The sequence below is a fragment of the Nicotiana tomentosiformis genome, chromosome 5 (assembly GCF_000390325.3).
Source record: "Nicotiana tomentosiformis chromosome 5, ASM39032v3, whole genome shotgun sequence".
Taxonomy (NCBI): Eukaryota; Viridiplantae; Streptophyta; class Magnoliopsida; order Solanales; family Solanaceae; genus Nicotiana; species Nicotiana tomentosiformis.
In genome coordinates, this window is record NC_090816.1 from 17,408,558 (window position 1) to 17,480,646 (window position 72,089).

General features: G+C 35.8%; 5 protein-coding genes across 5 annotated transcripts; 3 read left to right on the top strand and 2 right to left on the bottom strand.

Annotated features, from left to right (window-relative positions):
* The first annotated feature begins 15,473 nt into the window (after positions 1–15,473).
* Positions 15,474–17,101, top strand: LOC104103199 (HMG-Y-related protein A-like). The gene is made up of 2 exons (XM_009611083.4): positions 15,474–15,675; positions 16,209–17,101. Exons 1-2 carry the CDS (start codon positions 15,634–15,636, stop codon positions 16,650–16,652), a joined length of 486 nt encoding a protein of 161 aa, XP_009609378.1. The 5' UTR covers positions 15,474–15,633; the 3' UTR covers positions 16,653–17,101.
* Positions 17,102–19,742: 2,641 nt separating this feature from the next.
* Positions 19,743–24,953, bottom strand: LOC104103198 (uncharacterized). The gene is made up of 6 exons (XM_009611082.4): positions 24,296–24,953; positions 23,655–23,833; positions 22,546–22,604; positions 22,300–22,428; positions 21,249–21,384; positions 19,743–20,274 (listed from the first exon to the last, which is right to left on the bottom strand). The coding sequence occupies exons 1-6, from the start codon at positions 24,813–24,815 to the stop codon at positions 19,948–19,950; spliced, it is 1,350 nt and encodes a 449-aa protein (XP_009609377.1). The 5' UTR covers positions 24,816–24,953; the 3' UTR covers positions 19,743–19,947.
* Positions 24,954–45,440: 20,487 nt separating this feature from the next.
* Positions 45,441–48,971, top strand: LOC104118357 (receptor-like protein EIX1). Its single transcript, XM_009629582.4, has 2 exons — positions 45,441–48,634; positions 48,741–48,971. Exon 1 carries the CDS (start codon positions 45,624–45,626, stop codon positions 48,621–48,623), a length of 3,000 nt encoding a protein of 999 aa, XP_009627877.1. The 5' UTR covers positions 45,441–45,623; the 3' UTR covers positions 48,624–48,634; positions 48,741–48,971.
* Positions 48,972–50,666: 1,695 nt separating this feature from the next.
* Positions 50,667–54,772, top strand: LOC104118356 (ADP-ribosylation factor-like protein 8c). The gene is made up of 6 exons (XM_009629581.4): positions 50,667–51,012; positions 53,407–53,488; positions 53,582–53,614; positions 53,697–53,818; positions 54,140–54,301; positions 54,401–54,772. The coding sequence occupies exons 1-6, from the start codon at positions 50,975–50,977 to the stop codon at positions 54,516–54,518; spliced, it is 555 nt and encodes a 184-aa protein (XP_009627876.1). The 5' UTR covers positions 50,667–50,974; the 3' UTR covers positions 54,519–54,772.
* An 11,949-nt stretch (positions 54,773–66,721) lies between these two features.
* On the bottom strand, positions 66,722–67,425 carry LOC138891975 (uncharacterized). Its single transcript, XM_070175665.1, has 2 exons — positions 67,380–67,425; positions 66,722–67,263 (listed from the first exon to the last, which is right to left on the bottom strand). The coding sequence occupies exons 1-2, from the start codon at positions 67,423–67,425 to the stop codon at positions 66,722–66,724; spliced, it is 588 nt and encodes a 195-aa protein (XP_070031766.1).
* Between the last annotated feature and the right edge of the window lie 4,664 nt (positions 67,426–72,089).

The window sequence follows — 72,089 nt, forward strand, 5'->3', positions numbered from 1 at the left end:
TGCATGACATTGAATTATACAGTTTACACTAACCACATATAAGGAAAATAGGGATTTAACTAAGCATGGCGCACAGAATATCAAATAGGCAGTTAAAACATATAAGCATGCTTTTCTAGTCTATGCTAAACAATTAAACATATTAGTGCAATTTAATAAGAGAAAATAATTTATGATTTAAAAAGGATAAACGAGATTTTTGCAATAACAGCCCGTGTACGTACTCGTCACCTCACGTACACGGCGCCCACACATCAAATAATATCAAAATATCCTAAGGGAAAAGTCCCCAACACAAGGTTAGGCAAGCCACCTACCTCAAACCGCTCAAATCAACTCGATACCACGCTTTTTCCACGAGTATCCAACTCCGAATGGCCCGAATCTATTCAAATTAATTGCATAATGTAAATATAACTACAAGTAACTAATTTAACTAATTAATTCGAAACTAAATCGTGAAATTAGGGAAAACGCCCAAAACGTCAAAAACTGTATAAAATTTGTGTCCTGCTAATCATTAAGAGGATTTATATACAAAATAGATTGTCACTATACAATTTATATATAATAGACTGTCACTATACAATTTATATATAATAGACTGTCACTATACAAAAAATATACTAAATAGACTGTCACTATACAAAATAGACTGTCACTATACAAAAATATACTAAATACACTGTCACTATATAATTTATATACAATAGACTGTCACTATACAAAATATATTTTGACTGTCACTATACAAAAATTATATAAAATAGACTGTCACTATACAATTTATATACAATAGACTGTCACTATATAAAATATATACAAAATAGACTGTCACTAGACCAAAAAAATATACAAAATAGACTGTCACTATATAAAAAATATACAAAATAGACATTTCGGGCTATTAGATATAATATATTTGGGCCGAGGAACATTTTGTGTCAATAGAGAAAAATATGGACTATTAAAATTTTGAGGGACTATAGAAATTGAACCCATAATTTTCGACGCGGAATAAAAATTTATATGTAAAAATTCATTAAAATTGCAAAAATAGTAGATATGAACCCATAACTTTAAATATATAATGTGTTCGATGCTAAAAATTTCAAAAATTGAACCCATAGGATTTAAATCCTAGAATCATCTCTGTTCTGAATTCTGAGTGAGCTTTTCCCTATTAGTTAGTAGTAATTAGAACTATTTCTGGTACTTGGTATTATGTCCACGTTTCCAGTTTTTATTATAACTAGTTAACTTATCAGCGCTTCGTGCGGCAAAAAGTGAATCCACCAAATAACTTTTTTTCAAATTTAATATATATATATATATATATATATATATATATATATATATATATATATATATCGAACTTTTATATTAGAACTAAAATAGGAATAAATCTAAAAAAAGTATCGAACTTTTTGTACTTTTATATATAATGACAGTATGCTGGGGAGTTAATGCAATCTTCTCAATTCCATCCCTATTTAAATACTATCATAAATTATGGAGTATTAAGTACATGTATTAGTAATAGTATTTAAAGACTTTTGAGATTTGAAGAATAAGAAAGCCAAAAAATGTCAACAAATAAATAGGTATTCATGCAAGAGAGGAACCATGCATATATATGTTACCTCTAGTAAGATAACAATATTATACAAGCACTAAATGAAAAGTATTGGATAATTAAAGTTTGATGCCACAAAAGAACACACAAATGGATATATTTTATTAATAGTAATTAATATCAATTATGATGGTAGAGGATAGTTGGTTAATCATATTTAAAGACGTTTGGGCTATTTAAATAAGGTAACTGCCAAAATGGGGGAAACATGTTGTCTTCTAGTTTCAAACAATTAAAAGCGTAAGATGAGATTTTACTCCCTCCTAATAACGACCTAAAGAATCTGTATAAGAAATTCAAATTGGAAAAGGACAATTTTCTTGTGCTCAAGTCAATATTATAATCTGTAAAAATGAAAGCCGCAAAAGAAAACGAAATTAATTAAACTGAATGATCAAGGCATCAACTTTTGGTTATCAAACGAACATAAAATGAATCACAGAATTGTAGGTACCGTATTGCTTTCTTTCTGCTTTAATAGACACCATTATATTCAATGTTGCAACTGTCACGACCCGATATTGACTTTTAAATAAGTCTATTGTGGCGTGTAATCTGATCCCCCAATATTGACTTTTAAATAAGTCTGTCATATATTTATTTCAATCAAGTATATATAGACTTTTAAATAAATCTGTTGCGGCGTGCAATCTGATCCCTCAATATTGACTTTTAAATAAGTCTGTTACGGCGTGCAATCCGATCCCCCAATATTGACTTTTAAATAAGTCTATTGCGGCGTGCAATCCGATTCTCCAACATGAACTTTTAATAAGTCTGTTGCGGCTTGCAACCCGATCCTCCAATATATCTATTTCAATCAATTCGTATAAAAGAAATTTCCTAATAAATGCAATAATTAATATAAAATTATAAGACAACAAGCATACAATAATTATGATTTAATATAAAACAAACAATGACAAATAGCAAGTTATTATGGAAATCAAGTAGAAAATAGGTAGTTTAATATTTAATATGCTAAATGTCAAATAACAATTAAGACACATAATTCAAATAGCATGTAACAATTAATGCAAGAATTCAAGAATTAATATTTGACAAAGAATATGAGAGAAATAATTTTTATAACAATTAATTCGTGATTTAAAATATTTTATGATTTTTCAAGTAAGTAGGCAAACAATTAATTTGACAACGTATAGACACTTGTCACCTCGCTTATACGTCGTTCACATGCATTTCACATAAAAAATAATTTAAGGGTTCTATTCCCTCAAGTCAAGGTTAACCACGACACTTACCTTGCTTTGCAAATTCCAATCAATTACTCAACCACAACTTTTCCTTTTAAATTTATCTCCAAAAGCTTCAAATCTATTCACAAACAATTCGATATACTCAATACGAATCGTAGGAATTAATTCCATATGAATTTAATAATTTTTCGGATAAAAATCCAAAATTCATTTAAATATTCGATAGTGGGACTCACGTCTCAAATCTCGAAAAAAACTTACGAAATCAGAACACCCATTCTGATACGAGTCCAACTATACAAAATTTATCAAATTCCGATGTCAAATGGTCCTTCAAATCTTAAATTTTCGTTTTTGGAAGATTTTATAAAAATCTGATTTTCCTCCATAAATTCACGGATTCAAGATATAAATGAGTATGGAATCATGAAATATAATCAATATAGGATAAGGAACACTTACCCCAATATTTTCCCGTAAAAATCGCCCAAGAATCACCTTACCCGAGCTCAAAAATTGGAAATGGTTAAAAATGGGTCGAAACCCTATTTCCCCAACTTAAGTTCTATTTTTTTCAGATTTTTATTCATCGCGATCGCGGAAATTCATTCGCGATCGCGTAGAACAATATTTGTCCAGGTTTGTTTAACACTACGCGATCGCGTATAAGGCCATGCGATCGCAGAGAACAATTTTTCTCAGCCTTACGCGATGCGTACAGGTTTATGCGATCGCGTAGCACAATTTCGGTGCTTCAGCTTCTACCTCATTCCTTCTTCGCGATCGCAGATTTGAGCTCGCGTTCATAGTGCACTGGGAGCTAGCCTTTCGCTTTCGCGTTCGCGTGCCTATCTTCGCGAACGCGAAGAGTAAAACTCACGGCTTAAATTTTCTCTTCGCAATCGCAGGAATGGCTTCGCAATCGCTAAGCAGAATGCACCAGATGACAGCAGAAGCTCAAAAACCAAATTTTTTAAGTTCAAAATCATCTCGTAGCATATCCGAAACTCACCCGAGCCCTTGGGTGTAATGACCCAGCCAGTCATTTTGAGAATTAGAGCATCGATCCCCTAATATCTGCTTTCCCCACACTTGTTTCTGCTTTTGGAATTTGCCGGAGTGATTGGTTATGGAATTCAGGGAGTTTTAGGACACTTATTCCATAGTTGTGAGTTTAAGCCTTAGAAATTTGATCGTAGTCGGAACTGTGTGAAGACAAATCCGGAGTGGAATTCAGTTGACTCTGTTAGCTCCGTTGAGTGATTTAGAGCTTAGGAGAGCGTTCAGAATATGTTTTGGAGGTCTCTAGTAGATTTAGACTTGAATTGGCGAAAGTTAGTTTTTCAGCGATTTCAACCGATAGTGAAAATTTTGATATCAAGCTCAGAATGGAATTCCAAAAGTGACTGTAGGTTCGTAGTGTCATTTGTGACCTGTGTGCAAAATTTAATGTCATTCGGACTAGATTTGATATGGTTCGACGACGTTTGTAGAATTTTGAAAATTCTAAAATTCTTAGGCTTGAATCTATGCTTAATTCATGATTTTGGTATTGTTCGATGTAGTTTGAAGGCTCGAGTAAGCTCGTATGGTGTTTTAGGATTGGTTAGTATGTTTGGTTGAGGTCCCGGGGGGCCTCGGGTGAGTTTTGAGTGCTTAACGGATCGAAAAATTGGATTTGTGTTGATGCTGAAGTCTTCAGACATCTGGTATTTTCGCACCTACGGTTGAGAGACCGCAGGTGCGGGATCGCACGTGTGGAGGGGGAAGCGCAGAAGCGGAAAGTGGAGGAGTGCCAGGGGTCGCATGTGTGAGGTGAATTCCGCATCTGCGATGCCCGCAGATGCGTTAGGGTCATCGCATGTGCGCAAGGTCCGCAGAAGCGGAAGGGATTTCCGCAGGCACGCACGCGCATGTGCAGCCCTTTCATCGCAGGTGCGGAGGCAGAGGAGGTAAATGAAATGCACATATGCGTTATTTGGACCGCAGGTGCAGTATCCGCAGGTGTGAGAAACGGCCGCAGGTGCGAGGATCGCTGGGTAGAAAAGGGGATTTCGAGGGTTTGAAATTTCATAACACAAAATTTGATTTAGAGCTCGGTGGGAGACGATTTCTTGAAGGATTTTGAAGGAGAACTATTGGGTAACTAATTCTAACTCTATTTTGATCATAATACATTAATCTATTATTATTTTCCCCGTCTAATTAAGGAATTTGAGGGTAAGAGTTTGAAAATGTGGGAAAAGGTTCCCAAATTGAAAATCTGAGATTTGAATGGGAATTTAACGTCGGATTTAGATGATTTTTATTCGAGTGAACTTGTGAGTGAATGGGTGTTCATAATTTGTAAGTTTTACCCAATTTCGAGACGTGGGCCCGGGGAGACCTTTTGGACGTTTTCCCTAATTTCACGCTTTAGCTTCGAATTAATTAGTTACTTGTAATTATATTTATATTATACAATTAATTTGAATAGATTCGGGCCATTCAGAGTTGGATACTCGTGGCAAGAGCGTGGTATCGAGTTGATTTGAGCGGTTCGAGATAAGTGGCGTGCCTAGCCTTGTGTTGGGGACTTTCCCTTAGTATATTTTGATATTATTTGATGTGTGGGCACCGTGTAAGTGAGGAGACGAGTACGTATACGGGTTGTTATTGCAAAAATCCCGTTTATTATTTTTAAATCATAAATTATTTTCTCTTATTAAATTGAACAAATATGTTTAATTATTTAGCTTAGACTAGAAAAGCATGCTTATGTGTTTTAACTGCCCATTTGATATTTTGTGCGCCAAGCTTAGTTAAATCCCTATTTTCCTTATCTGTGGTTAGTGTAAACTGTATAATTTGATATCATACATGTCATTTATCTTGCATTGCATATATAAATTGGGACTACAGACGTATTCCGGGAGATCCCCTTGTCTTGCATATTTAAATTGGGACTACAGAAGCGTTCCGGGATACCCCCCTGTCTTGCATATTTAAATTGGGACTACGGACGTATTCTGGGAGATCCCCCTGCCATACCTATTTAAATTGGGACTACGGACGCATTCCGGGAGATCCCCCTCTCTTGCATATTTAAATTGGGACTACAGACGTATTCCGGGAGATCCCCCTGTCTTGCCTATTTAAATTGGGACTACGAACGTATTTCGGGAGATCCTCCATGTCTTGCATATTTATTTTGGGACTACGGACGTATTTCGGGAGATCCCCCAATACTGCATATTTACTTTGGGACTACAGACGTATTCCAGGAGATCTCCCTGTTCTGCATAATCATTCGGAATTACGGGATGGTATCCCGGGAGATTTCACATTGTGTTTACCTTGTTCTATGCCGAGGACTCCCTTGACTGTTAAAATTTCGAGAAATTTTCCTTAACTGTTTACCGAAAAAAACTTACTTATATCTTTTGTTGTTTACTAAATTATATTTACTCCGGTAGGGCCTTGACATGACCTCGTCACTACTCGACCGAGGTTAGACTTGGCACTTACTGGGTACCATTGTGGTATACTCATGCCCTTTCCTGCACATGTTTTCGTGTGCAGATCCATGTACGAGCTATCAGCCTCAGGGTTAGTGCGTGCTGCTGATTCTAGGAGATTTCAAGGTACTTTTGCTTGCGTTCGCAGATCCTCGGAGTCCCCTTCTAGTCCCTCGCCTAGAGACTTTCTTTATTATCTTCAGACTTTTGTATAGATCTACATAGATTATAGTAGCTTGTGACTTAGTGATATTCCGGGTCTTGGAAAATTATTTTGTATATGCCGAGTGGTACTACTTTTGGTTATTCACAATATGCTATTTATCTTTAAAATGTTGTGTTTTCTTTACATTTTTCGTAATATTAGGCTTACCTAGTCGTAAATACTAGGTGTCGTCATGACACCTTACGAAGGGTTAATTTGGGTCGTGACAAGTTGGTATCAGAGCCCTAGGTTCATAGGAGTCGCGAGTCACAAGCGGGTTTATTAGAGTCTCGCGGATCGGTACGGAGACGTCCGTATTAATCTTCGGGAGGCTTTGTAACCGTTAAGAACAATCATATTCCTTTGATTTCCTTGTCGTGTGAGTTATTGATATCAAAATTTCTAAAACTCTATTCTATTCTTTCTCAAAGATGGTGAGGACCCGTACCGGGAGGACCGACGATCAAGCACCCGAGCCCCATGCCAGAGCCGCCAAAGGCCGGGTTCGGGGTAGAGGACGACCACGTGGTGAAGCCCGAGCACCTGCGAGAGCTGCTTTAGAGGAGCCCCCGGCAGCTCCAGCTGGAGGGCCAACACCGGAGATCCATATTGCTAGTCCAGCCGTCCAGGAGACTTTAACTCAGTTCATGAGCATGTTCAACACTCTGGCTTAGGCTGGACTTTTTTCGATAGCTCCCGCTACATCTCAGGCTGGGGGAGGGGCACAAACTCCCGCAACCCGCACTCCTGAGCAGAGAGTCCAGGTTGATCAGGCCCCAGAGTATATTCCTATGCCCCCAGCGGCTCCGGTTCAACATGAGACCAGGGTAGCTGCTTCTGAGGTAGAGCATCTCAGACCTGAGAGGTATAAGAAGTACCACCCACCAACTTTCAGCGGACTACCTTCAAATGATGCTCTGGGTTTTCTTGAGGAGTGTCATCGTATTCTCCGCACTATGGGCATTGTGGAGACAAGTGAGGTTTCTTTCACTGCTTTCCAGCTGAGGGGAGCGGCATTTCAGTGGTGGTGTGCCTATGAGCTGAGTAGTCCGAACGAGGCAACCTCACTCACTTGGACTCAGTTTTTAGAGATGTTCAAAGCCTCAGGGATGCTTGGCGCGCAAAGTTTGAGCAGTTGTGTCAGGTTGCTATGACTGTATCGGAGTATGCAGTCCATTTCAGTGAGTTAGCTCGCCATACACTGGCTCTGGTTGCTACAGTCAGAGAGAGGGTTCGTCGCTTCATTGAGGGACTCCACCCTAGTATTCGGACCAGTATGGCCAGGGAGTTGGAGATGGACATCACTTATCAGCAGGCAATGAGCATTGCCAGGAGAGTAGAGGGCATGTTCGCCCGTGACAGAGAGGAGAGAGAGGCCAAGAGTTCTCGAGAGACTGGTTATTATTCAGGAACTCGTGCACCAGCAGCATGCTATGGTAGGGGTTTTGTGAGTCGCCCTATTCAGTCAGCTCTTCCTGCAACCAGCAGTGTTCCAGCTCCTCCTAGACCTCAGGAGCCCTATTATGCACCGCCAGTATCCAGTATGCCTCCTGATCTAGGTGCTATTACCGGCCAGTCCAGCATGCCAGGTCCGAGTCAATCTCAGCCTCCGCATCCTCCGAGGGGTTGTTTTGAGTGTGGTGACACTCATCACATGGTTAGAGATTGCCCCATATCCAGGAGGGGTGCACCTTCACAGACTTATCAGCCTCAATATGCTCCACCGGTTCCTCCGACCATTCTTCCAGCCCCAGCTGCCACCCCACCTCCTTATCCAGCTCGAGATGGAGGTCGGGGAGGTCGAGGTCGCCCTAGAGGGGGAGGCCAGGCCAGGTACTATGCCCTTCTAGCCCGTTCAGAGGCTGTTGTTTCAGATTCAGTCATCACAAGTATCATCCCTGTCTGTCATAGGGATGCATAAGTATTATTTGACCCAGGCTCTGCGTATTCATATGTGTCTTCTTATTTTGCTCCATATTTGGGGATATCTCGGGATTCTTTGAGTCCACCTGTTTATGTATATACTCTTGTGGGAGATTCTCTCATTGTGGACTGCGTATATCGGCCATGTTTGATTGCTCTTAGTGGTTTTGAGACCATAGCCGATTTGTCATTACTCAGTATGGTAGATTTTGATTTTATCTTGGGCATGGAATGGTTGTCGTCCCATTATGTTATTCTTGATTGTCACGCTAAGACCGTGACGCTGACTATGCCAGGCTTGCCGAGATTAGAGTGGAGAGGTACCTTAGAGTATACTCCCCGCAGGGTCATTTCATTTCTTAAGGCTCAGCGAATAGTTGAGAAGGGGTGTGATGCATATTTGGCCTATGTGAGAGATGTCAGTATTAATACCCCTACAGTTGAGTCAGTCCCAGTAGTGAGGGACTCCCCTGATGTGTTTCCAGCTGATCTTCCGGGTATGCTGCCCGATAGAAATATTAATTTCGACATTGATTTATTGTCGGGCACTCAGCCCATATCTATTCCTCCTTACCGTAAGGGTCCTCATGAGTTGAAGGAGTTGAAGAAGCAGTTCCAGGAGTTGCTTGATAAGGGTTTCATCAGGCCCAATGTATCACCTTGGGGTGCTCCAGTCTTATTTGTGAAGAAGAATGATAGTTCTATGCATATGTGTGTTGATTATCGGCAATTGAACAAGGTTACAGTGAAGAACATGTATCTTTTGCCTCACATCGATGATTTATTTGATCAGTTACAAAGTGCCAGGGTGTTTTCCAAGATTGACTTGTATTCTGGATATCATCAGTTGAAGATTCGGGAGCCGGATATCCCGAAGACTGCTTTCAGGACCATATATGGTCACTATGACTTTCTTGTCATGTCATTTGGGCTGACCAATGCCCTGACAGCCTTTATGCATTTGATGCACAGTGTGTTCCGGCCTTATCTTGATTCCTTCGTTATTGTATTTATTGATGATATCCTGGTATATTCCCGGTCTTGGGAAGATCATGAGCAGCACCTGAGGACCGTGCTTCAGACTTTAAAGGAGAAGAGGTTGTATGCAAAATTTTCTAAGTATGAATTCTGGCTTGATTCAGTGGTATTCTTGGGCCACATAGTGTCTTGTGATGGGATCAAGGTAGATCCGAAGAAGGTAGAGGCAATGCAGAGTTGGCCTAGACCATCATTAGCTATGGAAATCCGCAGTTTCCTTGGTTTGTCGGGGTATTACCGTCGCTTTGTGGAGGGATTTTCATCCATTGCAGCACCTATAACCAGGCTGACCCAGAAGGGTGCTCCGTTCAGGTGGACTAAGGAGTGTGAGGAGAGCTTTCAGAAGCTCAAGATAGCTTTGACTACAGCCCCAGTATTAGTATTGCCTACAGGTTCGGGGTCCTACACTATCTATTGTGATGCCTCGAGGATTGGCCTTGGAGCGGTATTGATGCAGGACTGTAGGGTGATTGCCCATGCGTCTAGACAATTGAAGGTGCATGAGAAGAATTATCTGTTCTATGATATCGAGTTAGCAGCTATTGTTCATGCCCTGAAGATCTGGCGTCATTATTTGTACGGTGTTCCTTATAAGATCTACACTGATCACCGGAGTTTGTAGCACTTGTTCAAGCAGAAGGACCTTAATTTGCGTCAGCGGAGGTGGTTGGAGCTACTTAAAGACTATGATATCACTATATTGTACCATCTGTGGAAGACGAATGTAGTGGCCGATGCCTTGAGTCGCCGAGCAGAGAGTTTGGGGAGTTTGGCATATCTTCCGGCAACTGAGAGGCCCTTAGCCTTGGATATTCATGCCTTAGCCAGTAAATTCGTGAGATTGAATATTTCAAAGCCTAGCCAGGTATTAGCTTATGTGGTTGCTCGGTCTTCTCTTTATGACCGTATCAGGGAGCACCAGTATGATGATCCTCATCTTCTAGTTATTCAGGACAGGGCCCGACGGGGTGATGCCAGAGATGTGACTATAGGTGATGATGACGTGATAATGATGCAGGGTCAAATTTGTGTGCCCAATGTAGATGGGCTTCGGGAATTAGTTCTCGAGGAGGCCCACAGCTCGTGGTACTCCATTCATCCCGATGCCACGAAGATGTACCAGGATCTGAGACAGCACTACTGGTGGAGGAGGATGAAGAAGGATATAGTTGGGTTTGTGGCCAAGTGTCTCAACTGTCAGTAGGTCAAATATGAGCACTAGAGGCTGGGTGGATTACTTCAGAGGTTAGAGATCCTAGAGTGGAAGTGGGAGCGGATCACCATGGACTTTGTAGTTGGACTTCCATGGACTTTGAGAAAGTTCGATGCTATTTGGGTAATCGTGGATCGGCTGACCAAGTCAGCTCATTTTATTCCAGTGTTGGCCACTTATTCTTTTGAGAGGTTGGTTGAGATTTATATTAGAGAGATTGTCCGTCTTCATGGTATTCCAGTATCCATCATTTCAGACAGAGGTACACAGTTCACATCACGGTTTTGGAGAGCCGTACATCAGAAGTTGGGTACTAGGGTGGAGCTGAGCACAACCTTTCACCCTCAGATGGATGGGCAGTCCGAGCGCATGATTTAGATTCTTGAGGATATGCTCCCTGCCTGTGTGATAGAGTTCGGAGGGTCATGGGACCAATACTTGCCACTTTTAGAGTTTGCTTACAACAACAGTTACCAGTCTAACATTCAGATGGCACCGTATGAGGCTTTGTATGGTAGGCATTGCCGGTCCCCAGTGGGATGGTTTGAGTCAGGCGAGGCCCGAGTCTTGGGTACATATTTGGTCTAGGATGCCCTGGATAAGGTGAAGGTGATTCAGGAGAGACTTCGCACAACCCAGTTCAGGCAGAGGAGTTATGCGGACCGGAAGGTTCGTGATTTGGCATTTATGGTTGGCGAGCGGGTCTTGCTTCAGGTATCGCCTATGAAGGGCGTCTCGAGATTCAGGAAGAAGGGCAAGCTGAGCCCGAGGTTCATTGGACCTTTTGAGATATTGCGGTACGTTAGGGAGGTTGCTTATGAGCTTGCCTTGCCTGCCAGTCTAGCAGGAATTCACCCGGTATTTCACATGTCTATGCTCCGGAAATATCACGGTTATCCGACTCATGTATTGGATTTCAGCTCAGTCCAGTTGGACAAGAATCTATCTTATGTTGAGGAGCCAGTAGCCATTTTGGACAGGCAGGTCAGAAGTCGAGGAGGCGACTTGGGAGACCGAGCAGGATATGCGCAACCAGTACCCTCATCTTTTCACAGTTTCAGGTATGTTTTTATACTCATTCGAGGACGAACGATTGTTTTAAGAGAGGGGGATGTAACGACCCGACCGGTCATTTTGAGAATTAGAGCCCCGATCCCCTAATATCTGCTTTCCCCACGCTTGTTTCTTCTTTTGAGATTTGTCAAAGTGATTGGTTATGCAATTCGGGGAGTTTTGGGACACTTAATCCCTAGTTGTAAGTTTAAGCCTTAGAAATTAGACCGTAGTCAGAACTGTATGAAGACGGATCCGGAATGGAATTTCGTCGACTCTGTTAGCTCCGTTGAGTGATTTTGAGCTTAGGAGCATATTCGGAATATGTTTTGGAGGTCTGTAGTAGATTTAGGCTTGAATTGGCGAAAGTTAGTTTTTCTGCGATTTCGCCCGATAGTGAAAATTTTGATATCAAGCTCGGAATGGAATTCCGAAAGTGATTGTAGGTTTGTAGTGTCATTTGTGACATGTGTGCAAAATTTGAGGTCATTCGGACAAGATTTGATGTGGTTCAGCGTCGTTTGTAGAAGTTGGTAAATTCTAAAATTCTTAGGCTTGAATCCGGCTTAATTCATGATTTTGGTATTGTTCGATGTTGTTTGAAGGCTCGACTAAGCTCATATGGCGTTTTAGGATTGGTTGGTATGTTTGGTTGAGGTCTTGGGGGCCTCGGGTAAGTTTCGAGTGCTTAACGGATCAAAAAGTTAGATTTGTGTTGCTGCTGAACTCTTCAGGCTTCTAGTATTTTCGCACTTGCGGTGGAGAGACCGCATGTGCGGGATTGCACGTGCGGAGGGGCAAGAGCAGAAGTAGAAAGTGGAGGAGTGCCAGGGGTCGCAGGTGCGAGGTGAATTTCGCATCTGCGATGCCCGCAGATGCGTTAGGGTCATCGCATGTGCGCAAGGTCCGCAGAAGCGGAAGGGATTTTTGCAGGCGCGCACGCGCAGGTGCGTCCCTTTCATCGCAGGATGCGGAGCCAGAGGAGGTAAATGAAATGCGCGGATGCGCCGTTTGGACCGCAAGCGCGGTATCCGCAGGTGCGAGAAAAGGCCGCAGGTGCGATGATCGCTGGGCAAAAAAGGAAATTTCGAGGGTTTGAAATTTCATAACACAAAATTCGATTTAGAGCTCGGTGAGAGACGATTTCTCGAGGGATTTTGAAGGAGAACTATTGGGTAACTAATTCTAACTCTATTTTGATCATAATACATTAATCTATTATTGTTTCCCCCGTCTAATTAAGGAATTTGAGGATAGAATTTTGAAAATGGGGAAAAGGTTCCTCAACTTGCAAGAAATGATCCTAGAGAAATTCAGAAATTCTACTAGAACTTCTATGAGAAAAATATCAAAGATGGCCATCAAACAAAGAAACCGTGAGACTTCAACCTAAAGACCCGTTTGGCCATAGATTTTACTTATAATTTGGCCAAATCCCAAATTTGAAATCTCAAATTCCAAAATCAGCTCAATAGCTGGTTTTGGGCCAAAATATTACTATTATATTTTTTAAAAATTGCCCCAAACTTTTATATTTTATAAAAGAGCCCACCATTTATTATTTTGTAATGATGTTGTTTCATTTTCTCGGTCATCTGATAGTGTATCATGTAATTCATTATAAAAATAATAATTTTGTATCAAATTTATTTATGTTCAGGACTATGGTTTGCGATAATATAATGAATGTTATTGATAATGGTACCGTTGGGTATTTGTGATAGTTTTTAAAACTTGTGGGTATAAGACATATTTTATATTTTTCCAAACCAAACTTCACCCAAAACAGATATACAAACACATTTTCATCTTCAAACCAAATTTTACCCAAATCAAATTTTTCAAAATAAATTTAAGAATCTATAGTCAAACGCTAGCTAAATTTCATGACCTTTTTGGAATTCTTTCGTAATGGCCTACCGTTGTTCATTTAATTATGGGTTGACCTTGGTTGCTTTATTAGAGAAGAAATGGCTAAGATCTATCAAATTGCAAGTGTGCTATATGATGTGCTGAGGACAGTGGTACCGTCAGCGGCGGTAGAGGCTCGATCGACGAGCTTAATGCTAAGGCAGTGCACAAGACGTAACGAAGGGCTTGTGATGGTACAGATAAAAGCTGTAAAAGGGAAAGGGTGTACCTACCTTTAAATTTTTGGCTAGTTATTATAATTAGTTTTTAGCTTCAAATTTCATAATAGATTTGTGGGTTAGAGTTTGTCAAAAGTTTCTGCAAAGCGGCTAAAACTGAAATTGTCTCTATTTCCTCAAACATGGCTGGTATAGATCAATAGCTTTGACAAAGTTAGACGCACTTAAACTTCCTCCAACATGGCTGATTTAGATAAGTAATTTTCTTTGTCAAATTAAATGCCAACAAAGTCTTGCTTTATTTTTTTTCCCACTACCATAATTATTAAAAGGCTAAATTCTGAGCTAGATAGCCTCTTAATTTGTTAGTTAGAATTCACAAACTTCACATTTGCTAGAATGGTTCATCGATGAGGGTAGTGAAAAGATATTGCTCAAATGCTGGGAGGCTCAAACACATGTGTAAAGCTAGAATTTAATGTGAGTCCTAAATATTTTTATTAAAAAAAGGTATGATATATATTTTTATTTAAAGTCTAGTTTTTTAGATGCACAGTTGTTAATAATTTTGTTATAATCGATTTCTTTCAACAATCTCTTTCCATAATATAACCAATATTTAATCTTTTCTTAGACACTATTGATCTTCGCTAAATTTTTATCAATTTTAATTTTGAAAAATTTATTTTCACTGAGGCAACTGTTATACGAACTGTTAATATTATTCTATAAGCATTTGAAAAAAAATCAAATTTTTTTTATATTATCTTCTACTTGTACTATTTTCCTTGTCAATTCAATTGCAATTAACACGTTAGAAAAACTATTCATACTACCCATTTTTAAGTATGTCAAACAATTACTTTATTTACATATCTTTAAAAAATTCTTTCCTTTTATATCCCTCTTTTTTTTTTTTTTTTAAAAACCGTGAACGCTTGTATAATTAATCTCTTGCCCACGATTTATCCACAATGATTTAACTTATGTACAATGTAAATAAAATTTATACTTAGTAATGAAGTAAAATATCAAAGTGGTTCTTCGAAAAATGACTTTCGCCTAACAAGTTTGGAAAGTCATTTTCTTTATTTTAATATGATAACTAAATATTAGAATATAGATAACTCGAAAAATATTTATTTTATTGTAAAAAATGACACCAGATAGTCATTCTAGAGGACTTCTATCTAGGAATTAGCCAATGGGTTCTGAATTTCAGTTTTTTATTTTAATTTTTCTGGATACAAAGTCCTGAAATTAAAAAATTTAGTTCAAATTTTCAGAACAAAATAAGTATTGGCTAATTCCTAAATAGCAGTTCTAAAATGGCTATTTGTGTACTTTCTCCTACTTTATTGAATAAAAAAGAATGGGCCTTTCTAAGTGGGCTGCACTATTATAATGTTAGTCCTATTATGAGATGGGCTTAGCGTTCAATGAAATAAATGGGCTATAACTTATAGCCCGTTGTTGAATCCCAAAAAGACAAAAAAGAAAGCCACGTCATATATCCTTGTAACACAATGTAAGCAAGATTTTTAACCGTTGGATTTTGTTCCTATCCCAAATCTTCAGCCACTCATTTACCATAGAGTACACTTTGTTTTTTTCTGGTTCAGATATTCTCTCTTTAGTTCTTTGATTCCTAGTTTATGAGTAGCAATTTTCCACTGTGCTTTTGAAGCTGACACTCTTCTTTCTTGTAGGGACATCTCTCTCTCTCTCTCTCTCTCTCTCTCTCTCTCTCTCTGTGCCATGGCAACTGAAAGCTTCAACAAACCTCCATCGTACCCTGAGGTAAACCAAGCTTTCAACTTTCCCTTTTTGCTTTTTTCATTTTTTTGCATCTCATTTTTTAACATTTTTAGCTCAGAATTATACCCCTAAAGTCCTATATTTTCAAACATACAAAAAAAAATGATTTTTTTACACATATTTCAGTGATTTTTCCTTAAATCTTGATGAAAGATTTAATTTTTAAAGTTACATGCAAGAACCGCTTAACCCTCATTGTAATATAAACAAGAAAAAAATTCTAGCTTTTTACCTTTGTTACTAGGTTATTCACTTAATATTTCTCTAATTCTTCAGGACTTAGTGCTTGTAAAGTTTGAGTTTTCGCAATTGTTGCTCAATTCCCTAGAAATTTTTTGTAAAAGAAGAACAAATCAGCAGTTTTAAAGTGACTATTTTTACTGTTTTAATGGTTCCCACATGAGCATATATGATATCAAGAATGCTTTTTAACAGATCTGCATGTTTGTTTCTTGAAAAAGAAAGAAAAAAATACAAGAATCTCAAAAATAAAGATTTGGGTTTTGTTTTAACAGATGATATGTGAAGCCATTGAAGCACTAAATCAAGAAGGGGGTTCAAACAAGTCATCAATATCAACTTACATTGAATCAAAATATGGAGATCTGGGTAAAGATCATTCAGAGTTTCTAACTTTACATTTGGACAACATGAAGCAAACTGGAGAGCTCATTTTCCTCAAGAACAATTACATTAAACCTGGTACAGATGTTCCTCAGAAAAGGGGTAGAGGCAGACCACCAAAACCTAAAGTTCCTTTGCCACCTGGTGCAGAATCTGCAGAAATTGCACCACCAAGGCCGAGAGGTAGACCAAGAAAAGACCCCAATGCACCACCTACTTCAAAAAAGCCAAAGCCAACACCAGCAACCCCAAATTCCACAGGGAGGCCTAGGGGTAGGCCTAGGAAAGTTAGGCCACAGTCTGCACAAGATGGTGATGATGTAGAGGAAAGCTGAGAAAAATTTGGAGGCTTATTATTGGACTAGATCTGTTGATGGTGATGACTCTTAATGACTTAGTTGTCTTATTTTTCTTTTCATTTAGGTATTAGTATTTGCTTTAGTAAGGGTTGTTGTCTTGTGACTAGTAGTTAGGGATTCAAAGTGGTGCAAGTAGTCTCCTGCAGAAATGCAAGGTAAGATTGCGACCAGTCCGGCTCTTTCTCGAATCCTGCGTATAGTGATAGCTTAGTGTAGCTGCCCTTTTATTAGTAGGATCTCCTCTTGGTTAATGCCTCTACTTGTAGTGGATTATGACTTGTGTAGTTCTAGTAGGATTGTGTACGTGTGTTGCTCTTTGTTCAAGATTCAATGTAGAGAGATCTGTAATGCTTGTTACCATGTGTAATTGCTGCACTTTTCACTCTGTTATCTTTATGTTAAAATTAGAATGCATATTTTTGAAACTGTCCTTTTACCATTGAACTATCTTAGTTTGGAGTCCTAACTTGTCCCAAAGGTGTGATTGAGTGGTTGAAGTAATATGTAAATTGTAGGTTTGAATCTCAGTTACAAGATTAGCATGATTCATATACTTTTGTGGGGCAAATTTATCATGACTCGTGCTTGTGTTGTAATAGTAGGTTATTTGATGAATTAATAGTAGTTGAATTATTGGATGCCACCATACTTTAAAAACTTAAAAACTGAACTTTTTGAGTCTTATAATTAAATGTTTTCCAAACTTTTTGAATTCTGTTTGTTTTTATTATTGTTGTTGAATTAGATGGATGGGAGTTGTGACAAGAAAATGTACAAAGTAAACTTGTTTAGCATTGGTTGGGTTTGGAGTTAGTTCATGATTGTGACTGCTAAAGTGAGTTTCTGATGGAGCTCACGTTGGGGGAAAAAATGTATTGGATAAGAAGATAATGAAATGAAGACATTACAACAACAATAATATAATTTCACGGGGTCTGAAAAAGGTAGTGTGTACGCGACCTTACTACCTACCCTAGGATAGAAAGGTTGTTTACGATAGACCTTCGGTTCCCTCCCTCCAAGAACTCCCCACCTTGCTTTTGGGATGACTTAAACTCACAACCTCTTGGTTGGAAGTGAAGAGTGTTCATCACTAGAGCAATCCGCTCTACTCTTATCAATGAAATGAAGACATTGTAGTGGATTAAAAGGTCATGAGTTAACACTAGAGCAATCCGCTCTACTCTTATCAATGAAATGAAGACATTGTAGTGGATTAAAAGGTCATGAGTTAACAGGTTTTGTTGGACAAAAGACATCATGTGTACGAACTATATAGTCTCTATATGGAGACATTATCTCTCATCCATATATAAAATTGTTACTATAATCATGTCTTTGTCTAAGGTTCCACTTGGGGTTGGAATCTTGATCTAATACGACAAGTCCTTTGATGCCTCCTGGTGGTGGGAGCAGCAGATTGTTGGAATCTTCTTATGTGTCTGGATTTGAGTTGAAGGGTCAGAATTTGTTAGTGGAAGCTGTGATCGGATGCAATGAATACATACATGTCTATAACATCATCCTCGTATAACATTCGTTCACTATAAAAGTCATATTTCTTTTGGAATCGATTTTTATGTTATGTTATAATATATATTTTCTATAACAACACTTCACTATAGCAGCCAAAAAATATCAGAACAAACGAAGCTACTATAGAGATGTTTGACCATACTATGAGTGTTAGTGAGAAGCAAATCTAGAATTTTAAAGTAGTGTTTGCAGAGTTTATATATTGGATGTGTGAAATGTAAATAAAGTATCATATTGAAAGTTGATAAAAGAGAAGAAAGCTATATATAAGGTAGGAATACTTTGAGGAATTTTAGGAAAAATCGAGCTTGATTCAAAACGCACAGTATTATGCCAATGACACAAATGACCTTGAAATGAGTTGATTTTGAACTTTTGACCTTTGGGGTAGGCACCGGATCAACGCGTAAATCTTTTGATTTTTAACTTTGAAGGTTTGCATATTGGTCAGTTGACCTGCCCCAAAGGCCAAAAGTTAACTACTACTACTACTCTTTATGGTGTTCTATTTCTGCTCTGCACTAAGAGAAGAGTGTCTTTGAATTAGCTTAGCACATTCTATTTCTTGGTTAATGACCTACTTATCAAGTATAGTTTGAAATTGTAGCAAAAGTAGACATTCAGCAGAAATATCAAATGTATAAATTTAGATAAGGGTGTAAAGTTAGGAAATTGGCACATGTCAAGCACCAGAACCACTCCTAGTTTAATATCTTTTTTCAACAGAAACTGCAGAAAGATGCAGGGACAACATGATGGTCCATCATTATGGTCTTGTCTTGGTACATCTGTAGAATCTTGCCAAAGTTGTGATTTTTGTTGACATACAAGGACCACAGAATAGCACCATTGTTTGACTATTGTCATTCACTTGTTCAAATTCCTTGTTGGTTGTGTTTCCCCCCCTCCTTTTTTGGTATGAGTATCTGGTATCACATACACTAGATACACATTAGTCCGACTAATTCAGATTCAATACTGTACTTAAAGAGGAAGCTCGCACTCCCCTCCATGCGTTTCTTGATTCCAAGTGCCCTTCGGCAAAAAGGTTAAAATTCAAACTGCAGTGTCATTGGCTTTTATTACTACGTTCAGATGGGCCTTCTCTACTTATGTGAAAGATTAAAAACAATAAAGAAGGAAGAAGCAGCATCCTAACAGTCATATTTGGCAACTAGCTATTGAGTTGGTCTTTGTACATACCAGCTGGCTATAAAAACGCATAACATATATGACTTGGTTAAAGAATGCATGAGTTATAAATGTCTCAGTATCGAACTGTCGATGCCATTTTGCTATGTCTATAGTCTTCTGATCAAGTCAGGGAGAGAAAATTGCTATAAGATTGATATTAATGTAGAGTGTAGACAAGTTAATGAACTAATCTGCACACTGAACAATTGACAGGAAAAATTAGAATGTAAAGGTATAACAAATTGAGCGGGTGGTATCAGAATACCAAACGAACACTCAGACTGTAAACAAGAATTCATGAACAAATCACATTCCACGAGGAACTGCCTAAAACAATTGCATAAAAGAATTTCCAACTGTACTATTGATGGGGCTTTGGATTGTACATTATGGTCGTTGATATACAAAAAGAAGATATTGTACAGGGCGATATGGATAACAAAGAATTATGAGTTGTTGGAACACGAGTAATAATGCTTTCATCTAACATACATAGCCATCATAAAAAAGAAGAAAGAAAAAGCACCTTGGAACAGAGTTGTTACTCGGGACCAATTGCATCTCTCTTTAATCGTAATTTCCCACTTTGGTCTCTATTGAAAAGCTTCTCAACTACTTCATTCCAGTTAGTTCTTGCATCACTGCACTGCGCTTTGCTTGTCATTGCATCTTCCTCCTGTTTCTGAGATGACTCCTCAGTTATACTCTCCGTGGATTCCTCTTCATCTGCGTCCACAGCGTGTGGTATGTTTAAACTGACAGCTCTTTCGAGTGCATCCTTGTGTTCTTTTTCTAATGTCTTCAGCCTTTCAATTTTCTGCACTTTGGGGGGAGTAGTTGTGGTCTCAGCACTAGCCTCCTTAAGTCTCTGCAAGGAAGAGTTTGCTCAACTAGATCAAAATTTGTCCAACACACGAGGGGGGATGTAGCATAGGAGTATCAGGTTCATCTGAACTTTGATGCGGAGCATAAATTTACGTGTAAAATCCACTAAAATTACAATAAATAGTAGATATGAACTCATAACTTTAAAAATATTGTGAGTTCCATGCTAAAAACCTTAGAGGTTGAAACCATAGAGTTTAAATCCTGGATCTGCCTCTGCAAACGAGGATTCATATAGCTGACCCCAACTGATTGGGGATTGAGACATAGTTGATTGTTTGATTAACGTAACTACTGAAAGAAGACAACAATGACTTGCAAGCATGTGGAAATATAGCACGGATGACTATACACTGGTTTTGCTACTATGCATTTCAGGATCTTAACATTGAAAGATTTCAGAGGAAACTGGAAACTGAGCTGGTAGACATTCTAGTTCCATCATATGCAGCATGTAATTCAGATGGAGTACAGTAATTCTAGACTTAAACAACGGAACAATGAGATCTAAAAGTATGGGACAGGACCAATCCATAACATCATACATGCAAATTACCATATGTTACCCACAATTTAAACTTCTATTGGAATTCGGGGATAAGTAGGCTGCTTTTTATAGGTCACAAAGGCAATACTGTTGTCGCAAAAATCTATACCTTCCTGCAAAGGTGAAATCCTTCGCTCAATCTATTTCCATACAGATAGTATTATTTCACTGTACGGATAAAATAAAAAGATCCGGTTGTGTCCAAATGCACATATATTTGGTTCTCTTTTATGAAGACAACCACTCCTCTTATCAATGACAAAATGACTAGGTTTATGCTTGTCTTTGGAAATTTTTGCACGATGAAAGCAAGGCAAAGTACTCCTCATATGTTTTGTACCAAAATGAAATCATAGATGACCAACAGGAGTCCTTCCTTTCAAAGGAAAAAGTGTGTTGATGCTACTTACTGCTAATGCTTTTTCAGATTCTCTTTCTATCCAAATGATTCCATGATCAGCTGTAGCATTGCGTGACAACACGATATGCTCAAATCTTCCGTCAACTGGGATGGCAGTTCTAACATCTGGAGTGTACCTCCCACATCTGTGAAGCAGGAAATTGCATATCAGGAGTATTACAGCTTCACTGTTGCAAAAATATCATAAGCACTGAGTGCTAATATCATAACCAAGAGGAGAGCTTTAAATCGTCCTAACATAAGGAAAAAACGTTTTTTTCTTAAAATGGTTAAGTTGAAATCCAAAACGGTGGTCTCATCTGAAAATATTTTGCTGTAGCAGCGTCTGCACAATAATCGCAAATGCCTAAGCGTGCGGTGACAGTTACATGAAGAGAATAAATACATAGGGTCAGATTTATTAAGATTAAACCAAACTAGGGAAACAAAAACAATGAGGCTAAAGTGCTTCTTGTCCAACAAGTAAGAATAATTCACCAGTATGTGAGATTAGTTCAACTTTATTCTGCACTCGTCTATTTAATGGGAGATAAAGATGCCGATGCATTTCATATGAAACTGTTCTATAATATCTTCAATAATTCAGGGAACTAACGGAACACAATGCCTCTATTTGTCAGGGTTAGTATATCCTAATCAGTGGATTTAACAAGATGAGGACAAAGAATATTGACAAGATCGATAGTTGAACGAACACCACTTAGGAGCACAATGTTTGGGATGACTCATACTAGTTGATAGTGGCAAGCATCAGACCCCAACACCAATTCGATAGACTTATAAGCCGGGCTGTGAAACATAAACAAGGAAATCAAGACAGCAGAATATTAGAAAGGAATGAGATCTCGTCATGCACAGAACTGAGGGAAGATATAACGTATCTACAACACAAGTCAAACGAAGCACACAATGACCACAAGCAATGGTCGGCGGTTCTGTGAAAGTCACACCGACAGAGGCTAGGTTATATCATATTCACTAGTTTGCATTACTTTGACAGTACATAGCACACTAGTAACACTCATCTGAATGTGCTTTACCTGCAGAATCTTCTTTCTACAATGTGATACATACGGCCTGGTGCATAAAGTCTTCTTGGATCTCGGAGTTTTCTGCCCTCAGGAATGAAGGTATCTCTCAAGCATACCAAAAATATCAAGCACGGTAAACTGTTGAAAGCATTAATGCCTGGTATAAGAGATAATTATAGCAATCATGCAACGGCAAGAAATCAGAGAATAGAGAGAAAGCTTTATTATGCACACAGAGTGTGGATTTAAACTAACCAGAAGATGGATTTAAATATATCTTCAAGTGGGGTGGCTGTTCTTGGCAAGAAATCATCCTGTTAGGAAAGAGTCATGGTTACATTGTTAATTCACTGGATGTGACGGTTCATCAATTTCACATGGCAAGCTAAGGAGCAAATTAACACATATACCGAAACTTCTCAAATTTGCAAATATGACCAGAGAAAAACAGTGGAAATTCCTGTTAAAGTGGGCAACTATTTTACTGAAATGTCACAGCAAATTGCACTGCCCAATGGTTTAAATTTCAACTTAGTAAACAACAACAACAACATACCCAGTATTATCCCACACTGTGGGGTCTGGGGAGGGTAGTGTGTAGGCAAACCTTACCCCTACCTTGGAGAAATTTCAACTTAGTAACTGCTGAAAAAATAAGTTATCAGTTAGCGACTAAACTACCAGCTCAGTCGCCATTCCTTGGATTCGTCTTCCCCCCCACATGATAAGTACAAACTCAAGCCAATTGCATTTCAAGTGGTAATATAAGATATATAAATATATAATGCCTGTAGATCTCGACACCCAGATGCTATCTATAACAGGAGGCACTTAAATTTAGATCAGAAAAGGGAAAGAGATTCTAGTTGGAACAGTCTCAATGTACTTCAACTTTCCACTCTTGGCGGTAAATTCCAAAAGAGAACTGTTCATAAAGGAGATTCAATTTTACTGTAAATCAAAGGAATGATTAACTGCTGATCATAAAAATTGGTTCTTTCCTTGTAGCATCTGCAAACTACAGTATCCCAATATTTATTGGCTAAATCAACTGACTACATTACTCTGAACCAGTTAGTAATTAGTCCCTAGTCCATCTCTCTTTTCCCAGTTGAATCGACCACCTCACAACCCATTAATAACATCTTCCAGAATACATTCCCAAAATTTAAGCATTCTCAGAATGAGCAGATGCAGCATATGAAAGCAGTTCCTGTCAATTCAAATTACATATAAGATACTTTTTCTGAAAAAATATTCAAAATTTGTATCACGTCCTCAGTCTTTGCCACAAAAGAATAACCGGTGAAAAGTGTATTATCTACCCACTGACTCAAAATTCTGGATTAGTTTCCGACGCTTACCTGCAATACCACAGAGTGTATTATATCAGCATACTTAACAGCCAAGTTGAGTGACATACACCGCGCTGGTGCAACTGCATAACACCTTAAAAGACTCCTTGGAATTCCCCCTAATCTATCCTTATGATTCGCCACAATCACTGTCAGCAAAGACGCCACACCAGAACCCAAAGAATGTCCTGCAAAATAGAGGTGGCAAAATTAACCAATTTTTAGTAATCCGCCCAACCGTTGGGATAAACTCGAAATGACCCATTAAACTATTGGTTCAAAGTAGGGTGACTTGTTGTTGACTTTACTCCAGCTTGAACTTGAAATGACCCATCAAAGTATCAGGTCAAATAGCGTAACCAGACAGGTAAAAATTCATCTAAACTCCAAAAATACAAATTACATTTGGAGGTTGGAAATTATACAAACTTATAAGAACTTAAGCTAAAAATGGGAAGTCTAGTGCACCAAGTTATCGCTATGCGCGGGTCCGGAAAGGGCCGGACCATAAGGGTCTATTGTAGCACCCTAATTCAGGGAAGTGTCTGTTCCACCGCTCGAACACGTGACCTTCCTGGTCACATGGCAACAACTTTATGAATTACGCCTCGCTAAGAATTTAATCGAACCAGCCTATTTGCCATATTTACCTGCAAATATCATCTTGTAACTCCTCCCATTCTCAATCCAAAGCTTCTTCAAAGTCTCAGACTCATTATTCAAAACCCAAACAGCAGATTTCAACAACCCATGATGTACATATCCTCCATCAAACATCTGTTTTCCCAGCCTATTATCCAACAAAACTTTGTAATCACTTTCGTTTAGTAAATTCAACCCACGAATAGCGACTACAATCTCTTGGTGTTCGTGATCACAGTAGATCAAATACGGAGGTGCATTGCCAGACGTTTGTTCATATGTGACCCGTTTAATGACCCAATCGGGGTTTAGCCTGTACCCGCCCTTCGGCGGGTACTTGGGGCTACGGAGATTTGGTTCGTATACTGCTAGAATTGTACGGCAGATACGTGGAACTGGTTCGAATTCCTCGTAGGTAGCTGTTGGCCACGTAGCACTGTCGTCATTGCCGGTGTATGTGCATCGTTTCCATGCCCAACGGAGACAACCTAAAACCAACACACACTCAGCTCCACAAGCAACTGACATCGGTTACTGTGAGCTCAACTAATACTTAAAACTTTTTTGCAAGGAAAGCCAATCAATACAACTGAACGTACTCTTCTTATAAATGTAAAATTGCTTTGGGTCTTTTCAAAAGGAAAGTTGGGGAAGTAGCTGGAAGTTTCACGTGTGTGATAGAGAGGATTAACTGGAAAAATGGTTGACTGATTTTTATTGGAATGACAGGGACATGAGGGAAAGTGGGGAAAGCGTTGTATACTACGTATATATTACAATATACAGAGAGGATTTTGATTCTGGTTCTTGTCTTAAGGTCTAAGTATGTGTTTTTCCTTTTCTTGATTTTGAAGTCTTGTGCTGCATCATTGTTAGTTGGTGATGAACCGTTGAGTAAATTATGTTTGCTGGACACCAACTATTTCTGTTCGGACCATTTAGCTGGATCTGTTTTAATACATTAGCTTTAAAAGGAAAAAACACTATTCTCTCCGCTTTGGCCAATTTCGTATGTTACACAATATTTGATTTTTTGAGATATTAAGAAGTAATTAATTTTTTTTTTTAAAGTTGTTCTTAGAGTAAAATTATTAATATGGTCAATTTCATTATGAATTAATACTAAAAGATAAATTACTTAATATATATGAAAACAACAAGAAAACCGAAAACAAACAAACAAACAAAGGTTAAGGAAAAATAAAATAAAATAGGTGCACAGACTCAATAGAAACTATTCTAACAAATGGAGTTAAATGGGTTGGTAGACTAATCTTTTACGTCGAAACTTTAGAAAGAAATAGAATGAAGTGAAGGATAAACGTATATAGATACGAATTGAATACTATATCAAATGATTAATGATGACCTATTTTTTCTAATTAAAGTGAACCGGAGAAATTACATCATTTATTACTTTTTAATATTTATTGTCTGACTAGTATTTGTAAGAATTAGTTTGTTTGGGAAAGTCCCACATCGGTGGCCTAAAACAATCTTATGGCCTTTTAAGTTCTTGTCCATTATATGTACTTGACTAAGAATACACACAATTAAGCGTATGTGCAAATATATATCACTATTACTATTAAATAATTGGATATTTAATTAATGTTTTATTTTTTATTTATATAACCGAAATCAGTCTTATTTGAATATTAAAAAAATTGAATAAACAGACACATCTGTTAATGAAATAAAGTGACTTTTCGGGAAAAAACCTGACTTTTTCCCTATAAATAAACGTTGAGAATCCTATAAAATGATTCAGAAAAATTTACAAGTATCAAATAGTGGCTTGTTGTATTCTTAAAAAGATTGACTGTGTTTTTTCCCCCAAAATCTGTATAAGGGCAATAATGTTTTTAAGGAAAGTAGTTCTCACGCCTCGCCTCAAGCCTTCTCAATTTTTTTCCTTTTTCTGATTATTTAACAACAGTATTAACTAAGTGATGTTTAATAAGGCATGAAGAATAATTTAGACAAATACGTTTATGATTGGGATGTGCAAAAATATAAACATGGAATAGAGGCAATGTCAAATTAGTTTAGTTAGATTTTCAATGAATCCTCAAATTTTATAATTTAATAATTAATGTATATTAACACACGATTGAAAGTAGGGTGTACATGGACCGGGTTTGTTCGATTTTTATCAAAATCAAACCAAACCAATTATATTGGTCTGGATTGGTTTAGTTTTGTCAGATTTTTTGGGGTTTTTTTTTTGTTATGTGAATATTATTTCAATCTTACTTTAATACATTTTTTATAAGTAAATATATGTTTAGTAAAAATTAAAAAAATAACAAATATATGATCTATTAAAATATTCTTATGGAAGAATTTTCTTAGTAATACATGATAGTTATTTTTTAGTCGTCTAACAATAATTTTACGTTGATGTACGCTTTCAAGGTTAACCGAATTTAATAATTTAACATAAAAATAAATATGAACATATATAATGATATGTTCTATTTAATTTTAAATTATCAAATATCATTTCAAGCTCGAAAAAGATATAAGAATTTAATAGATTTTGACATATAAATATGAAAAAACAAAGAGATTGACGCATTTCACTAACACTTGATAAGAAAGTGATCATACAACCCATTATTTAAAGTTAATAATATGGAGCACTTCACATTTAATTAAATATTACATCCCATAAGAGAATCGCAAATATTTGTAGACATTTTTTCAAAGAAAATTCTAAAAAAAGTCTTTATATATATATATATATAAATTATATAGTTATATGTCGGTTTGGTTCGAATTTGTTTTACTCAATACCAAATCTAATCGGAATTTTTAATCGATTTGGTTTAACTTTTCAGTTTGGTGCGATTTTCCGATTCGATTTGCATATCCCGGTGGCAAGTACTTCTAACATATTGTGCATGTACTTCAAAAATATGGACGCTCCAAAAATAAATACTTTTACTTTCATAAGAATGACACACACCCCGATGATACTTGGTAGTACTTCCTCCGATTCGCTTTAATTATTTTTTTTAATTTTTACACTTATTAAAAAATTCATATTTTAATATTAATTAATAATACAATTGACCATATTAGTCTTAATTTATTTCTTGAAAATATAACAAATACTTCTACGCTCTTTACTTCAAAAATAACTTAAAAAATTAAATTAAAATTTTCTTAATATCTAAAAAAAATTAAATATTATAGACCACAAAATAAAGGTCAAAAAACTAATTGAGTGGACCGGAGGGAGTATCTGATTAAACCCACTAATTGTATTCCGAATTCGTCAAATCTAAAATTCAATCCTATTGCCTATTACAGCGGAGGTCTAACCAAGTGGAATAAGAGCACATGCAGATGTCTTGTCCGACAAATTAACTAGCTAATTGGTCCAGGTTTGTGAGTTGTAACGTTAATATATGGTTGTACAACTGAACGGGAAGACATTTAGCCGGGATAATGGCAGCACAGGCCTAAACGGAATAAAATGAGGCCCATCTCATCCCGCTAATAAACGGGATGGGATGTGACGGGACGAGACGATTCACGGGTCTTGAGTGGGCCTTTTTTTAAAATAAATAAATAAATATTTAAGCATTAAGTTTGACAACGGCTAATTTTTTAACAATGACTAAATTTTTAAAGTTTGCAACGGTTAGTTTTTTGACTTATTTAATAAATTTAAAACTTAATAAATTATAAAGAAACTAAGTAAATAATTATAAAATATTAAAACAAAAGACTTGTAATGAAATATTTTAGTAATTATAATAGAATTTTAATTTATTTAATATAATTTCAAGCCATTAAGTAACTAAGTAAGAGTATAAGACAATTCATAAAAATAATTCAAGGATTAGAGCCTTTTATTTTATTAATAGAACTTTCAAATTTCACATATAAATATAATTCTTTTGAATAACACATAATCTACGCATCCACCTTCTAGGAATGGTTCTGTTTGAACTAGGCCTCTTAGTAGCCAATTACAAATCATCATATCAATATTTGTAAGCTCCTATATAGTTTCGTTGTAACTTATCTATAATTTCTCTCGGACATCGTTCTGGAATTGTCAATGTTGATTGATGTTCCATGAGTTCCATGTCGTCACCGCTCCCCGTGCTAAGTATCTCATTGTATTCTTCTTCTTCCCTGGTGGTTAATTTTTCAAAACCAAGATTTCTTCTTTCTAAATTAATCCAATCTCTGAATAATACAGAAATTTCTAGCCTGTCATTCGCTAATGAATGTCTATGATCTCCGATTTGAAATCTTGTCGCGCTAAAAGCACTCTCCGATGCTACTGATAATGCTTGAATAGCCAGGATATCTTGGGCCATTATTGAAAGTGTTGGAAAAGCCTTGCCACGCTCCCTCTACCATACCAAAAGTTGTCCGTTGCCTTCTTCTCTTTAATACTTTCCGATCCTTGATTAAGATAAAAATCAAGTTCATCATCAATAGAGGAATCAAAACATGTTAAATCATCCATGATTAAATATTGAAACTTGAAGAAATTGCCCAAAAAATTTCTCCAAATACTTGACGAATTAATTTGAAGCTTGAAAATTGCTCTAAAAATTTGGCCAAATACTTGAAACTTAGTTGATTGGGAGACAATTGAGAGAATAATATAGATAGAATGCAAGAGATTTGAGAGAGAATGATTGATTTTTACGGAAAAAAATGAAGAATGATGGGGGTATTTATAGTTAAAAATAGGGCCATAGTATAATTTAATAACTTAGGGGTTAAATCAAAAGTTTGGGATGATTTTCTTTTTTTTTTGGGGGGGGGGGGGGGGAGGGATATGGCCGTTTATAGCAGTTGGGAACGGCTAAATTTTCAAATAAGGTCGTTGCCCAACGACTCTATTTCAAAAAAAATAAAAAATAACATGCAGGACAGACGGGACGGGACGGGATAAACATGACTAAATGGGCAGCCCGTCCCATCCCATGTACCGTTTAATAAATGAGACGGGACGGGACGGCCCGTCCCATTGGACAGCCTTAAACGTTATTAATGTTTGTGTTTCTTGTTCCAACAACGTGAATAACGTTGTAAGTAACGGCACGATTAACGTCTAACATTTGCTTTTTCTATGTATGAAAGGAAAAGTAGTTACAGTTTTAAAAGTAATTAAAATTTAATCACTTTTTTAAGTAAATATAATTTGAACAAACACACCCTTAAAAATTCAGAAAAATTCTAGCATAATATGTTGGAGTTCCAACATAATATGCAGGAAGTTTAAATAGAGGAGCTCCATAATTCATCATATTTTTCGTGTTGGAGTTCCAACATAATATGACAGAAGTTTATATGCAGGAGCTCCATAATCCATCATATTGTGTTGGAACTTTCCGTGTTTCAGCAAAATAATAGCTATTTTTCAATAACTTTACAAATGTTGGTTATTTTTCGATTATTTGTTCGAAAACTGGCCTGACCGTGCTATTTTTACCTATACGAAGCTCCGCAAGATATTTTTGTTGGAATGCTCTGTGGAGGCCCAGTATAGAGGGTTGTTAATGTAAGAAAACGAATCTTTACACAAATAGCCAGGCGAATTCATTGTTTACTTTTTCTAGTTGAGTATACATATACATTCATTATATTTATACATAATTATATATATATATATACACACACACATATTATACATTCACCGAATATTTTTAGTTTAACCGGTTGGATGAACAACTATTTATTTAGGTCCATAATGTTCATTAACTCAGTTGGGCTAGACAACTCCAATGTGAATATTTGTTGTTCGACCAAGGACGTATCTATATGTTGGAGTATGGAGCACGTGAACTCATGCTCCTCTTTCAAATATAATATTATATTTCTTAAAAATTTCTTAAGTATACATGTGTGCATTCAAGCTCAAATAATCCTATGGTGCAATGATTATTGAGTGCATTTTTACGAATGAAGTTAGGTTCAAATCTCAGTCTGTTGGCAACTTGGCATCTCTACTATCCTCTGTTGTGTTCTAACTAAGTATTTTTTTTTCTTTTTCTATTTGGTTCACTCATTCAAAATCCCAAATTTAATACATTGTAATCCTTGATATTTTTTGTCATAGTAAAATTTTATTATCCCATTACGAATCACTCCTACGTTATAGTATTATGTCTTTTTACCCTCAATATCATCAAATTATTCTAAATTGTGCAAAATTAAAAAAAAAAAATATTCTTTTCTATTGAAAGTTCTCCTACAAATCTAATCAGGGCCGGCTCAACGGTATCCACGGCTTAAAGCCAAACTTCAACGAGGGGCACTAAGTTTTTTTATATTTAAAAACTCGTTTAATAAAATTTTATTTTGAAGTTAATTTTTCTAGCTTTTTGAGATGTAAAATTTTTAATAATTTATTTATAATCGATTTCTTAACTAGGATTATATATATTTTTACTTTCTCGAATTATTATTCAATTCTTTTAGGATTTCTTAATTTTCTATAAGATCTTTATTAAACTCTCACCAACTTCTTCTTCTTCTTCTTCTTCTTCTTCTTCTTCTTCTTCTTCTTCTTCTTCTTCTTCTTCTTCTTCTTCTCTTCTTCTTGGATTTCATTCTCTTCTACCTTAATTCTTCTTCTTCTTCTTGGATTTCATTCTCTTCTACCTTAATTATATTAGTGATTTATTTATCTACCATAAATTCTTCCTATTCTTTGGGATTGTATTAAAGTTTTAATTCTTCTCTCCTTTTTTGGCGTTTTTAATATGCAGATTTATATTTTCTTGTTGACATATTAAAATTCTAATAAATTTAAAAAGATAATACATATACTTACAAACAAAAGATATATAAAAAAATTAGATGCAAAGTAATAAGAAAAGTATAGAACAATTGAACCTGGTTTAACAAATAGTCATGGATAACTTGATATATTACTTTTGCTGTTTCAATATTTTTGGTGCAATTCCGGGAAAGCTTGACAAAAAAAGAGTTCGCAATTGCTTTCTACTATCATATTTGACAGAATATTTTATTAGACAGTGGACTTATAAGTTTGGAAAGGAATATAAAAGATTAAGTAAAAACCAGTTTAAAGAGAAAGTAATAAAAGTAACGTGGGCCATGTGATAATAATGATAATATATAAAGGAGGCAGGACATATATTCACACGCAAGTAACTATTCTTATCCCCAAATTATCTCTATTAGTCTCATAGTTCCCTTATTTATGAAAAATATACTTTTTTTATATACTAAATATTTTTTAAAAATTTCATCAAATACAGATACAACTATTTAATACATCATCAGAAAATTTTGAGCCCCCTAGATGTAGGGCCTTAAGCGGATGCTTGAGTGGCTTTACCATTGAGCCGCCCCGTGAATCCAATATAGAACTTCATAAAAAATACGATGATCAGGAAAACAGAATCCACGAGAGCTTAAACTGAAAGTCCAACCACCGGTCTCTTTGAAAAATAAATGAAAGGATTATAAAGGAGAAAGTGAGGAGATGTAGATTCTGCAGGAGTTACATTTGTGAATAATTTGTATCCTATGCATAAGTTATATTTGTGAATAATTTGTATTCTATGTCCATATAAATTTTTTGTGAATAATTAATATTCTATGTTCATATAAAATGTGTTTTTACTCTCTATGATTCCAGTGGCTAAGGAAAAAGGTTTTGTTAGCTGTGCATCTTCATTAAAGGGAAAACAAATGTCCAAAAATGAGAAAGAAATACCCGAACTCATTTGAAAAACCTTAAAAGAGCAAGCAAAATGGTAAAGAAACTATTGAAGCCTGCAACAACACTTGCATCAATTTCTTATTGCAAGTGTGCTTTCTGCCGAGAACTTTCATACAACCATATAAACCTTTACTTCTAATTATAAATACATTCTGAAAAGAAAGAGTTACAAGAGAAATAAAAGACATCATGCAGAATTTTACCTGGCCTTAGCTTATAATCATTAACTAAACCTTTCACAATACCATACTAAGAGTAATGAAATTTGCTTAATATCCTGATCTGGGCTTCCTTCTTGCCCTCATGTTTTTAACATGAATTTTTATGGTGTATCTGCAATTAAAGAAATACTAAAATAGTTAGTACAAATACGAAAAATGACAATCACACTGATTCTCTTTTGCTGCAAACTTTTGTATTCACAACAACAGAAAATGGGACAATTTAAACTCAACATGAGAATATTATATAAATATAATTTCTTGTCCAACAATATAGCTCTAAGTTCGATAGAACTACCACCTAAAAAAATCTCTCGTAATTTATTAACATTTCTTATGCTAATGAACCAAGTCAAATGTGGGCATAGGCAAGAATGATGCACTGAGACGTAAAATACTAAATCCAAACAAAGATTGAAAAGGAAAAAGATAAACAAAGAAAAAGAAAGTGAAAACAACATGTACACCTTGAAATGTAACGATGACAAAGTAGGGTCTTTAAATAATTCAATGCCCTTTCGATACAAAACGTAACCTCTGTACGTAGAAGAAGAGAAAGAGTGGGAGGTATAATTAGGAAAATTTAATTAGAGAATAGAAACGGCTTTAGTCTCCTCTAATACCACATTGAAAGCATACAAAGGGTATATATGAAATTGGGAAAGAATGAGAAAAATCCAAAAACGGAGAAAATAGATAAATATGATCCTTGGTCAAAGAGAGGATGCCAACTCATCTTTTTATTTTCCCTACTTTATATATATATATTAGCGTTATACCCCATGCCATGCGCGGACAAACTTAAAGAATCCTATAAAATGATGATATGATATATCATATTATTTTAATAAATTTTAGTTTCTATTTTAATTTCTAATACAGAATGCAGAAATATAATAAAATTTATATAATTAAAGGATACACATCATATAGTAATTATTTGAATTATTTATTTCTTATTTTATTTTTTATTAAATTAGCAAGTACTTAGTACTAAATATTTACTAATGTGACTTTTATTAACTTGTCAATTGGCTTAATATTTTGTCACTATTTTTCTATAATATAACATAGACATAATTATCTAAATTTATCAATATATTCTTTGAGTATTATTTACTTACCTCTTATTTCTATTAATTAATTTAAATTATAAATATTCTAATATTATCTTTATCCCTCTCTTTTTATACATTCTTTTCTACTATAATATTTGATTAGTTTTCTCATTTTGCATTCTACTTGTAATTAAAATTATGTAATATTTTTTTATGGTTAAATTATAATTATAAATTCATCAAAAATATATAAAGATAAGCTTCTTTTTTTAAATATACTAATATTTTTAATAATTGTTATTTTGTGTTATATATATATATATATATATATATATATATATATATATATATATATATATATATATATATATAATATTCTTATGTTATGTATAAATATCCTAATATTATTTTATTTTTTATTATTTTTCAATATGGAAGTATGAGTTATATTCTTCTATTTAATAACTAAAACTTCCTATATGAAAATATTAATTAATATATATATTTTACGTTATCGCTTGAAATTCTTTCTTTCTTTAATATTCTTCTTCTACTCTTTGTTTATATAATTTCAATTATGAGTATATGTACGGATTTTCTCATCATAATTCTACTTATAAGTCTTATATTTCTATATTGTTTCTAAAAGTTATATTTTTTTTTTGTTCTTTGCTTATTATAGTTATATTATCCGTTACTTAGTATTATCAAATTATGACATGAATTCTTTTGTAACTTACCATATTAATATAACAAAATGGATATAGTTTTGTATTACTCACAAAATTTAACTTGGCTTTATCTTGTATGACTATTTCTTAGAATTCTCTAGTTGTTCAAATTATTTTTTAGTATCATTTATTTACTTATTTTTGTCAAATAAATTTAAAGTATGGATAAAATCATATTATCTCTATTTTTTCTTTTTATACATTAGTTTTTGTTCAATAATATTTTAATTTTTTTTATTTAGCGTTTATATATAATATGAATATTGTTATATTATATTTCTAAATGCATGGTGTTGAATTAGTTCAAAGTTTAAACAGAGGAGTTCGTTTGTTATATGTCATAAATCTACTAATAACTGTAATAATAATTATTTTATTATCACTTTCAATAAGAAATTAAATTAAATCCTCCTTCCTTTTTGTATTTAATATGAAAGTTGACTTTTATTTTTTTATTAAAATTACTACATAAAAATTTAAACTATTTTTCTTATATTTTTATTTGTTTCTTAGAATTATGTCAATTGTATATATTTTTTGTTTTAGTTTATCTATTATAATATTTTCAGTTACACGATCTTATCCATATAGCATGACCATATGAATTATTTAAAATACTTTCTCATCTCAAAGATCAAATAAGTATCATCCTTTTATATATCTCAACAATGAAATTTTGTATTTACATATTTTTTTCTCCCTTTTTTTTTCTTTTCTTTTCCATGTTATTAAGTTACCCATAATTTAGAACTGTTGATATCTTTCGCTACTCTCATTATAACAATGACTTTGGTTTTTCTTTTTTAAAAGTTTTATCTACTTTTATTCTATAACTGAGATAATATTTGAAAATTGATACAACTTTTAATTACCTTAATAAATTCCTATCTTCCCTTTTCTCATATTTTTCTGGACAAAAACAAATTACTTAGCCGGAGATGAAATAATTAAAGATCCATATCAAAATTGAATTGAAGATTGCTATATAAGAGTCAAAACTAAATTTAAAAAAAACTAAGATTTCTATTAAATGAGATTCCATATAAGTTCTATTTTCTTATTTGAAAATCTCCCCCTAAACTCACTTTAAAAATGCCAAATGGCTTTTTAATAATTTGCCACTTGGCTTAACCACAATGTCAATTATATATGGTAACTTTATTCCTTTAATATATATATATATATATATATATATATATATATATATATATATATATATATATAGCGTTTATCTATAATATGAATATTGTTATATTATTTTTCTAAATGCATGGTGTTGAATTAGTTCAAAGTTTAAACAGAGGAGTTCGTTTGTTATATGTCATAAATATACTAATAACTGTAATAATAATTATTTTATTATCACTTTCAATAAGAAATTAAATTAAATCCTCCTTCCTTTTTGTATTTAATATGAAAGTTGACTTTTATTTTTTTATTAAAATTACTACATAAAAATTTAAACTATTTTTCTTATATTTTTATTTGTTTCTTAGAATTATGTCAATTGTATATATTTTTTGTTTTAGTTTATCTATTATAATATTTTCAGTTACGCGATCTTATCCATATAGCATGACCATATGAATTATTTAAAATAATTTCTCATTTCAAAGATCAAATAAGTATTATCCTTTTATATATCTCAACAATGAAATTTTGTATTTACATATTTTTTTCTCCCCTTTTTTGTTTCTTTTCCATGTTATTAAGTTACAATTAAATTGAATAACAATTAAAGATCCATATCAAAATTGAATTGAAGATTGCTATATATGAGTCAAAACTAAGTTTTAAAAAAACTAAGATTTCTATTAAATGGGATTCCATATAAATTCTATTTTCTTATTTGAAAATCTCCCCCTAAACTCACTTTAAAAATAAAAATAGAGGCGGAAACTCCTCCGCATAGCCGCCACCCGCCGGAATCCTCCGTACCCAAGGCCTCGTCGTGTAATGATCTCGCTAAGAAATAAGGAAATTAAACAACTAAATTGCAGAAATAAAGAAAAGTTTGGGACAATTTTCTGTTTATATTGATAAAAAGAGGAAGTTGAACTACAATGGTAAACTGAATTTAACTATTTCCTAAATTAGACTCCATAGCTGTAGAAATCTGCAGAGTGAAAAAGGAAGAAGAAGAAGTTAGAAGAGAATCGAGAGAGAGAAAATAGAGATTGAGTGAGGAAAGAGAAGAGAGGAAAAAACCTGAGGATCGCTGCCTTCTCTTTCTGCTGAATGTAATGACCCAACCGGTCATTTTTAACTTTTACAATCCCGTACCCTAAAATAAAACTTTCCGTAGGTGCTTGTAATGATTTATGACTTGCAGAGATGGTTGGTTCGGGATTTAGAAGTGTTTGAGGTGAAACCGGAACACTTGGTTCCTTAAGTTGGCCTTAAAGTGCTAAGTTTGACTTCAGTCAACTTTTTATGAAAATGACCCCGGAATAGAATTTTGATGATTCCAACAGCTCCGTATGGTGATTTTGGACTTAGGAGCATGTTCGGAATTTTATTTGGAAGTCCGTAGTTAAATTAGGCATGAAATTGCTAAAAATAAGAACTTAAGTTTGGAAGTTTGACCGATGAGTTGACTTTTTGATACCGGAGTCGGAATCCAGTTCCGAAAATTTTTATAGCTCCGTTATGTAATTTATAACTTCTGTGTAAAATTTGAGGTCAATCGGAGTTGATTTGATAGGTTCCGACATTGAATGTAGAAGTTGAAAACTCTTAGTTTCATTAAAGCTTGAATTGGGGTGTGATTCATGGTTTTAGCATTGTGTGATGTGATTTAGAGGTTCGTCTAAGTTTGTATGATGTTTTAGGACTTGTTGGTATATTTGGTTGAGGTCCCGAGGGCCTCGGGTAAGTTTCAGATGGTTAACAGATCAAAAGTTGGACTTAAAAAGCTGCTGCAATTTTCCCTTCTGCTGTATATTATGGGCTGTGATCGAACCCAGATACCGAGCCCCAGATCGAACCCAGAAATAGAGCCCATGATCGAGGCCTGAGTCGAAGCCAGGGACGAGGCTCAGTATCGAAGCCACAATCGAAGGTCCAGCTCGAGGGCCATGATCGAAGGCAAGGCTCGAGGGCCAGGATCAAGACCCAAGATCGAACTTGATCGAGGCCATGACTGAGTCCCAGGCTCGAGGCCTGATCGAGGCCATGACCAAGTCCCAAGCTCGAGGCCATGACCGAAGCCCAAGCTCGAGGGCCACGATCGAAGCCCAATTTTCGAAGGCTGCCTGGGCAGTTTATAAAAGAGGACATTCGTCCCATTTGCCATTTTTGACGAACTTGAGCTTGAGCAGAGGTGACTTTTGTCAGTTTTTCAAGGAAAAAATATTGGGGTAAGTGATTCTAACTCAGATTTGGTCTACATATACAAGTATATCATTGTTTTCACCATAAATTAGTGTTTTGAGATTTAAATTTGGAAAATTTTTATTAATCTTATAGAAACAAATTTTTTATCGATTCGAAGCCGGATTTGAGTGAAACTGGTATGGTTGGACTCATAATTGAATGGGTTATCGAATTTCGTAATTTTTGCCGGATTCCGAGATATGGGCCCCACGGACAAATTTTTAATTAATTTCGGGATTTCTATTAAAAATGTAGTATTTTCTTATAGAATTGATTTCTATAATTTTTAGTGATTGTATCGAATTATTTTGGATAGATTCGAGTCAGACAAAGTTGGATAATCGTGGAAAAGGCCTTATAGTGGATTAAATTGGAGCAAGACGAGGTAAGTCTCTTGTCTAATCTTGTGAGGGGGAAATTACCTCATAGGTGATTAAAATTAAATAATTGTTGCTAATTGTGGGGGCTACGTACGCACGAGGTGATGAGAGCCCGTGCGTAGCTACTATTAATGCTAAAGTCCGGGTAGTTTAGGACTCAAAGCATGCATTACTTGTGTAAATAGTATTCTTTGATTAATTAATATTAATTGATATATATGAATTGTTAGATAAAGATATTAAAGGATGGAAATCTCATAGGCTTGATTTCTATTTAAATCAATTAATTGTCAAAAGAAATTATTCTCCTCCCAAATTTATCTTATAATAAACATACTGTCCTTCCGGAGACACATAAGAAAATGTCCTCCTTTCTTGTGGAGCAGGCCGAACGCCTCGGCAGGATAGATGCATCTATGGATCGCGCCACACGTCCCTCGGCAGTGTACACGATACTCTGGATCGGGCCGTACGTCCTCGGCAGAAATCGTGCTTAATAATAATAATTACACGATACTTTAATAATTTATTTCAGCTTGTGAAGCTAATTAATAAATTAAAAAATCCTTGGGATTTAATGAATTATTATTCTTTCTTGTTAAGGAATTAATTGTGACTCCTGTAAATGAGGTTTAATTGATAAATTGGAAACTATTTGAATTGAAGGAATTTAATTAATATATTGAGAATTGTTACATTTGAAGAAATTTGATTATTTTTGCTGATTAAATAAATTATTGTGAATTCTGTAAATCATGCTGATTTAAATATCCTAGTATTATTTCAATTATTATTGACCTATAGTGAGTGTCAAAGTCGGCCATCTCGTCTCTACCACTTCGAGATTAGGCTTGATACTTACTGAGTACACGTTGTTTACGTACTCATACTACACTTGCTGCACTTTTTGTGCAGGATCTGAGACAGGTACTAGTGGAGGACCTATCATCACATATCCACGTCATCCCGAGGCATAGTGGTGAGCTGCCTTTCTGAGCCGTTCTGCAGCTACCAGTATTTCTTCTTATATTTATATTCTGTCTATTTCATTTCAGACAGTATTTGGAGTTTTGTATAATCTACTAGATGCTCATGCACTTGTGACACTGGGTCTTGTCACACACATTGATAGAAGTTGATATTTTATTATTTTCTTGGAATAAAAGTTTAACCAATATACGATTGACTTATTAGTTGGCTTTCCTAACTGTAGTGTTGGGCGCCGTCACGACTGGGTCGTGACACTGAAGGTGGTTATAACAAACTCCTTCAGCTGACGTGGCTCGATCTAGGCCCTTGCAGCTCATTAACTCCAATTTAATCTTAGTCGTTCGTTTAAAATTCTGTTATTCCTTTTTACATTTTCTGTTATTGCTTAATCTTCAGCTTCTCCGTTTCGAACCCAACTTGCACCATTCATTTGTGATGATTAATGGATCATTACACGTCGCTGCTTTGGTGGCCGCCGGTGATGGAGCTGGCTTGGCTCGCCGTTGACTCTGGCGGTGATCATGGTTTCAAAGGACTTTTGATCAACGGTCATCCCTGTGAGTTAACAGATTCAACTTATATTTACCGTTTAACTTTCATTATTTACAATATGTTGGGATTTTAAGCTTGTGTAGCTTAAAGAGGATGAATGACAAATGGAGAAAAAATGAAATATTTGAGTTTCCCTTGGGAAAGGGACATTGTCCTATATCGCAGAAAGAAAAGGCTTTTGATGGGTATATATATAATTGCTCTTCTTCTAGATCTTAAAGAGTTAAGAAAAAGGCAAGCCTCGCGCCGTCGTCGTCGTCGCTCGCTCGGCTCGGCTTCGACTTCGGCTACGGCTTCGGATTCGGATTCGGATTCGAATTTGGATTTGGTCAAAAATCGATTGATTGATTAATCTTTTTGGACAAAATTTCTTTCAATTAATTAATTAAATAATTAACGAAAAATTCAATCCGGAATAACCCATGATCCGCGACCCGGTTCGGTCAGGCCCGTTTTCTTTCCCAGATTATTTTAAATATATTTTTCCCGCAACAGCCAAGATTGAAGGTTATGGAAAGATATTCCTGAAGATGACTTCCGGCAAGGTGTTAACGCTCAACAACGTTCTTCATGTTCCTACTATTAGGAAGAATTTAGTTTCTACTTCTTTGCTTGTTAAGAACGGATTCAAATGTGTATTTGTTTCTGATAAAGTTGTTGTAAGCAAGAATAAAATGTATGTTGGAAAGGGCTACCTCACAGAGGGCCTCTTCAAACTAAATGTAATGGTTGTTGACAGTATGAATAAAATTGCAGCTTCTTCTAATTTATTGGAGTCAAATGATTTATGGTATATTCGTTTAGGACATGTCAATTACAAAACCTTACGGAAGTTAATTAATTTAGAAGTGTTGCCTAAATTCGAGTGTAATAAATCAAAATGTCAAATATGTGTTGAGTCTAAGTTTATAAAACATCCTTATAAGTCTATTGAAAGGAATTCAAATCCTTTAGACTTAATCCATACTGACATTTGTGATATGAAGTCGACACCATCTCGAGGTGGAAAAAATATTTTATTACTTTTATTGACGACTGCACTCGATATTGTTATGTTTATTTGCTTAATAGTAAGGATGAAGCAATTGAAGCATTTAAGCAATACAAGAATGAAGTAGAGAATCAATTGAATAAAAAGATTAAAATAATTAGAAGTGATATGGGTGGAGAATATGAATTTTCATTTGCAAAAATATGTTCTGAATATGGAATTATCCATCAAACTACTGCACCTTACACACCTCAATCCAATGGAATTGCGGAAAGGAAAAATCGGACATTAAAGGAAATGATGAATTCTTTATTAATAAGTTCTGGATTACCGCAGAGTTTGTGGGGCGAAGCTATCCTTACAGATAACCGAATACTCAACAAAGTACCCCACAGCAAAACGCAATCTATTCCATATGAAAAATGGAAAGGAAGAAAACCCAATTTGAAATATTTCAAAGTGTGGGGGTGTCTAGCAAAGGTACAAGTTCCTTTACCTAAAAGAGTTAAAATCGGACCAAAAACTGTTGATTGCGTTTTCATTGGATATGCTACAAACAGTAAAGCATGTCGGTTTTTGGTTCATAAATCTGATAATCCCGAAATTCACATTAATACGGTAATGGAATCAGATAATGCTGAATTCTTTGAAAGCATCTATCCATATAAAACTGAATGTGAGTCATTAAGTGAAAGACCTAAACGACCTCGGGAAGAACCAAAGGAAAATACTCCAAGTATAGAAGATCCAAGGCGTAGCAAACGTCAAAGAACATCTACTTCCTTTGGACCAAATTTTTTGACATTCTTGCTTGAAAATGAGCCTCAAACTTTTAAAGCAGTTGTGTCATCTTCTGATTCAGCGTTTTGGAAAGAGGCAGTCAATAGTGAGATTCAATCAATTTTGGATAACCATACATGGGAATTGGTAGATCTTCCTCCAGGAAATAAGCCTTTAGGTTCGAAATGGATCTTTAAACGAAAAGTGAAAGCTGATGGCACTATTGACAAATATAAGGCAAGACTTGTTGTCAAAGGTTATAGACAAAAGGAAGGCCTTGATTACTTTGACACTTACTCGCCAGTAACGAGGATAACATCTATTAGGGTGTTAGCGGGAATAGTGGCCGTGTATGGTCTTAAAATCCATCAAATAGATGTTAAAATAGCTTTCTTAAATGGAGAATTAGAGGAAGAGATTTACATGGAACAACCTGAGGGTTTTGTAGTAACTGGTAAAGAAAAGAAAGTGTGCAAACTTGTTAAGTCACTTTATGGACTTAAGCAAGCACCCAAATAATGGCATGCCAAATTTGACCAAACAATGTTGGCAAGTGGGTTTAAAATTAATGAGTGTGACAAATGTGTTTACATTAAAAATACTCCAGGTCATGAAGTCATTGTTTGTTTATATGTTGATGACATGTTGATAATGAGCAAAAGCATGGCAGATATAAATTCTACTAAGCACATGTTGGCTAGAAAATTCGATATGAAAGACTTAGGAGTTGCTGATGTGATCTTAGGAATCAGAATTCACAAGACTCCACAAGGTCTAGCATTATTACAGTCTCACTACATTGAAAAGGTACTTGACAAGTTCAAGTATTTGGATTTCACAATTGCCAAGACTCCAATTGACGTGAGTTATGCACTTCAAAAGAATGAAGGTGAAAGTGATTCACAATTGGATTATGCAAGAGTATTGGGAAGTTTGATGCATATCATGAATTGTACACGACCAGATATAGTATGTGCTATTAGTAAACTGAGTCGGTTTACAAGTAATCCCAATCACATACATTGGATGGCAATGAAACGAGTTTTGGGGTATCTCAAACATACCCAAAATTACGCTTTGCATTATAACAAATATCCCTCCGTGATCGAGGGATATAGTGATGCAAATTGGATCACTGGATCATCTGAAGTTAAATCCACGAGTGGATATGTTTTCACAATTGGGGGTGGAGCAGTGTCTTGGAAATCATCCAAACAAACGTGCATCGCCCGTTCTACAATGGAATCTGAATTCATAACTTTAGATAAGGCCGGTGAAGAAGCTGAATGGCTCCAGAATTTCTTGGAAGATATTCCATTTTGGCCCAAACCTTTGGCACCTATTTGTATACATTGTGATAGTCAAGCGGCAATAGGCAGGGCAGGGAGCGTTATGTATAACGGAAAATCTCGTCATATACGACGGAGACACAATACCGTTAGACAACTACTCTCTAGTGGTGTTATCACAATTGACTACATAAAGTCAAGAGATAACGTATCGGATCCACTTACAAAAGGCCTATCTAGAGAGGCAGTTAAAAGATCATCAAAGGGAATAGGGTTAAGGTCTAGGACAAGTCATCATGACGGTAACTCTACCTAGTAGACTGGAGATCCCACGAGCTAGGTTCAAAGAGATCAAACAAAGTTATGAATGACGGTTCAATATTGTCAAATAACTCAACCCATTCTCGTGATGAAGACAATGTTCAGAAATCGAGGTAAAGCATTAAGGCTTTTTGATGAGTCAACAAAGCTTAAAGGTTTTTAATGATTTGCTAAGTCTGGCAGGATATGACCAGATAGTGTGTCTATAGGATTACATGTTTAGAAATCACCTATGTGAGTGTGAAGTGTAAGCCGCTTCGAGGGAAATAAAAGTAAAGGCCCATTCTCTAAGCACTCATGAAACCAGGCGGTGTTCATGGCTGAAACGAACACAACCGTGAGAACCATAGATGGTTAAGGATTGATTGTGTGACTTATGTTGTCTAGGTATACAACAAAGCTCGACGGTTTAAAGATATCGAATCTACCGATTGACCGAGTATATCCGATATAAGTTCACTACGGAAAGTTCAAAGGGAAACCTACTTATCCAGATGCAATTAATTCTTGCATGTAAAACACACACGCGTCCGTACATTCCTTTATTTTATAGCCATTTCCCATTCATGTGGGGGATTGTTGGGATTTTAAGCTTGTGTAGCTTAAAGAGGATGAATGAGAAATAGAGGAAAAATGAAATATTTGAGTTTCCCTTGGGAAAGGGACATTGTCCCATATCGGAGGAAGAAAAGGCTTTTGATGGGTATATATATAATTGCTCTTCTTCTAGATCTTAAAGAGTTAAGAAAAAGGTAAGAAAAAGGCAAGCCTCGCGCCGCCGTCGTCGTCGCTCGCTTGGCTCGGCTTCGGCTACGGCTTCGGCTTCGGCTTCAGATTCGGATTTGGATTTGGATTTGGATTTGGATTTGGTCAACGATTGATTGATTAATCTTTTTGGACAAAATTTCTTTCAATTATTTAATTAATTAATTACATAATTAACGAAAAATTCAATCCGGAATAATCCATGACCCGCGATCCGGTTCGGTCAGACCCGTTTTCTTTTTCGGATTATTTTAAATATATTTTTCCCGCAATATTTCAAACATCCCTTTTCAACAGCCATGGCTGTTTCTGAAAGGTTGCAAACCTTTTCAGAAACATTGCCATCAACTCTATAAATAGAGTTTGAATCCCAGAATCTTTCCTTACGAAAATTTTTCTGAGCTGCTTCTTCTTCTTCTTCTTCTTCTTCTTCTGCACAATATTTTCCAGTGTGTTTTACGACCATTGAGTGGTTCGCAGTTCATCAGAGTTTTGGTACCTATACACTGGTGAGTTAAATCGTTCTATCCTGGGAGGATATATTCCAGCACCTCGGGTACTTGAGGGAATAATTTCCTTAAGGACACACTGTATATTCAGTGGGCTCGATTTATTCCTATACTATTTTCTTGTTTTTCAGAATCTATTTCGTTAAACAAGTATTACTAACTTTCTGTTTTGTTTTTTCAGAAAGTTTAATTGTTTATTATAGCAATACAGAATAATAACACAATATAATTGCTATAATCTATTTACGATATTTTTCATGTAATTATTTATGCTTGCTATAGGCCGTTAATTTTAGTTAGTAGATTTTAAGTGATCTGACTCTATAAATATGTTTTCACTGTCAGATACTGTGTAATTTCTTGTACAGCTCGTTGAAATAATAGTGCATCTGTTCATTTGTTTCCTTGCAAAAGCAAAAGCTAACCGTTTCAAGTATTTTATTCAGCACATGATAATATTCCTCTTTAATAAAAAAAATAGGCAGCCCGGTGCACTAAGCTCCCGCTATGTGCGGGGTTCGGGGAAGGGCCGGACCACAAGGGTCTATTGTACCCAGTCTTACCCTGTATTTCTGTAAGAGCATGTTTACACGGCTTGAACCCGTGACCTCCTGGTCACGTGGAATATTCCTCTTTAATAAGTAATCTAATTTTTGCATCTGATGTAAATGATAAAATTCTCTTTGAAGTTAATAGTTAAATTTTTGTTTCAAAAGTAGAAACAAAATACATGAGCTGACAAAATACATCTAACTTAGATCAGGTGAAAATTAAGTCCAGTTCTAAAGGAATTGTCTATATCCAGCAGAATGCACAAAATGGTTTGCTTATTCCACATCCAAGTACTAAAAAAGTATATTTCCAAGTATTATTGTAGTTTATGCTCTGCTTCAACTTTTGTTTAAATTTGTGTTACCAAAGTTGAATTCTGTGATCAAACTGGTCATGACCTACAACATGGGAAACGACCGAAGTCAATTCATGACCTAAATGAAAAAAGTACTCCCTTGGTGACTGTGTTTGACTGAGCACGAAAATTAATAAAGAAATACTTTTAAAAATTATGGTCCGAAACATGTCATTAAGTGTAAACGAGGAAATTTAAAGTTGAATTGTTTCTAAATAATGAAGTATGACATTCTTTTTAGGACAGATTAAAAAGAAAAATATGACACATAAACTGGGATATAAGGAGAACTATTGTTGGTCACGATTTCCTGAATTTCTATTTTTGTTATTTCTAAATCCCCCATTTTAAATTTTATATACTATATTTTAGGCTGCCAAAGTTGACTACTGTGTTCAAAATGGGGCAAGTCTTCTAAACAGAAAGATGCTGTCTCACAATTACTTTAATCAGTATTCCACAAACGAAAAAGTTAAAAAAGATTAGTGAACAATCATTGAGTTAGAATTCTGTATAGCACCAAAATGATGTCATCGTCTCACTAGTACTAGATGGAATGCTTTTAACTGATATGGATTTTCCTAGAACTTGTGTACCAAGACCAAGTCTAACCTTGTGTTTTTTTTTCCTCGGACACCAAGATCTATTTAATGGTATACTTCTGAGGAAACGATTTAAAGCAATCTTAAATTACTGGTGTATTGTTTTTTAACAATATATCTTCTGCAACTTGAAAAGATGAAAAGTGATAGATTTTTATTTCTAAATATTGCGTTCATAGGACTTGTTATTGGAACAAGTTCAGGAGGGGATGCTCGTACTACTTTGTGCATTGAGAGGGAGAGAGAAGCTCTTCTCAAGTTTAAGGAAGGTCTGATAGATAACCACGGTATCCTGTCGTCATGGGGAAGAGAGGAAGAGAAAGAGGAATGCTGTGGTTGGAAAGGTGTGCAGTGTAGCAATATAACTGGTCATGTCGTGGTTCTTGATATTCCTGCTCCGTCCTATAGTCAAGCTTTGAGAGGTAACATTACTCCTTCATTGCTTGAATTGCAACATCTGAAGCACCTAGACCTTAGTTACAATAATTTTGGTAGAAGTCGAATACCAAATTTCATTGGTTCTTTTCCAAGACTGGAATATCTTTTTCTTGAGTATGCTAACTTGTCAGGTGAAATTCCTCACGCTCTTGGGAACCTTACCCGTTTGCAGATTCTTGATCTTAGCATGAACTACAATCTAGTAGTGAAGAGCCTTGAGTGGCTTCCTCGTCTTCCTTTTTTACTTGACCTTGACCTTTCTGGGATTCATATTGAAACAGTCAATTGGTTACAACAAATAACTAAGTCCCCTTCTCTAGAACAATTGAATTTGAAAGGTTGCAACGTCCCCGAGCCAATCATATCAATATCTCATCTCTCATCCAATGTCTCTTCTCGTTTGCTTTCCAGCCTCAACCTTGCTGATACTGGGCTTTCCTCTTCTGCATTTCGGTGGTTGTTCAACTTGAGTACGAGATTTACTTCCATAGATCTCTCTTCTAACCATTTAGCAGGTCGCATCCCTGAAGCCTTTAGGTATATGCAACATCTTGAGTTCATTGACCTTGCTACAAATATTCTAGAAGGTGGATTGCCCAAATCTTTTGGCAACTTGAGTCACTTAAGAGCCCTTGATTTATCAACTAATAACTTGAACCAACCACTTCCTGAATTATTTCTGAGCTTATCTGGTAAAGCAGAAAAATCACTTGAAGAATTGCATTTATCTAACAATCATCTTAGTGGTTCATTGCCTGACATCACCAGATTTTCATCTTTAAAAAGTTTGTACCTGCAAGAGAATCAACTGAATGGATCTTTCCTAGAAAGCTATGGGCAGACTTCCAAGATCGAATTCCTCGATTTATCTAACAATCAAATAACAGGACCTTTGCCAAACTTAACAGCATTTTCAGCAATGAGAGAGTTTCATTTGAATAATAACCAATTCAAAGGGAGGTTACCCCAAAGTATAGGACAACTTTCAAAGCTTGAGATGTTGAGGGTCGAATCAAATTTCATGGAAGGTCCAATCACAGAGTCACATCTTTCAAACCTTTCCAGCTTAAGAGTGTTGGACTTGTCATATAACTCCTTCTCTTTTCAGTTGGGACTTAATTGGCTTCCTCCTTTTGAATTAGATGTTATAAGTCTCTCCCATTGTAAAATGGGGCCTCATTTCCCACAGTGGCTACGAACTCAAAAGAATTACTCACATCTTGATATCTCTTTCGCTGGTATATCAGGGGTAGCACCTAACTGGTTTTGGGATCTTTCTCCTGAAATGATGCACTTTAGTATTTCCAATAACCAAATAAGTGGAGAGGTCCCTGATTTAGCTTCCAAGTTTGTAGAGGAAACTAATTACCCGACGATGGATTTTAGTTCGAATAATTTCTCAGGTTTAGTGCCATCATTCTCATCCAACTTGGAATCATTGAACCTTTCCAAAAACAAGTTTGTCGGATCAATTTCTTTCCTGTGCAAAATAGCCAACGCTTTGTTCCGCACCATTGATCTCTCAAATAACCTACTTTCAGGAGAACTTCACAATTGTTTGATGGGATTTGAAGAACTAGCCATTCTTAATTTAGCTAACAACAATCTATATGGTAAAATTCCCAGTTCCATTGGTTTTTTGATGGATATCCAATCTCTACAGTTGCGGAACAACAATTTTACTGGTGATCTGCCTACCTCTTTGAAAAACTGCGCAATATTGCAAATCTTGGACGTAGGAGGAAATAAGCTAAGTGGAGAAATACCATTATGGATTGGCTCACACTTAACATTCTTGGTTGTCTTAAGTTTGAGACTCAACAAGTTCAATGGAAGCATACCTCAAAATCTGTGTCATCTGAATAAAACCCATATTTTGGATCTTTCTCAGAACAGCTTATCAGGAGAAATCCCCCGATGTCTCAACAATATCACATCTTTGCTTCAAAATAATAATAGTTCAAACCCAAGCATGCTTTTTGAATTAGGTGGAGACAGTTACAATGGCTATTCTTATCTTGAAGAATACTTGGGGGATGCATTAGTTCAATGGAAAAGCAGTGAATCTGTGTACAATAAGACACTCGGGTTGTTGAAGATCATCGATTTTTCTAATAACGAGTTAGCTGGAAATGTTCCTGAAGAAATCGCGCAACTGGATGGAGTGCTTTCACTAAACCTCTCCAGAAATAATTTAACAGGAAATGTAATACAAGGAATTGGGAAGATGGAAAAGTTAGAGTCCCTTGATTTGTCTAGAAATCAACTCACTGGTCGAATTCCCACAAGTCTTGCTCAACTACATTTCCTAAGTGTCTTAGACTTGTCGAGTAACAACTTGTCGGGGAAAATTCCGTCAAGCACTCAATTGCAGAGTTTTGATCCCTCATCATATGAAGGAAACAATGAACTTTGTGGCCTACCACTTGCAGAATGTCCTGAAGATAGAGATATTCAAAGCCCTTTTGTTGATCATAGCAAAATCAACAATCTTGATAAAGATGACAAGATTCTGTCATTTGGGTTTTATGTATGTGTGGCAAGTGGCTTCATTCTTGGATTTTGGGGAGTAATATTCACTTTAGTCCTCAAGCAATCATTTAGAGATGCTTACTTTCAGAAGTTGACCAATGTCGCAAACTGGATCTTTGTGACAACAATAATGTCTCTACACAGATTGAAGATGCTGTGGAGCTAGCGAACAACAAGGTTCTCTTTCTTAGACTTCTTTCTTTAATATATCACTAAACTTTTATATCAATACCAGTCAATTTTGTTTAATTATTGATTAGATTCTCTCCTCAAACATTTACAGGTTTTGTTGCAGCTGATCAGTTGTTCTTCAGGCCAAGGTCCTTTGCATCAGATTATAAGCATATATTGAGTGTCTTTTCTTTATTAGTTATCTTTAGCCTCTCTACTAGTCTAGCTTCTTTCATAACAGAACAACATTTCTGTCAAGTTACCAATGGTTGTATGTATTTTCTCAAATATTACGTTATTACTAATCACTTTGGAAATTTAATAGAAAATCTTTTGTTCACAATGTGTTTTGAGAGCAAGTATATACATTCATACTTTCTGTTCTATTTATGCAACAGTAGAGTCATGAAGCAAGACAGAACAAATCTTTATGTACAATTTGTACAGTTCAATGATACACAAGAAAATTTTAGATGGCAAAAACATCCCTGCAACCAGAATTGCTCAAAAAAGCAGAAAAAATCAGCTGGAAAAGATTTCAGCATATTACTTAAGGACTCTCAAACACTAAGCTCAAATTTCCGCATTGCTACTTTCTACATGAGATGCATACAACAACTCAGAAACTTACATCATTTTGGTGTCTTACAGTTTGGCCAAGCTTCTAAAATCGGCTTATTTTGAAAAGCGCTTTCCAAAAAAATACTTTTGGTGATGAACAGTTTGTGTTTGTCTAATTAATTTGAAAAACACTTTTGAACAACAATTAGTGTTTCGCTAACCTTTTAAAACGTACTTCTAAACTAGCGTTTGGCCATAGATTCCCAAATTTATTTTGAAAAATCTGATTGGGGTGAAGTTTGGTTTGAAGATGAAAATGTGTTTAGACATAAGTTTTCAAAACATATTTCACTTTTTTTTTGAAAAAATATAAAAATGACTTATACCCACAAGTTCTAAAAACTATCACAAATACCTTTCAGTACCTTTATCAATAACATTCATTATATTATCGCAAACCATAGTCCTGAACATAAATAAATTTGGTACAAAATTATCATTTTTATAATGAACTACATAATACACTATCAGATGACTGAGAAGACGAAACAACATTGGGGCAAAATAATAAATGGTGGGCTCATTTATAAAATACAAAAGTTTGGGGCAATTTTTAAAAAATGTAATAGTGATATTTTGGGCCATTTTGAGCTTGTTTTGGGAATTTGGGTTTTGGGAATTTGCCAAAATGTAGATAAAATCTATGACCAAACATGTATTTTTCCAAAAAAACCCAAATATATTTTGGTAAAATCTATGGCCAAACAGGTCGTATTTTCTCAAAAGTGCTTTTAGTGAGAAGCTATTTTTTCATACTTCTTAAAAACTTCTTTTGCTTCTAATCAAACACTTTTTTCCTTCAAAAAACTTGGCAAACACCTTTAACTTTGGAAAGAAAAAAGAAAACACCTTTGACACAAAAAAGAAGAAGCACTTTTGGCCCAAAATTATTACTTTTGTTCAAAAAAAAAAAAAAAGCTTGGCCAAACATGCTAAAGAGTGGTTAATAAGCCAATCAATAATGGTATCTATATTTACAAGACTCTGTGCAGGAGATCATATAGCAAGGGTCCAAGTAGTTAACATTTACTCGAACTGAACCAGTTCAAGAACTTTTCCAAGCATTCTTCATTAAGTTTTCTTACTTTTTAAAAGTACTAATACTTCATAATTTAACACCGAATTAGGATTTAAATATCTAAATTATACCTCAAAACTTTTGAGCAATTGACAACTAAAGTCAACCTAAAAATTGATTTTTTTTAACTCACATACTAAAAAGTCTTCATTTATTTTAAAATAAAGAAAATAATTTTCTATGCCGCTTACAGATATAATAAGCAAAACGTAATCTTGAAGATTTTTGTACACATTGGATTATGATTCAACATCATCTAAGAATTTCTATAATCAATTTCAACAAACATTCTAAGATTAAAGTTTTCTCTCTTATACTCTTGTCTCATGCAAACCAAATAGGAGCAAGAAACAACCCAAAAAAAGATAAAGAAAAATTAGACCTTTCCTTTTCCTGCCCAAATTTGGATTCTTTGCTAAGTTTATTACCACAACATCATCAAAACCTGACAAGCTAACAGTTTTTTTGCTAACTACTAAGTACGTAAATATTACCAATAGATTCTGTCCTTTTCTCAGTTGGCGAAGTTTCCTATTGTTTCTTTTCCCTTTGTCACCTCCTGCTCAAGAACTCAACTGCAACTACAAAAAATTCCTTTAAACTGTCCACAATATAATCAAAGTTGGCTTCTTTTAGCAATTCAGAATATGGGTCTTTGGGATTCTTTCCTCAACTGGCTTAGAAGGTATTTTAATTTGCCTTTTATTTTCTTTTTTGTTATTAAAGAAACCCCTTATTAAGTTGTCTCTTGTTTACTTGATAATTTCTAAAAACAATTGAATTGTATTGAGTTTTATGTGAAGGGTTTTACTTGATTTTAAGGGTGTTTTGGTAGTTATTGTTCGGAGGCGGAGCCCGGTATTTTAATATTATGAGTTCTGAATTTTAGAACGATAATTTTAAGAGCTACTAACTGGGTTCTAAATTAAATATTTATATATATTTAATGAATTTCTTAATACAAATACACTGTTTGCGCAAAAATTAGTTAGGTTAGGCTTCTAGTTCCGCACTGTTATTGTTTATAGGCTCAATAATGTGCTTATGCATGTAATTACTGGTTACCGAGGAGAAACAGAGGAAGGAAACACTAACTTCACTAAATAACACATGCTTAATCCTATGTTTTTTTATTATTTTAAAAATAGTGCCCCACGGCTTTGGTCTAGTGGTAAGTGCGCAACATGTGATGTCTGGGTTAGACGCACGTTACCGGCTGAAACCTTATAAGAGACAAAAGTCTGGTATTTAAGTGGAGAAGAGTAAAGGGGATTTCTCGGTATGGAAATCAAGAACTAAAAAGTAGAAATTAGAATTGATTGGTCTTCCCTTTTTCTTTGTCTAAACTGATTACGGGCATTGAGAATTTGGAGATGAACAAGGATTTTAGGCTGCTAACGAATATAAGTTGATGGTAGTCTTTTGTTACCCTATTTTTTATGGTAATATTCTTTGTTTATCTTAATTTTTACACGATAAAGATCAAAACTTTTCGTGAAATTTTGCAAATACTCAAGATTGAAATTGAATAGGCTGTCCATGCATAAACTGGAACAATATGTTCAGGCTGTTTTCTTTTTGGGACACTTCTCTTTTTGGCCAGTTGATACTTCACCGTAATGAAGTGATGAAAAATGTCGGGTTCGAGCATTAGCACTTATAAATACTATCAACAGCACTTACTATTTTCAGATTGTGATGCTTTTACATCATTATAATGCTTAATCGGGTTGATGCAGAAAACTATTTTGTATTATTTCTTTAATCCTTACAAATTGGATTGTAAGTTTATTACACTTGGTTTTGGCTCAGCACAACCACATTCTATGCTCTTGGTGCTTCTATTTCGAAATTGACAAGCAGCCACTAATGTTTACATTAAGGTAGACTGTCTGCATCACACCCCATGAGTATGACCCTGTCCCGGACCTGCGTGAACCCGGGATACCTTATGCACCGGACTGCCTTTTTTTAGTCAATCTTTCTTGAAAGGAATACTCAATGGTGGTAATTCTGAGTAAAAGTTGAAAGATTGTGATTGAAGAAGTCGAACATAGTTAGCAGGTGGAGATTTTTTGCAATTTCTATACAAAGAATAGTAGGAACAATGAGAATTCACATGTATCTTATAATCTATTAAAGAATTAGACTAAGTATAGCAATTTCAAAGGCATGAAGATGTAGAGGAAACCTTGGGATTTTGTTCTTTGCTGGTTTCTCTCTACAATGATCTGGAGCATCTCCTATGAAATGCATGACTTTGGTTTGTAATATTCCAGCAGAAACTATGGTAATTAGATAGCGGAGGAATTTTTGCCATCCACAGCCAGATTTTAGCACCTAGTTAGAACTATAATTAAATAGGCCTTCGTATCGGTTGAGAATTAGCTTTATTCCAAGTCCTTGTTAATAGTCAAGAATAGAAGCATTTGACGTCTTCTCGGATGTTTTACTCTTAAGGTGATGTTTGCCTCTGACTTGCCTTGTGAGCATTGTGATTATCCATTATCCTTCAGTTCAGTTCCCTTAGAGCTAGTTATTCTTTGTGTAAAGCCATTCGCGTGGGTGGCGAGTTGCGGGGCGGAGCTAGCGATTTCGGTTACGGGATCGGTCCAAACCTTATATTTATCTTTAAAATTTATTAAATATGAATAAAATATTAATTTAAAATCCAATAATTTAAAAGAACTAGAATCGTGAACCCATAAACTTCAAATCATAGATCCGTAGTACATGCAACTAATTACAACAGCTATGCTAGTTTCAGCCAGCTGTTGCAGATCCAAGGAATTGTCATGAGAACGCAACGATCATCAACGAGATCACTGACTGCGTCTTGCTAGTTAGCTCAGAAATGCTAATTAAACCCAGAGGACCAAATCATAAGTTTCTTTCTTAATATTAATGAAAAGAGAACTGAATCATAGAACCAAATCATAAGTTCATGTTGTTGAAAGAACTTTTTCTCTTACATATTTGCATTATGTGATGAGGAATGACACTATTGATGCCACTGCTTCTGATTTGCATTCTGCTAATAAAGAAAAAGGACAAGTTCTTAATCTGCTTTCTTGTTCAGCTTTTTCTTTAAACAGGAAATGGAACTTTCCCTTGTAGGCCTACAGAATGCAGGGAAGACATCTCTCGTCAATGCCATCGCCGTAAGGACCTTAGCCTTTCCTTCTTACCTTATCTCTCCCTTGTTCTTTTCTTACTGTACTATTTTCTTACATTAATATGTTGATCTTAATCAGACTGGGGGTTACAGCGAGGACATGATCCCAACGGTAGGTATCTTGTTCTCATTGAATCTGATTAACAATCCTGCCTTCTTGTAATTAGTTGCTTATGTGAGTTTCTTAAAATCAGGTTGGGTTTAATATGCGTAAAGTTACAAAAGGAAATGTGACTATTAAACTCTGGGACCTTGGAGGCCAAAGGAGATTTCGTACGATGTGGGAACGCTATTGTCGGGGTGTTTCTGCAATACTGTAATTCCTACATCTTCCTCTCTTCCCTTATTTGTCTTCTCATGTGTTGTTCTCATGTCACAATGTGCTTTTGAAATTCATTTGCTTCCACTTCTGACCGAGTTTCTTTAACGAGTAAAACTGCTTCCCAGCTTTATGCGTATGATAGACGTGAATAAGAAGAGAGCATAAGTCAAACCTCTCTATAACAGTCTCATTTGTTTCGAGATTTTTTTACTGCTATAGTGAAGTGCTGTTATAGAGGACATATATTATAACATAACATAGTTATGTTTCGAGAAAAACTTGGCTTTTATAGTATTGTTTCTCTCTGTGATTTAGGTATGTTGTAGACGCTGCTGATAGAGATAGTATTCCTATATCTCGAACAGAACTACATGAGCTTTTCAAAAAACCTTCTTTAAACGGAATTCCCTTGCTGGTGCTCGGAAACAAAGTGGATAAATCAGAAGCTCTTTCAAAGCAGGCGTTAGTGGATCAACTGTAAGTAGTAAAAACATTACTCCAGTTTTCATGCAAGAGCGTCCTTTTTTCTCTGTCTCTCTCTTCGCTTCTAATTACTCGTGATGTTTGTTGTATCAGAGGTCTTAATTCAATCACGGATAGAGAAGTCTGCTGCTACATGATCTCATGTAAAGAGTCTGTAAATATAGATACCGTTATTGATTGGCTTATTAAGCACTCAAAGACAGCAAAATGATGCAAGCTTCCGGTTTGCTGTATGAATCTCATGTAGGAGTTAGCAATGCGGAAAATTGAGCTTAGTTTATGAGAGTTCTTAAAAAACTTATTATTTGATTTATGGTTTGTACATAAAGATTTGTTCTATCTTGCTTCATGAATCTTACTGTTGCATGAATAGAAGCAGAAAGTATGAGAGGTATATACTTGCTCCCAAAACAACATTGTGAAACAAAAGATTCTTATTAAATTTCTACAGTTATTACTAGTAAAGTAAGATCTGAGAAACTACATACTATATACCACCATCTGTAACTACAAGAAATACAATAATAACAACAAACTTAGTGTAATCCCACAAGTGGGGTCTGGGGAGAGTACGCAGAACTTACCCTTACCTTAAAGCTAGAGAGGCTGTTTCCGATAGACCCTAGGCTCAAGAAAAACGAAAAGAAAGGCAGTAGCACGTAACTACAAGAAATCTAGTTCTGATGGGAAAGAAGCAAGACTACTAAACCTGGCAGATGCTTATGACATTATTAATTCAAATGGCTTTAAAGAGGCTCAAAATAGCTAAAAAAGACAAGAAACCATAGTCCAAACTCCAATTCACGACATTGGGTCAAAAACTGAAAGTATGAATCTCTATATGATTGGTTGAGGATTAAAGTGAATATTACTCCCCAAAACCCAAGAATGAAGCCACTTGTCCCACATACATAAAACCCAAATGACAGAATCTTGTCATCTTCATCAAGATTGTTGATTTTGCTATGATCAACAAAAGGGCTTTGAATATCTCTATCTTCAGGACATTCTGCAAGTGGTAGGCCACAAAGTTCATTGTTTCCTTCATATGATGAGGGATCAAAACTCTGCAATTGAGTGCTTGAAGGGATTTTCCCCCGACAAGTTGTTACTCGACATTGTCCAAAGAGGACTAAAAGACACATGATGTGCTTGCAAGTAAGCTTCGGCCAAGCATTAGATAAATCAAGTTCGGGTTGGGAAAAGGGCTATTTACCCCAGCAATATAAAATAATTATTATTCCCCGCACATCTCCAAATGAGAGCATTGTCTTTACCCCTAGAAAATGTGCAATGTAATTTCCTAGTTCGATTACATTGCTCGATGTAATTGAGTCTTTAAGGATAATTGCATAAGTAATCTCTTTTCTTATGAGAACTATGAATCATCCTCATGAATAAGCTTTACTCTACCTTAAGGAGATGTGGAGGCTATAGGTCCCGTGCATCTTTAACTAACTCTACTCCTCCATATGCCTATCCTTTAGTTTGGTGGGTCAAGTCTAAGCCTTCATTATTTTTATTAAGATTAAAACGTCTGAATCTGAATACATATCTAGATATTAATATGTGTATTAAGATTAAAATGTCTGAATCTTAAGATGTTGTATTAAAATCTGAATACTAAATAATTAAGACTATTTATTTTCTCTACTCTGAATGTGTAAAACTTGTCTTTATTAAAAAACTAATAAATATAAATTCAGATCAATTAGTATCAATTAATCTAATACTATTAATAAAATATTTTTAAAAAATTATATGGTAGTTGGTAGTGATGATGGCTAACAAGGGTGGTTGCAGGTGCCAACTGGGTAATGGTTGGTGGTGGTGTTGGTTGATAGTGGTGATTATGGATAGTAGATGATGAATGACAGTAGTAGTTAACATTAACGGTGGTGGTTGATGGTGGTAGTGAGTGATAATAGTAGTTGGTAATATACAATGGTGGTTGATAGTGGTGATTGATGATTGTTGTGATAATGGTTATAAATGATGGCTAGCGGTAGTGACAACTAACATTCGTGCTTGGCAACAATGGTGGTTGTGGCTGAGGATGGTGGCAATTGGCGGTGGGTAGTAGGTAGTGGTAGTCTATAATGGTAGAGGACAACGATAGTAGTTGTGATGGTGATTAGTGGTAGAAGTGTAAAAGTAATAGTGAAATATTATTTTTACATAAATCCTTGAATGTATAACATTTTAATGATATTAAGACTCCGTTATAAATCTTAATCATTAAGATCAATTCAGACTCATTAAGTGGTTGTAAAATTAAAAAAACAAACAGACTTAGTGGTTAAGATCTGAATGATTAAGCTTCAGATATAAAAAATAAATGCACTTAATGACTGAGATCTAAATAATTAAGCTTCAGACCTCCATTAAGTGCAAACAAATGAGGCCTAAGACACTTAGGACTCGTTTGGCCATAGATTTTGCCAAATAATTTTTGGCAAATACATGTTTATTCATAAATTTTATCCATATTTTGACAAATTCTCAAATCCCAAAACCAGTTCAATGCCAAAATATTACTATTACATTTTTTAAAAATTGCCCCAAACTTTTATATTTTATAAAAGAGCCCACCATTTATTATTTTGTAACAATGCTGCTTCATATTCTCGGTCATCTGATAGTGTATTATGTAGTTCAATATAAAAATGATAATTTTGTACCAAATTTATTTATGTTCAGGACTATAGTTTGTGATAATGATAATGAATATTATTTATGAAGGTACTGTTGGATATTTGTGATAGTTTTTAAAAATTATGGGTCTAAGTCATGTTTCATATTTAAAAAAAAAAAAGTGAAATATATTTTGAAAACTAATGTCCAAACATATTTTCATCTTCAAACCAAATTTTACCCAAATCAGATTTTTCAAAATAAATTTGGGAATCTATTACCAAACGCTAGCTTAGTAAATGCAGTTGAGCAAGACTTGTGGGAATTTGGCATGTGAACTGCAAAAGATATATACTAGTACTAGTAGTTTAAGATTGCTTTTAAATCGTTTCCTTAGAAATAACCAATATATAATCCTTGGTGTGAGAACAAAAAACACTTACTTTAAGGTTAGACTTTGCCTTGGTACACAAAGTTACTAGGAAACCCCATATCATTTGTTGCCATTGAGCCCTTTCAATCATCCATCAATCATATGCAAAATCAGTTGTCATCGGAAAGTGAGTTTTTGGCGTGTTTTGATTTGGGTTTTGGTTTGTTTAGGTTTTTGTTGTTGCCGTCGCTGAGTGTCCATGGGTCTGGTGTAACGGAGCAAAAGAATATATTGGGGTTTGGTTTGGGTTTTTTGGTGGGTTTGTGAGATGGGGTTTTCAGTGGAGTTGAGCAGAGAAATAAAGATTGTAAAGCTTCCATTTAGCAATTTGAAAGTCTTTGAGAGAGTTGGAGAAGTAGACGATAGAGCGCAGGCTATTCAGTGGAAAGAAGATAGCATAGATAATGACGACTCAACTCAAATTAGCTTCAAAGAATCTGGAGATGAATGAGTGTGTGTTTGTATACGGAGATGAAAAAGAAAAACCTGGATATCACTGAATATTCATTATGCATAACCTTGAAATATATACAAAAATAGATTGTCATATATAAAAAATATACTAAATAGACTGTCTCTATATAAAATATATACAAAGTAGACCATTGTACAAAAATATACTAAATAGACTGTCACTATACAAAAAATATATATAATAAATTGTCACTATACAAAATAGACTGTCACTATACAACAAATATATAAAATAGACTGTCACTATACAAAAAATATACAAAATAGATATTTCGGGCTATTAGATATAATATGTTTGGGCCGGAGGGCCATTTTGTATTAATGGATAAAAACATAGATTATTAAAATTTTGAGGGGGTATATAAAGTAGTTTTCTCAATACTAGATGGATATGCCCGTGCAAAGCCCGGGGCCCAACATAAAAGTCAATACTATATTCTAAGTTTGCCTCAAACTGTAAAATTAAAGAACATAAATTAAAGCAATTAGTTTTCATGCGCAATGGGTAAAGACAAATTGATGGGTGATATTGAAGACAACAATAATTTGGGATAAAATGTACATTTATTTGGCGAACGGACTAAATGAGAAATAAAAGAATAGAGAATAGCACACCAGCAAGAATTCACACTGACAAAACTCAAGATCTGCACTCCGCTGGATTAGCAAAATGATTGGTTCTAGAAAGATCCAAATGTTTTAGTGATACATATACTTGATAATAATATCATCTAAAAGTAAATATATCACACCATCTTGTAATGTAGAGATACAAATTACAAAAGATCTTACATTCACACCATCTCAATACAACTTATTCTATTTGTGTAAAGGCAAAAATATGAAAAGTCATACCATTTACTTTCCACAAGAGGAACAAGTTTTTGCAAACAAAATCACTTAACTAATAAAATATATCACTTTGTGTCTCTTATATCACTCTAAACTTCATTTGATTAAATTTTTTACAAACACGGATCCCATTTTTTTCTTAAAACAACTCAATCGAGCCACCAATTTTTGAAGTGAAGTATCAAGCACAACCTATAAATAAACCACAAACAGCATACTCAGTAGATGAAAAATATTTTATCATGACTAATCTTTGAAAGGAATCGAGAGGACTCAAATGACAAATAAACAAAAGGAAAGGGGCATATATTGGCCATGATTTTGAAAATAAGTGCGAATAAAACTAATGAGTATGTATATAACACTGAATGAGGCAACAAAAGATTGATCTTCACACTTATCAACATGTACCATTTATCGAAATCCACTTAGAAATAGAATCAGGCACTCGGGAAGGTCCATGCTTTCCAAGAAAATCTAAAATACCTCCTTCCTGTGGCCTTACAAACAAATCTTCTAAATTCTCGTTGAAAATCTTATTAGTCTCTCATTTGAAATATAGCTTACATATTAAGGCAAAACTTATCAATCGACAAACCAAGTATTGTCATAAATATTTTTATACATAATATAACATAAAAAGAAAAAAAATTAATAAGTTAGTCAAAAATTCTTCTTAATGTTCAACACCCTTCATGAGCCCTCACTTGGACTCGATTAGGAAGTTTATGAATTCTATCAACTCATTTTGGTCTATGAATTTTGTTATTGCTTAGAAGACCCTGAACAATCTTTACCCAAGGTACAAATCTAGGCGTTCAAATCTTTCTTGAATAGCATGCCTCACTTCAATCACATACTTTATAGGTAGAGTACATAAATGAACTCTTAAACTTGGCCTTTTTGTCACTATTAGGCATTTCAACTAAACCCTTTCTGTGCCAATTACACACTTTCTAGACCATATGAGAAAAACTTTTAAAAATATTACACGCGTGTGTTACAATTGCCTCTAACACGCATGTGTTACAGTTGCCTCTAAACCCACGAGAATCAACATGAAAGGCACCAACTTAGACGAGGAATAGAGAATAACTTGATATTTCAATGAAATCGAAACAAGAAGAAGTGAGATGAAGTTGAACGGAGGAAATTGTCAGTGAGCTTTTTAGGGCACAAAGTCACCAGAGCCGACGGTCAGGTTTTCCATTTTCTGAAAATGAGTTTCAATTTGTTTTGGGGGTTAATTCTATAAGGTGGAATATTTTAATTACGTGAAAAAAGTTTAATGGTTAAATTTAAGGTGTTAGAGGCAACTGTAACACACGCGTGTAATTTTTTTAAAAGTTTTTCTCAGATGGTCTAGAAAGTGTGTAATTGGCATAGAAAAGATTTAGTTGAAGTGCCTAATAGGAACAACTCTATATTTAGGTGTTCAAGTGATAAAAAAAACCAAGTTTAAGGGTCCACATATATATTCTGCCTACTTTATAAACAACTCCGGTTGTTAACTACCACGATATTGTAGGGAGAAAGCTTACATTTATTAAGCTCCACCAATGTGTTTACTCTTTCAACTTGATCACAACCTATCAATTGATCCACAAAAAGTTAGTCCTTTCATATATGTGCATGAGCAATTGAAATACAGAAAGTAATGATATTAATCTCAGAATAAAAATCTTGAATATATTGATTGACCTGATATTTTTTGTTCATATAGTTCAGGCACACATTTTCATCATTGCACACCTAAGAATTTAGAATGCATTAGACACAAAAATCAACAAGTAGAGAATTGAATGATCTTTTGTAAGAGATGGTGAAATAACTTTTCTTATTAGTTGCAGCAATTCATTTCAAAGAGAGAATCATTCATTCATGTCCATAGGAAGCACCAGAACTGTGACTTCCTCCATGCTTTTGCGACATGAACTTACAGATGCACTCCTTATAATTGTCATAATTATAACTGTCAACTGTTCACTTCGCCAAATTATATGCCCTTTACAGTATTTTCTTAAATTTTTTTGGAAGATATTTCAATTAAATAAAAAAAAGACAGAAAAATATTCTAGTTCATATTTTATTTAGAAAGATATATCCAAGTTGATGAGTCTTATGTTTTGAGCACATATGTTTGACATATTATTTGAATCTAAGATCCTTACTCAATATATTAAGAACATATTTTCATCCCACTTATCATTCTCTTCTTTAACTGTCCTTAACTTCTCTATATAATTTCACCGATAAGTTATCCCTTTTTTCGTCATTTGGACTGCGAAATAGAATTATATTACGTGCCAAAGAAAAGAAAGGAAAAGTAAAGTATGTCAATACTTGTTCTTTTAATTACATCCGGAATGAATTAAACAAATTTTATTATAAAATAGTTTCCCGAAATTAACATGTTGATTCTATTCATGTTGATTTTCTTGAGGTCAGCAAGTTCTTTTCTAGTAAGTTAGTAGTAAAGAATTTTAAGCATATGCAAAATGAATGCGGACACGACATAATAGAATCCTTCTTTAAAGGCATTCCCGATGTTGCTCGTGCTATGACCGGACAACTATATCTAATTTTTTTAAAAAAAAAATTATATCGTGAGTGTTTTATAAGCTCACAACCCTCTACATAGTCTCTTCATGTTGCCTTAACCGACAAAAGTTAATGTATGTTAGTACATTAAAGGTGCAAGCTGAAAATATCACTTTCTTATTCATTATTTTCAGTTAAACTATAAAAATATTCAAAAACTAATTTATCAATTTATCACCTATATGATCTTAAAATCACATACTCCACATCAATTTCAACAAGGAATTAAGCACATTATTATTTATCCGAAAAATAGTACAATTGAATTTGTTCATGGTTTCTAGACAAATGAATCAATTTGATTCCAAAATATAATGAATTAATCGATTTGGATGCAAGATACTTAACTCAAATGTAGATAAAATGATAGATTTGGAGAGCCCGAGAACAGGGTTTCCGGGCAATAAAAACAACAACCTAGTTAGAGAGAGGAATAATATCAAGATGCTGTATTAGAATATATTCTTTGATATCCAGAAAATCGTGTCTTACAATGATCGTTGAGCCTATTATTTATAGCTCAGTGGGTGTAATGGTTGGGCCCTCTACTAATGACAATTATTGAAGTGCGATAATAGAAACCTAACGGTAAACATAAATGCCCAAATTCTTGTAATGAGCCGTTACTCTTTAATGCTGTGGAATATTCTTCATTAAATGCTACCAGGCGCAACATGCTTAATGCCTTTATGGACTTTCCTTTCTCGGTGACACACGAGGTAGACGTGCCCGATTTTCTGTCCTCTCGGCTTTGATTCCACATGTCCCCTTCTTTGGTGGCCACGTATCGTAACATATTTTACCCAATACAGATAGTCCCTCTGCTTTCCGGTGACATAACTTTGTGTTACCATGAAGTTGGTGAGAATCTTCTTTTGGTGGGAATTACTATAATTCCTTTTGAAGGTTACTGACGGTTGATTAGATGCATGTCCCTCCGCATTTAATGCATAGAACACGCGTCCTTCTATGATTTAGCACGCCTTTTGCCGGTTATCGAGGTAATTAGAGCCAAGTATTTTAGGCGCCCAAAATTTTACCTATATGTATCAACTCTCTTCTCCTTTGGGTTTCACCAGTTGCTTGAACTTCCAACATGAATTCCTGTTCTATATATCTTCTCTAAATTTTTTAAAACACAAAACTTTTTCTTCCCCTCTTCCAATGGCTTCTTCATCTAAACGTTTTGGTTCTTCGAAGAATAAGAACAAAAACGAAGATTCTGCTCCTCCAACAATAAGTTCCATAATCCCCAAAAGGCTCAGTACTTTGAAGGATTTGGAGGAGAAATTTACCACTGATAACCCTCGTACATGGGCGGTTAGCAGGTACCCATCTTCCATTCTTCCTTTCAGTATCTCTACTGTGAAAGAAGACTGTTGCTACCCAAATTTGGACATCATCGCTCTCGACCTATCGGAGCAAGTGACCCTTCCCAGAGAGGGTTTCACATATTTCTACACTTACCCTTTTACCTTAGGTACGTTTTCTTTGAGTGGGGAGCTTGATTCCGTGATAGCAAAATTTTGTCTCCGCTACCAGGTATGCTTGGCACAGGTAAGACCCTCTGTGTGGAGGACGGTTGCCTGCCTTCGGCGCCTGTGCTTTGAAACCAGAGAAGAGCTGATCCTGGCTCACATGATGAATCTGTATTCTCCCAAGATCTTCCGTGGGGGGATGATAAATCTTTGAAATCATGGTCACCATGCTTTGATATCCAGCATGGATGATGACAATGACCGAGGGTGGATGGAACGATTTGTTGCAATTACCTCTAGTGACATTATTCCAACAACGGCCTCATTCTTTCCGGTTGATTGGAAATGTTCCCGTATGTTTCTTTCAATACGTTCTCCCTTCCTAAATGCTTTTTTACACCTGTATTGATCTTTCAACTTCTGTATGTTATAGCGACCCGATGGTTCCCACCGGTAGTAAAAGCCTGGACCGGTGGGTTAAACAAATCTTGAACATTATCACGTCTGAAATCTGCTTGTGGAAAGAACTGTCCATCAAATACGGGTGAAAGGCCAAAAATCATGGTAACTGTATTTTTTTTGCGTTAGTTTTTGCATATGTGGAATTTGGCTGAATCTCTTGATTTTTTTGTCGAATTAAGTCTACCCCCAGGCTCAGTCGAGATCCCTGAAGAGGATGTTTTTGCATACCCTACTAATACAGCGAGGCTACTTCAGGAGGCGCTTGCTCGAACAGGAGCCTCCTGGTCTACTCCGGGTATAAATATTTCTTTACGGAGTCCCCGACCAGAGAACAAGCAACCAAAAATAAGGTATTCCTCTGCGGCCGAGGAGAAGAATAAGAGGGCAAAGGTTGATTCCCCTGAATCATCTAATGTGGCGACGTTGGCCGGTCCTCCCTCCGAGCCGGTCATAGACACCGCAGTAATTGATGATGAATAATCTAGTGATGATGGAGCTTCTCTTCATAGAAGCCAATGATCATTATCCTCTCAACAGGATGCTCAACTTGTTGATGCAGTCATGCTCGCCGAGGATGATGTCTCGACACTTTGGGGAGAGTTTGATTTGGTGAAAAATGCCAACTCCATTTCTCGGGCCCCAATCGTTGTGCCCGGTACTGCGAGGCAGAGTATCGGGTCCTTGTCGTCCTCGGTTGGTGAGCACCTAACAATCAGTGCTGCCTTCGGTGAGGCTTACCGTTCTTCTTCTTCACCAGCTTTATCACCACTTTATTCACCACCAATAGCCATTACATCTTTTCCATCTTCATCCATGCTTCCCCCAACAACATCATCTCCAACAGCCACGACCGACCGTGTTGAAAGCGTTCCTCTTCCCTAGTCCCATGTTCATGGGAATTTGGGGTAAAATTATGCTGCCCCTTCTGAAGATCCTCAGAGGAGGAGGAATGCTACCCTTCTGGTCTCTATCGGGTGCAACCTTTTTTCCCGGCCGGTAGAGCTTGCAAATTATCTAAAGCCATTGGCTTGGAGAAGGATTAGGGAAAAATTCAGACACTCTCGGGAGAGTGTTTGTTGAACAATGGCATGCATAGTGCTGCAGCGGTATGTTTCTTTCTTTCTCTGCTATTTTTTCCAGCTTCTGAATGAGTGCATTTTAAGTTTTACCTCTTCTTATCTTGCAGGTCAATTTTCTTCCTTCCGAGGGCCTACAAAGGTTAATCCGCGAGAAGGAGGAACTCTCTTCTGAATGGGATCAGCTTTTAGCGGAAGGAGACTAGATTGTTCTTCGCCTCTCGGAACTGGAGACCAGGACCAGTGAGGTCGTTGTTTTGGAAACTGCTTGCAGCAAAGTGAGAAGGAAGTAAAGATCCTTAGCCAGGAAATTGGGCAGCTGAGGACTAGCTTTGATGAAGTCAAGGCCAAGTGGGCTGAGGTCTAGTATGTCATTCTTGCTGCCAATGACCGTGAGGTTGCTGCTGCTGAAAGGGTAACTAATTTAGAAGCAGCTTTGAATTCTAAGGCCGAGGAGCTTACTGTTGCGGAGGCGAGGTATGCTCGGTTGGAGGAGAAGTATAAGAAAACTATCGAGCATAACAGGATCTATAGTTCAATTATCCATGATCTCGATGTTAGTCTCCAATCTTCTAGGTCTGCTCGGGACAATCTTTCTGCCGAGATCACTCAACTCAAAGAAGAACTCGGGCGCCAAGAGGCTTCCCTCAATGTTGAAAAAACTTACGCCATGTACATTATGAGGAGAAAAACCTTGGAAGCAGCCAAAGCTGGCATTATTGATATTGATGCCGAAATTGCTAAGGAACGCGAACTTGAGTTGGCTGCAAAAAATGGACTCCCCGCACGGTCTGACATTCCAGGTTATTCTGATTTCGGTTCCGAGGTCTCGGACACTGAAGAGAAATCGGAAGGCGATGATGCCGAAGACCAAGCTGGGGAGATGTTGAGCCATTGGTTGAACCGGCTACTGTTCCCGGGGATATGGATACTTCTCTTCCTCCCGATTCCAGTGACGTTGTAGCTTAGATTTTTCTTTCCATGTTTTGTACTTCCTTTGGCACATTCCTGTAAATTAAGACATATATTTGCTCAAATGTTTGATTGAGTCTTAGTTTTGCTTGAATATATGTGCATATTTTCTTGTATGCTTCTGTCTCCAATAATTATCCCTTTCACATGAGGGTTTCACTAAGTATTTGTGCAAGTTTGGTTCCTGCGTCTTTTTTATAAGTGGCTTCGGGTGTCTTTTTCCCCGATAGCATTTTTGATTCCGGGCGTATATTTTTCCGGAGCAACCCTTTAACGGGAGAGATTTTATAAGAGAGGGCTCTCTTATGTTTACAGTGCTCTTGAAGAGGATGTCTCCTATTCATTATGGCATTAGCATTTGAAGTACTTGTTTAACTTTCAAATGACAAAATTAGCTCATCGTTCAGACAAGAAACAAGATAAGAGCAAAAGGATTTCATTCCTTCTGTTTTCATAGTTTACATAGGCATTTTGCTATGTAGAAAAGAAGTTGTCATGACTTGTGGCTATCTTATATAACCTGTTTCTTCGGGGCTAGATGTGCAATCCCCGATTCCGATGATGCGTGGCATTCAGTGTTGCATTGCCGGATTTCCCGGTTGACGTGGAATTCAGTGTTGCCTTGCCGTATTTTCATTTTCGATTGATGTGGCACTCAGTGTTGCCTTGCCGGATTTTCGTTCCCGATTAACATGGCATTCGGTGTTGCCTTGCCGGATTTTTATTCCTGGTTGATGTGGAATTCAGTGTTGCCTTACCAGATATTCATTCCCGATTGACGTGGCATTCAGTATTTCCTTGCCGGATTTTTATTCTCGGTTGACGTGGTATTCAGTATTGCCTTGTAATCATATCATTATCCCCCCTAGTGTTCTAATGCGAAGAATGCGAGACACTGGAAGTCTTGTATCTTCGAAGGTTTCACCGATGAATTGCTATGTAACCATTCGCTTGGTAATATATTTTGCTTTCCCCTTAGGAATTCATGTTGTCGAGCGAAATAATACCTAACAATCCTCTAGTGGTTTGTGCTTGTGAACGATCTTGTAACCTTTATTTGGTAGCAAACTTAACTTCTCTGTGGGAATTTGCTACCGAAGCAAAGATTACTTTATCGTCCCAGAGTGGAGACTTGCTTGTTTGCCTTGTTATCAAAGGTTTTATTACTGCTGTTTTTTTAGTATGCATGTGGTCTCTGCCTCGTTAAAAACCTTGCCTGAAAAAACTCAAGTGGGATAAAAAGTGGAACGAAGGATAAAAGAGTGCAGCACATACTTTCTGTTTGACTGTTGTTTGTGAGCAGTAATATTTTTTGAGATGAGCCATGTTCCAGTTGTTGGTCAACTTGTCTCCATTGCGGTTTTCCAACTCGTATGACCCTTTACCGGTGATAGCCGAAATCCGGTAAGGGCCTTCCCATGTAGAGCATAATTTACCGGCGTTGAGTTCTCGGGTGTTTCTGAGTCACCTTCCTCAAGACCAAGTCTCCCACTTTAAAATAACGAAGGTTGGTTCTTTGATTGTAATATCGCTCCATTCTCTGCTTTTGGGCTGCCAGTCTGACATGCGCTAATTTCCTGCATTCCTCGAGAAATTCTAAGTTGATTAGCATTGCCTCGTTGTTTGACTCTTCGTCTTCTTGTAAATACCTTAAGGCTGGCTCCCCTACTTCCACCGGTATCAAAGCTTTCATGCCGTACACAAGGGAAAAGAGGGTTTCTCCTGTTGTTGACTTGGCCATTGTTCGGTAGGCCCATAACACTCTAGGTAATTCTTTGGGCCAATGGCATTTTGCTGCTTCTAACCTTTTCTTTAGGTTTTGCACAATTGTTTTGTTTGTTGACTTCGCTTGGCCGTTTCCGCTCGGATGGTAAGGTGAAGAGGTAATCCTTTTTATCTTCGAGGAGTTTTGTAACTTTTGCGCCGATAAATTGTGGCCCATTGTCACATGCAATCTATTTCGATATTCCGAACCTGCAAATTATGTTTTCCCACAGGAAGTCGACCACTTTGCATTCTCCGATCTTTTGATAAGGGCTTGCTTCGACCCATTTTAAAAAATAGTCAGTCAAAATCAAAAGAAACCTTACCTTTCCAAGAGCCAGTGGTAATGGTCTGACGATGTCCATCCCCCATTTCATGAATGGCCACAGGGATAGAACTGAATGCAGGGGTTCCGGCGGTTGATGAACTAGTGGTGCGTGGCGTTGGCACTTATCACATTTTCGTACAAAGTATTTGGCATCTTGTTCCATACGGGGCTAGTAATATCCTGCTCAGACTAACTTCAGCACCAGAGAATCTGCACTCGAGTTGTTGCCGCATATTCCTTCATGGACTTCTCTCATGACATAGTTGGCTTCTGATGATCCTAAGCACCGGGCCAACGGGCCTTTAAAGGATTTTTTGTACAACTGGCATTTCCTGAAACTATACCGCGCAGCTTTGGCGTGCAATGCTCTTGATGCTTTGGGGTCCTCGGGCAACTTTCCCTGCTCGAGATAATCGATTATCTCATTTTTCCAGTCTTAGACCAGGCTGGTCGAATTTACCTCGTAATAACCCTATGTGTCCAAGGCCGAGTTCATCTGTTGTACAACTAATGAGCTCAAAACACACATCTAAATATGCTCGTTAGTCAAAGTTAGTATAAAAAATTATCGTATCCACAGGGATAGGAGTTAAACACTATTTTTGTAGCTTGTAGCTAGATTGCTATCCAAGATGATCAACAATTAGGATTATATGATTAAGAACTAAAATTAACTAAGACTCTAGATATAAATTGACTAATGACAATTAAACAAAAGTAAGCAAAGAAGATATCAATGGGAGAAAATAAGGGTTGATTGGATAGGTGCAAGATAATTGTCTGGGATTTAACTCTCGTTAATTCACTTCTAATGTTCAAGTGAGTCTCTCGAATTCACTCAGTTATTAGTTCAAACATTTAGTAGAAACTCCTCTCTCGATTAAGTCTCAACCTCACAATATAAACCAATTTATGCTCGGTGAAGATATGCACGAATTCGTAGTGGACTGGTCTTTAGGAGAACCTCTTTTGATTATCCTCCTAACTAGGTCTAAACAATAATTCAACTAGCCTCTTTCGATAACTAAGAAGAATCAATGAATTCAACCAACAAGATGATGCAAAAACATCACAAGTTATGCCTCTCTCAATTACATAAACATGTGAATATATATGCAATAATTAAATCACCCAAAACAATTCAATACATAAAAAACTAGAGTTAATATTCACAAACAATCACCAAAACACCAAATCCATCAATCCCTAAAGAGAACTACTTAATAGATATGGAGTAATTCATCACAAATATAAAGAAAAATATTAAACGATCTAAACTCTTGTCTTGAGTGAGGATTGAATGATGAATTCCTTGTGCTTTGGCTTCTCTATCTTGTCTCTAGCCTCCTTAGGTCTTAGATGTGTCAAAAGTCCAGAAAATATTGTTTTTCCATGTATTTATACCAAGTAGGGTCGGGCCCAAACGAAATCACCATTTTCTATCCGAAATAGGAAAACTTGCAAACTTATTTTATTTCATGCGTCGCACTGTGCGTAGCATTAGTGCTTTTTCCTGACAGACACCAAAAACCCAGTCTCTGAAGTTTGCTATTTTCTGACAGATTTTTACACTGATGCGTCGCACTGTGCGTAGCAAGGTGCCCAACATCAGTGCATATTTTCAGCATATTATTCTTCCTTGAATTTTGATGCTCAGAAGTGATCTTCGACCCCCGAACACGATTCCGTCTTATTCCTTTGGGCTTTTACTGAGACTTCAAAGCTCCAATTAGCTCAAATTAATTTCATAACATCTACATAGCTCAGAATCACTCCTACAAGACATAAGACACACAATTAGTACAAAATACTAGCAATTAACGCTCAAACTCAATTAAAGTGCAGTAAATTAGAATGTAATAAGCGACTAAAATATGAGATTATAGCCTACCATCAACACCCCCCACTTAAACCATTGCTCGTCCTCGAGTATCACACCACACTTTATATAGACATAACCTTACTAAGCAACTCTCCTAATTCATTATACCAAGAATATTTAAAATAGACTAAGCACAATAGTGTAACATCTTCACCTCAAGTATTGACTCAAAAACACCATGCATTATTTACAACTCACTCACTTACTCTAACATAGAAGTCAACAACATTGCCTTTCCTTTATGAATCAAGTGCCCTCACAATAATGGAGAGTAGTTCCACACACAATAAAATTTAAGAATAATTAGGAAATCAAGATAGAAAGAATTCCCTCACCCTCAGAAACAACATTCACATGTCACAAAAGATGAACCATAAGCTTGCCCGTAGTGTACTACTCAACTAATCGAGCCCATTCAGTTAGGGATCAAATATGACTTTCATTGGTTGTAATGTAAGCTGCGGGGTAGGTAGGATACATTTAGATATAAGAGTGACTACACCTCCCTAATCACTTTAATACATACATTTCATTGTTCGAAACCCCACACTTATGTCAAACTATAACTCCACCTTCACATTAATATACATTAACTCCCAACTTGTTTAAGCACAAATACATCAAGAGTTACCACTATCAAGGAATATTTTTCACAATCTTACAATTAATCTCTTTCTTTCTTTTTTTTTTTTTTCTTTTTTTTTCCTTTTTTTTTCTCAATTAAAGTGGCTCTTACTTTTTCAAAAAGTACACTTTTTTCTTATTTCAATAGTTCCACTCGAAAGCCCAACCAACACCCCACACTTTAACTTTTACAAAGTTCAATAAATTCAAGTGCTCACGAGAGGTAAAAGATTCAAATAGATGGTCAATTCAAGTAAATAAGTAAGGCTTGTAATGTGGTTGTCAAAAGAAATAGGATTACAGGCTCAACGGGTTTAACTAAGATACATAACAATTAGGTGGGTAAAAATATATAACTGGCTCACAAAGAAATGCCTATATCACTTCCCAAACTGAACAAAACTACTATTTTGCTTTGCAAACACACGGGGCAAGTTCTAGAAATCAAATACAATGCACAGAATAATACAAAAACCTCACACATTATCAAGACAGTCTTGTCAAAGCGGTAAAGCAAAGTTAAGATCATACAATTTAAGGTACTTATACAAGAGTCAAAAACTGAGCCTAAGAGTCACAACTAAAGCACTTACTATTCTCAAGGTATAAAAAAGTTAAGAGACATTGCTTCCAATTCAAATCATAGCACAAGGTTTCCTACTTCAAAAAAGAAAAACTAACTACACTCGGTTCAAACAAAACCCTTGGAAAAGAACCGTGATACAAAGAAAAACCAAGGGGGAATTATTACACTGCCTAACAAAAGAAAATCTTTTTGTCTTTTTCTTTCGACTTAAATCCCTCAAGAAACCTGTCGAATGATATCCATCGTCGGGAAAAGTCGAAAGTTTTAAAAATTTTATGGTTTTTTTTTCAATTTTACAAAACAAAAACTAACATACATACAACATACAACATATAATTATCCCCCTACCCTACACTTTAAGTTGTGGCATATCCCCATGACACACAATTAAAAACATAAAGTAAAGAAAACTTCCCTGAATTTTTTTCTTTTCCGAGAACTTATGAACTCCACCCCTAATTCTGAATTCATTCCTCGTTTTCGCTCCTTGGGATTCTTTATGGAGCTCATTAAGCCCAATTCTTATAAGGATACTTGCAAGACCCGCTCTTTTCTTTCTTTCTTGTCCTAATCTTGAGCGGTGAATTGCCCGTTCATGATGATCCTTAACTTGTTTTTGCATTCTTTCATATGATCAATCCATACATATTCCTGTAAATACCCAAAAATAAAATTCACATGATCAAGGTTAGAATAAGAAAACAAAGAAGAAAGGTCAAGTGAATATTCCTCTGGTATGTCCAAGACTATTTGTTTCTCATTCTCTTCTACCAAATTTTGCAAATATGGAAAGGTGGATGGAGGTTTGAACTCTTCTTTCGTTGCTTCACACTCAACCACAACCCTATTTTCAATCATCTCAGTTGAATCAGATTCATCTTGAACAGTGAAAAGCTCTCTCTGTGGATGCTCATCCTCTTGGGTAGGCTCATTATCACATGGTATCTCCTCCATATATTCACCATCATAACGCAATGAGCTTTCTGAAAGTGTACATATTATTTGATTTTCTTGCATTGTTAGGTTGTTCATGGCTTCATCATCTTCAGTAAATCTCTCTACCGACTTATTTATGAACTTATACACAAGCTCCTCCAAACTATCATTCTCCCATTGAGGTGGTTGTCTCACTTCGCTTCCATTCCAGTTATAATAAGGGTATTCTTCCAAACCAGAGTCAAGATTGTGCCCATATGAATCCTCATACCTGTACAAACTAGAAACAGAGTGAGACTGTTCAAAATACGAACCATAGGAGGAATACATACCTGCTTGACAGTTAACCCATAGATGATTTTCACCGCATTTGAAACACATAGCGGACCACTAATAATATTCAGCTGCTAACTCTTCAGTCGTTTTCTTAGGCTGGTTGCACTCCATCTTCAGAGCATTTAGGGTTCAATATCTATAGTATCTTCTCCAACTTATTAGGAACTACAAAACAAATCCTGAAAAGAAGTTAACTAATAAAGAAAATAAAATAGAAAAGAAAAAAGAAAAGAAAAAAAAACTAAAAAATAATTCCTGAATTAGCACTACAAATAATTTCAAACACTATTGATTGCCAATCCTCGGCAACGACGCCAAAATTTGACGAGCTCAAAACATACACC

What these genes read in the sequence shown, in the direction of transcription:
- LOC104103199 (XM_009611083.4), top strand. Translation starts at nt 15,634, where the DNA reads ATGGCAACTGAAAGCTTCAACAAACCTCCATCGTACCCTGAG. An exon ending in AACCTCCATCGTACCCTGAG is followed by an intron (nt 15,676 to 16,208) that starts GTAAACCAAGCT and finishes TTGTTTTAACAG; the next exon opens with ATGATATGTGAAGCCATTGA.
- LOC104103198 (XM_009611082.4), bottom strand. Translation starts at nt 24,815, where the DNA reads ATGTCAGTTGCTTGTGGAGCTGAGTGTGTGTTGGTTTTAGGTTGTCTC. An exon ending in TTACAAGATGATATTTGCAG is followed by an intron (nt 23,834 to 24,295) that starts GTAAATATGGCA and finishes TCTATTTTGCAG; the next exon opens with GACATTCTTTGGGTTCTGGT. An exon ending in AATCTGAAAAAGCATTAGCA is followed by an intron (nt 20,275 to 21,248) that starts GTAAGTAGCATC and finishes TCTTCCTTGCAG; the next exon opens with AGACTTAAGGAGGCTAGTGC.
- LOC104118357 (XM_009629582.4), top strand. Translation starts at nt 45,624, where the DNA reads ATGAAAAGTGATAGATTTTTATTTCTAAATATTGCGTTCATAGGACTT.
- LOC104118356 (XM_009629581.4), top strand. Translation starts at nt 50,975, where the DNA reads ATGGGTCTTTGGGATTCTTTCCTCAACTGGCTTAGAAG. An exon ending in TTCCTCAACTGGCTTAGAAG is followed by an intron (nt 51,013 to 53,406) that starts GTATTTTAATTT and finishes TTTCTTGTTCAG; the next exon opens with CTTTTTCTTTAAACAGGAAA. An exon ending in CAGGCGTTAGTGGATCAACT is followed by an intron (nt 54,302 to 54,400) that starts GTAAGTAGTAAA and finishes TTGTTGTATCAG; the next exon opens with AGGTCTTAATTCAATCACGG.
- LOC138891975 (XM_070175665.1), bottom strand. Translation starts at nt 67,425, where the DNA reads ATGGGGGATGGACATCGTCAGACCATTACCACTGGCTCTTGGAAAG. An exon ending in TACCACTGGCTCTTGGAAAG is followed by an intron (nt 67,264 to 67,379) that starts GTAAGGTTTCTT and finishes CATAATTTGCAG; the next exon opens with GTTCGGAATATCGAAATAGA.